General features: G+C 41.7%; 2 protein-coding genes across 2 annotated transcripts in view; both read left to right on the top strand.

Annotated features, from left to right (window-relative positions):
* Positions 1-1,127, top strand: part of LOC111218250 (neuroligin-4, X-linked-like) — a 12,924-nt gene extending 11,797 nt beyond the window's left edge. Inside the window, exon 8 of the mRNA XM_022740460.1 lies at positions 720-1,127. Within this exon, the coding sequence (XP_022596181.1) occupies positions 720-1,127 (408 nt within the window). The remainder of the gene's footprint in view (positions 1-719) is intronic.
* Positions 1,128-38,241: 37,114 nt separating this feature from the next.
* On the top strand, positions 38,242-53,510 carry LOC111218873 (matrix-remodeling-associated protein 5-like). The gene is made up of 13 exons (XM_022741353.1): positions 38,242-38,420; positions 38,685-38,814; positions 40,454-40,695; positions 41,295-41,446; positions 42,242-44,008; positions 44,681-45,069; positions 47,083-47,224; positions 48,011-48,146; positions 48,597-49,211; positions 49,635-49,784; positions 49,920-50,127; positions 50,990-51,211; positions 51,381-53,510. Exons 1-13 carry the CDS (start codon positions 38,242-38,244, stop codon positions 53,508-53,510), a joined length of 6,462 nt encoding a protein of 2,153 aa, XP_022597074.1.
* Positions 53,511-72,089: the final 18,579 nt, after the last annotated feature.

The following is a 72,089-nucleotide window of genomic DNA, read 5'->3' as shown; positions in this document are numbered from 1 at the left end:
GATAAAGTCTGAATGTGAATTTAACTTCGTTCGTAGCTCTGACTTGAACAAATGTGGGGCTTTTACAAAATGCTGTTAGTGTGTGAATAAAAACAAAATAAGCTGTTATTTGGAAAACACATGATTAATGTTTTTTTAATTAATAGTTTATTGCACTGAACATCATTTGATTAAATTGTACATAATTATGCATACATTTACCATCATAACATATATCAATATCGGAAAAAAATCTGGATGATATTGTGATTTGTGATTTGAACAATATTGCCTAGCCACAATAATATGGGATTTGATTAGACTTGAACGATTAGTTGATTAATGGACTACTTAATCGCCATAAAATTAACTATTTTGATCACAGATTCATTGTTTAATCACTTTTCATGCATGAAGGCCAAAACAATTTTCTGGCTGCAGTTTCTTTTGCTGGTCATTGTAAATGGACTATCTTAAGGGTTTAGATGATTGGTTGCACAAAATAAGACATACAAAGACGACACCTCAGGCTTTAGGAAATTTTGATGGGCATTTGTGACTATTTTCTTTTCTTTTTTTTTTAACATAAAGCAGTAATGATTAATCAGTTAATGGAGAAAATAATCAGTAGATTAATTAGCTGCAGCCCTAGACTTGATTATAAGGTTCTGTCTCTATCTTCCCTCATTACTTTCCCTCCATCGTCATCTCATCACCTATCCAATCATTCATGTTTTTAGGTGAAGCAGCTGGAGTGTGATGCAGCATCAGCAGATGAAAGGAACAACACTCACCACCATCACACTCTGGATACGCTGGACGCTCTGGACGGCCTGGACACCCAGGACATCTACAGCACACTGGACACCGTGCGCCTCACCTGCCCACCCGATTACACCCTCACCTTGCGCCGCTCACCCGATGACGTCCCACTCATGACGTCCCTGACCCCAGGATCACTGCCTGTGACCCCTGGATCACACCCTGTTACCCCAGCAACGCCAATGACCCCCATGACACCCGGATCAGTGGTGGGCATGAGGATGGGGCACCCTCACCAGGGATACACACACCATAGCCCATATAGTAATACACACTTGCCACACACACACATCTCCACGCACACACACTCCACCACGCGTGTATAACCGCAGCAAGATACTCGCACATACAGGGTCATAATTAGAAACACACACTCATACTAACACACACACAACACACAACACAGCCACAGCCACAGCCACACCCACACACACACACACACACACACACACNCACACACACACACACACACACACACACACACACACACACACACACACACACACACACACACACACACACACACACACACACACACACACACACACACACAAAAAACACATTAAACAAAAGACTTAAATACCTCTACTAATTGCCCTGCAGGATTGTTACAGATGGAGTGACAGACAGACATTTTCAGTAACAGGATGAAAAGACAGACAGCTGTGTGTTGCATGTCGGGGGAACTGAAGACAGACTGGATCCCAGGAGATGCAGTTCTATGCATCACTCGCTCATAACCTGGAACTTGTCGAGCCAAGACATCCATCAAATGTCTCCAAACCCGCTTTGGATATTAAATCTTCTGCTTTTTCTACACCTGAGGAGGAAGAGGAGCACTGTGGCAAAAGGGTCAGTCATGGATCAGTTTACATCTCCTACTGTACCTGTGCTGCACAGTGAAGCAGTGCCAGGAACTGAGCAGAGCAGAGCGCAGATGCAGAACTGAGCTAAGAAGTACCACACACAGACTGCTGATGTCAACTTGAACAACCTGTGAAATGTGAATGTAGCATTTTTTTTTCCATTAAAAGATCAAAGGCCCTATCTGCCAAGGATCAAACTAAGCTGAGGAGAAAAATAACACATTTCAGCGAGAGATGGATGTAAAAACAGACAGGGAGGAAGAGGGGGATTTAAAAAAAAAAAACAAAAAAAAACATTAGCTGAAGGAAAAGTTAGCTAGCGAGATGGTGGGAAAGAGATTAAGATTTCATTGAGAGGGATTTAACAGCTGTGAGAGCGAGACAGGCGAAGTGAGATATGGAGTGATATGGAAAACACAGGAATGGAAAGTGTGCCAAGAGACAGGAATTAGCTTCAGAAGAAGAAAGGGCCTCTGAAGAGTTGCCAGACTTACTGAAGAATCACTCTAACCAGCTATGTGTTAAACTCTTGTAAATAGAATGGAAAGATACAGATGATATATTATGATTTATAGCATTTACCTGCTCTTGCATTAAAACATGACTTATTTAACCACATTATTGCTTTCATTTCAGATATTACTATATTATTGTATAGATGTCCTGAAGCAAGGCTGGTTGTCTTTCTATCTCACCCACTGTAGTATGTACACAGTACCTTTATTTAAAGGCTATATTTGCTATGCACAGCCATTTCAATAATTCTTGACTATGTAAGCATCTTGTTTAGTAGTTGAAGTATAAGACATTTTTCACACCATCCTGTCTATTTGTTTGACCATCGGATGAGGAGCTAGTACTGTGTAGATAATGCAATATTGGTTTGATAATTGAGCACCAGCCAAAAACCATGATCTTTAACCCTTTGTATCTAATNTCAAACCCCCCCCCCCCCCCCCCCCCCCCCGCCGCCACTGTTCCTAAAATTCTTCTAAAAGGCCTTACCCTTAATTCTTAATACCCCCAACCTTAGTTAATGTCTCCGCATGACAGACATGTGGTGATGATTCAGGGGGTCCCAAGTCACAGCGTGTCCCAAAAAGTTAAGAGTGCTTTCTCGTTTTTGTCTGATCTTTACACCTCACCAGACGCCCCACTATGTCTAGAGGAGCCTCTGCTCGAACTACCTAATGGTGACTGAAACCTTGCCCCTCTCAAAGCCACCAACGGAAAGAAATTGGCCAAGTTGTATTTAATCTATGTCACTTTCTCTAAAACAAAGAATTGTTGCAGGTTAACATCTCTCCTCAGTGTTAGCCATTGTCTATAGATAAATGTGGATCTCTCAACCACATTTTAGAGCCTGCAGTTTGCTTTACTACCTGCCACCATGTTGCCAATTGTTTGGAGCCAAATTTTGATGAATGAGATGGAGCCTGGGTGTAGCTGAGCAGGGACTTTGTGTGATAGTGAGAGACTTGACATTGAAGGCAAATATGCCTCTAAACATACCGCTTTTTAAGCCTTAATATCCTTTTAATGGAGCATTCGGTTTTTTTTTTTGGTTTTTTTTAATTTACACTAAGACACACTTCAAAAGATGTGACATTAATTATGAAAACACCAAACCCACATCTTGTGGTAATAATGATTCTTATTTCAGAGGGACGTTTTCCTGCTGACTTAAGTACAGTGAGTGCTTGAGGGCTATGGTGGTTACTGCTTTGTGTGACTATAAAAACATACCCAGCACTCATTTAATCCAAACATCTCATATTAATAAGTCATGTAGGAGAGAGTGACATGGCAGCCACTTAAAATGACAAATGGTGAAACTCTGTCTGTTTGGTTGCAACTAAGCTAAAAACGTTGCCTATGTACCAACCAACCCCAAAGTCCCATACGTTGATCCTGACCAGTAACTCAACCAAAGGCCCTAACTCTGATATTGTAACTTTCCTGTTTTGTCCTTTTCTTCTTGTTCCTTCCTTCCCTGAACCTGTGTCCCCTCCAAACCCGACCTTCCCCTCTCCCAGCCTCATCTGTGCAACTACATGCAGCTTTGTCACAGTGAGGCCTATTTAACCTCCTCTCATCCTAAGTAACTTCTTCATGAGAGATTTTAGTTAAATGTCAACAGAATACATGAAAAATGAAAGCTGAAAAATTTGTGGATGGCAAGCAAAGAACTTTTACAAAATGATATAAAAGTAACATTTAACGGATGTTTGATTGACTAAATATTTTTTTCATATGGGTTTATTGACTCAGCGGATGGCTGGATTGTGTCAAGCATAAAACATTTCTGCTGCATTTTTGAAAAATAAAAATATCAGTATTTTACAATTTATGAGCATTTTAAATGTCTTGTATGTCTTGATTCTGAAAATTTATGCAAGAGTATTTGAGAGAATTGAAGGGGGCTTTTCCAATCATGCTCAATAATTTTTAGTGTATAAAGTGACTCTTTACCATAGAATTTGCAAATAGTGCACCGCACATGTGAAATTTGCAGTGACAGTAACACTGACAACAGTATATCCAATGTCCTGTATTCTTTCATTGTTATATTAAATTGGCAATTGGGTTTGGTTATTGAAAAATCAATTTCCAAAATTGGTAGAAATTTAAATAGAGACTTTAAGGAATAGCTTAATGTTTTGGAAATACACGTATTTGCTTTCTTGCAGAGATTTGTACCACCAGCAGGTCTTTAGGCTTTAGCACCAACAGGCTTTAGCAACAGGAAAGAACTAGCCTGGGTCTGTCCAAGGGTTACAAAAACTGCCTACAGGAACATCTGTCAAGCTCACTGTAGAGGTGCCGGTATAGGCCATGTTATAGCTTGTTTGTGTAAAAACAGAAATTTGTGACCTTACAGTGGGCTGTGCTGGACTATTTCTTGGCTGGAATGACAAGACTCGAGGAAGTCACTGTGCCCAGCCAAGAATTCGTTTCAGCCCAAAATCCCCCATAAAACCACAACTTGTCACTTTTATACTTCGGATTTTCTACGGATTCAACACATTAAACACAAAACTTGTTAGTTTTACTGAACTTGAGGTGCTTGTAGGTTGACTTTTTTTTAATTTATTTTACCTTTGAGCAGAGGCAGGCTAGCTGTTTACCCCTACTTCAAGTCTTTGTGTTGAAATAAGTTAGCTGGCTGATGTCTGTAAGAATATAAGATACAGAATGATATTAATCTTCTCATCCAACTCTTCACATGAAGGCAAATCAACTGAAATGTGAAACTAATCCTTTAAATTTTACAGAACCCATGTAAAAAATTTTTTATATGGATTATCTTTTAGCTTTCCTCTGCACTGCATATGTTGTACAATTACCGAAGTCACTGCTGCAGCAAAATAGGGAGACATTACTGTAAATCATGGACCAGCAGCCCCTGCCAGCTGGCCAAGGAGACCCTGTGAGATGTGAAAGAACCAAATCCATGGCTGACTTCCAGACCAGATTGATGTCTCCTACATTGTGTCCCTGCTCTAATCCCATTAACTAGATATAACTGCAGTTAATTTGATTTATGGAAGGCAACACATTAGAAAGCATGAGTTCAAGTCATGACCAGGTGTTTCTTCTTTTTTGTTTGACGTCAACATGTGCACAGAAGGCGCAGGGAAAATCGTTCAGAACTGAAAAATCACTCTAACAATGCTTTTGCAATTTGACAGTTGAGAACCCCTTGCATGGTGGGTGGGCGACTTATTACTGAATCAAAAATCCCTCGGAAACACACACACTGTCCCTGACAGGTTAAACTGGGCATCTTGTATTTTGTATCTTGGCTTTTTCTTGAATGAGAGGAATTGGATTTGGAGTTTATTTAATTAGGATATTTTCGACATATGCAGCCCAGATATGATGTGTGCAAATGTGTACAGATGGTAGGAGAGATTGGAAAACTTTCACAGATACCTGACTGATGTTTAGAAACGTAATCCGAAGCATCTGGACACTATTTCGATTTAATATTTGGCTGACTGCAGCTGACTTCACCTTCTGCTAAATCTCAAGCATTTATTGAGTGTTAGCTAATTTAATGCCTGTCAGAGATATAAATTACTCACTGAGGTGTTTTTATCCTAAATGTTTTAATTTCATGACAACCCAGCCAATAGGTGTTGAGATATTTTAATAAAAATCAAAAATGTGGAGGAAAAAGCTAGAGCTCCAACAATTAATTGGATAACTATTTCGATAATCAAATAATTTCATTATACATTATACATATAAGGATTTAATGCTTTTCTTTGTCACTCATGATGGTAAACTAAATGTATCAATATCTTTAGGTTTTGCACTACTGGTCAAACAAAACGACATTTGAAGACGTCAGCTTGGTCTGAAATTATAACAGGCAATTTCCACCATTTACTTTGTCTTTCTATAGACAAAACAATTAATTGATTAACTGAAAACATAAAAAACTGTTTAATCAATAATGAAATTGACTGTTAGTTGCAGCCCTGGAAAAGTCCTGAACAGAATATAATCAAATGCTACTAAGATATTTTTGCAAATCACGCTCCTGACTTGAACAAATTGAACCCTGCTTGTGTTACAGGCCCACAGTCTGAAAGATCGTGGCAAAGTCACCTCCTCCTGGTTTTTTGTTTCCTCCTGGGGGGGAATCGAGGGAATGAGGAGGAAGCAGAGGGTGGGAAGAGGATTAAGCTGAAAAAGTGGTTGAGCAAGGAAATATTAAAAGAGGGGTAGAAGTGGAGGATGCAAGATGAATGATAATGGGGCATGGAGAGCGGGAATGAATGAGATAATGTAAAGGAGAGTGAATAAAGGATGCATGGAAGGAGGAGAGGAGAGGAGGGTAAGAGATAAGGGGGACTCATTAAGGAATGAAACACAGCCTGCTTGCTTGTTTATTGGCTGGCAAGGCTCATTGTAGTTAATCACTCCTGCCAGAACGCACACTCACACATACAAACATGCCCACATCGGCACGTGCCCGCCTGCATTCACCTTTCTGCATGTCTGCCAATACTGACACATAAACACTGTGCACATGTTCATGCATTCCTGCCTCATACCCAGTACACCACCTTACTACACACACACACACACACACACACACACACACACACTACTGCATTCCTCATAGCAACTTGAGTCACTGAATCATTTTCTCTGCAGCCTTCATCACTCTTTTTCTCTCTCACCATTACACTATCCTCCTCTTATCTCTTCACGCTTCCTTTCGCCTCCCTCTCTTCCTCCTCTCTTGAGTTTATTTTTCGCTTTATATATGTTGTTGTCTTTCTTTCCCCGACACCTCCTGTTGGTCTTTTCTCCCCATCAGAATTTTACCTCTGTGCCTTCGGTACCCCCCCGCCCCCCCCCCCCCCCCCATTTTCTGTGTGGATGAGTTCCCTCTTATCTAACAACCTTGAGATGATCTTCAAAGCATCATTGCAGCCAAGCATGTGAGGTCACAGTGTCTTCAGTCTTTTTTCTCCTCTGTTCTCGCCTGCCTGCGCCTCCTCTCCTCTCCTCTCCTCTCCTCTCCTCTGCACTTCACTGCTCTTATTTTTTGGCTCTCCTCCTCCTCCTCCTTCACCACTCTCTCCGTCTCTGCATCCTTCTCTTTTTTTCGTCTCACACTCCATTTCTCTCCTCCTCTGCTACCATCTATCTCAACCTCATCTGGTCTCATCTCCTCTCGTCTGATCTACACTCCATCTCTGCTTCGTGCCTCCCCCTCCCCTCTCCTTGTCTCCCCCTTCACCCTCACATTTCTTCTCTCCTCTCCTCCTCCCAATTTTCCTCTCTATTTCTTTCTTCCCCATCCCCCTCCTCCTCCTCCCCTCACTGCCCCCACCTCCACTCCTCTAGCCCAACTCATTTACTTCCCTCCTTGCTCTTTCCATCACTGTTTTCTCCCCTCTCTCCTCATCTAAAAAGCTCTGAAAAGAGGTGATACGAGGTTCTTTCATCGTGTGTGTGTGTGTGTATGCGTGCTTGTTGTTGCACGTGTCTGGGTTTTTGAGTGTGGGTGTGTTGTTGTGGGGATGTTACATGCCTAACTGTTTTTCAAGCAGCCGAGAGCCCCGCAGTGTTTTCGCTCTCTAATTAATTAAGCGTGGGATGCTACAGTCTGTCTATTGCTTGTCTGTCTTACTTGCCTTTTTGTCTGTTGACCATCTGTCTGTCTCTCACCTCCCTACTGCCATTATGGATCAGTCTACCCACCTGTTTATACATCTTCCCCATCTGCCTGTCTCTCTGTCCGTTGTCTTGCCTGTCTTACGCTCCCTTTGTCTTTCTGTCCGTCTGCCTCTCTCTGATTGTACGCTCCGGCAGACTTCTCTCGGTGGGAGAATTGCTACATAATTCAGTCTTCTCTGATGCCTGCTGCTTTTCATAAAGGAGCGTAAACAACAGCAGTAACTCATTTGGTCCAGCTGAGGTCAGCATTGTTCCTGATAAATCAAAAGCAAGAGGAATGCCTTGAGGAGATAGTTCAGGGCAAAGTTTCACTTTAAAAAAAACCCCTAAGGTTCTGTTTTTGTTTATTTGAGAGCATAATAAGTATGGGATCACAAGGGCGCTAGTCTATAGAGGAATGATAGTATTATACCACACATTTTGGGCCTGTTGTGGATCTTAGTGAGCCACGACTTCCCCTGCTTTGTGTGTCACCTGCCTCCAGTAAAGGAACAATTTTTGCATACTTGCACAAGATAAATATTTTGTGAAGCTGTCAAATCTGCTGGTGAATTAGAGGACTGTAGGAATGAATACTAATACTAATAATCAGACATTTCTACATTAACAAGTAAAAAAGCAGGGGAAAGAAACATGTAGACATATTTACACAAAACATCCAGGTGTATAAACTTAACAGCTTAAGATAAATTGTTATTTCCTATTGTTATTCCTTCCCATGGTCATTCTTTCTTTCCTAAGGAGGGAGAGCATGTGAACTGTTCCCAGGCTGCCCTGCTGCTAGACAGGAGTGTGTTTGTGTTTGTGTGTGTGTGTGTGTGTGCGTGTGTGTGTGTATACCATTCACTCGGACCATTCCTGTCCAATCTGTGAGCACTGCCCTCAAGTAGTGAGAGAGAGTGATAGATGAAGATAGAGAGAATGTATGTGGGTGTGTTATTGTTGGCCTATGATATCTCTCAGACAGGAAGGAAGTTTGGCTTTTCAGCATTGACTTTCCTCACCCCAAAAACTCTCTGAGCTAACACACACACACACACACAAACACACACATACACACTCACATACACATACCAGGCCCACTATCAGGGTGTGAACTGTCTGTGATTGTGTGATGATAAAATCTGATCATTTCACACCCTGCGGCCTCTCCGGTCGTTCCTATACAGGCAGAAAACTAAAGTAATTCCTATTTACTTGCAAATTCCTCACAAGTTCTCATGCTGCTGCTTTATGCCACGACGCGGCCCCCAAATAGACCAGAAACCAGCCTAATTGGCTTTTGCAATGTGACCTCCTGTGTCAAACTGAAGCCGACTACGCTGTAAGTTTGCCTGGCTGCTTGTGTTTGTTTAAGAATGCAGGGCATCTCCGTATTCCCACTGGGCCTCATTTATTAATTTTCAGTATGTTTGCTCTGCATTAAAATGAGCTGAATAACTGGGTATAGTAAATGAATGCAGAAAACATCTCATTGTCCAAGTTGTTGCTCTTTTTCGGTTTTACCCCCGTAAAGTTTTGTTGCCTCAGCAGTAGGATGTGTGGCTACAGCTCTGTCCAAGGTCCCTGCCCTTTTCCCTTACAAGCTATCTAGACGGATCCTTTGTGAAATCTTCTGCGAACACCTCGCATTAAAGGGATAAATGAATAAAAAAAATCACTTGAATTCACTTGACACCATGCTGGCTGATAACATCTTTTTATGGACTGCTGCATTAGACCTCACCTTGGCATTCATCCATTGTTCCGTAGCGCAGTAGCCACACTGAACTGAGGAGGCATTTTCTGAATCGTCAGAAAAACACATTCAGAGTACAAAGTTAGTTGTTTTCTGTTTGCTGCTCCCAGCAATTTTTTTTATGTGATTATTTACCAAATTAGAGCTCAAACCATTAAATCAGTGGCTTATAATCGTTGTTTTTCTGTTCTGCTCTTCAAACATCTCCTGGAAATTTTGCTTTCTACACCCTGAACATAACCTGACACGCCAGATGGTTTGTTACACAGAGCCATCTGTGAAGGCTCCATTGGAAACAGTTCCAAACAGTTTCCAATAGAGCAAACAAAAAAAAAGTTGGCAGGTGATTGGATGAACCATCTGTCTATCATATGACGTAGTAGGAGAATGCTGAAGAGGAAACACAATACAACAAAAAAGCAGTTTGAGGAGCTTTGCAAGGTAAATTTGCTCTTAAAAGACACTCTTACGAATACCACAACAGTCGCTTCTCTGTAGCTACCAGTAGCTCCTCCCTCATGGGACGCTGATTGGTCTGAACCACTGAGGTTCGGCTACAAGCCAATAGCTTGGAGACTGGCAAGATGGATTCTTGCTCGTGAAAAACCCAGCTGCCTCGCAAGGTTACCCTGAACATGGGTTTTGTAAATTAACAACGCCACCTACTTTCTTACTCTTGCATTACTATTACTCAGCTCTTACTCACTGGAGCTGTTTTTGTCACCTCACACCATTCGCTCTTTATCCATCCAGGCTGTGGATCCGCTCTGGCCTCAGTGGTTTCGGTGACAGGACTCTTGTAGACAAATGGCTCTGCTTATCCAGTCTGGTCATGTAGAGACAGATGAGACAAACAGAATCACTTAGCCAGCTAGCCAGGTACTGTACTGTCTGTGTGCTGATTCACTCGACAGATGCACAGCCACAGTCCACTGAGACTCATGTATTCCTAATTTTATCTGGCCCGCTCCAGGCCTGTGCACAGGCATCTGCATTGTTGTGTATGGTATGTGCATGTAGCTGTGTGCATAGGATTGTTCAGGTTATGTGCCTGTGCAGGCTTTTGTGTGTTTCCCTGTTTGTGTGTGTGTGTGTGTGTTATGTAAAATACACCCAGGTGTCTCTCTGAGCTGTGATGTAACTCAGGTTAGCAGGCTCACAGCTGGGAGGGATAGATAACTACCTGGATGTGTGTGCGTTGTCGTGTCTGTACAAATTCTCTCAATATTCTTTGCAGTCTGGATGTGCTCATAGATAAACTGATTATAAATGAACAGGATTCCCATTTGACCTTGTGATGGTGCAACGTTTTCTCAGGAAAACTGATCAAATATCCCTCAGCTGCGTAGAGGCTGGACTGTCTCTACTCCATCAGCTGTCTGATCACAGGCCTATATACAAAATGCCCAAAAAATAAAGCAAAACTCAGTTCACATACATTTATAGTCACATTCGAGAACAGAATATAAGGCGCGTCACAATAAAAGATAAACCAACAGACATAAAGTGCATTCTTAAATCCATTAGTTAGCTGTGAGTAGATATGAGATAATACACAATACAACTGGAATTGTGTCCTTTGATGTAAATATACAGAGATGGGCTTGAATATTTCTCTTGCGCAAATGTTATGATATATATATACACCATAGTGGATATGATGGTTTTTCTAAAGTAAGGGAAATCAAAAGTAACTAGATGTTGAGGGGTTAAAAGTGTGCCATGACTTTGTTTAAAAAAATTATGTTTTCAATTAAGGTCAAGCTGGTTAAAAAAAATGAAAAAGGACATCTTTTGTTTAGACTAATAAAATGTTGCTAGTGTTTCTTGATGCAATTTTGTATTTTTGGCAGCTTCAAAAGGCAGAAGTTTAGAATTAGGTGGACTTAATTATTCAGAAATGATAAAACCCCACATCAATGTGTGCAGTCCTCAGACTTTAATATCTTCTTGGTGTTTGGAGGAAATGAGAAAAAAGTTTTTTGTTTTTTTTTCTTCAGCAGCTTCAGCCACAGGTGCTGAATGCAGCCTTGTTGACGCTGTTAGGAGCAATTTTGCATTCTGCTCTTCAGTTTTGATGGTTATGCTGATATGACTTCCTACCGGTGAACGTACTCAGCACCAGAATACTAATAATCCGAACAAACAGGGTGAAGCTGCAGTTTCTCAATTAGATAGAAGGTGACACTTGTCTCGAGTGTAGCTCCACTTTGTGAATTTGGCTGAGTGTTATTGTGTGGTGCGGTCAATCGACACCTCTGCAATATTTACATCTTACTCCGAACACACCATCGCATGTTTATGTGTGTTTGTGAAAAAGCTTGACGCATTCAAGATTTTGTTTTATTTACTGAGTGGATATATGTGAGTTTGTATGGGACAGAGGAGAGATAAAGATACAGAGCAAGCGGTGCAGAACAGAATTAAAAGACCTTTCTCAGAGTTTCTTCCACTTTGTGTGCAAGTGTGTGTTTATTAAAGTTGTTTCGGGGTAACTGTATCTTTACAGATGTCAGAGGTTAAACCCTGTTGGCCTCTCCTGGAGAGGTCAAACTCATATTCTTCTTCTTCTTTGATGTTAAGGTGCCCTCAGTCCCCCCTCACCCCCCCCCACCCCTGCTTCACCTCCTCCTCTGCCACAGCACACAAAGAGAATGGCAATTTTTCATCTCCCATCTTACTGCCTTCCTTGCTCCCTCTTCTTTCTGTTTGTCTTTATAGCCTGCTTTCTCCCTCTCCCCTTCGCTTTACCCCTCCTCTCCCTTCAACCAGACGGTTTCACGGAACCAATATTTTCAGCTTTGCATGTGCATCTGTCACAGTCCAGGTTTGCTCGGAAAGGAATGTCGGTCTGTTCCCCCGTCCCTCCCTGCCTCTCTGTCTGTCTGCGAGTATTGAACAGACCTAATAGCTTCTTTTGAAGAACTTGCAAAGAACTCAAATCTCTGTTGTATAAACTGTCTGCAGGAGTTCAATATCTGCTTTCTGCCCAACAACAAATTCTCTGCTTTGCCTCTCTCAGGAGAAGCAGATTGTTTCGCCATTGCACAGCAGAGGTCATTTCCCCGTGGCCAATTGTTTTACAAATTCTCAAACTCAAATTCACTTCAAACAGCTTCCCTGTTCTGTTATCTTGCTTAACATCTCTCTCCCTCTCAGACACACACAGACACACACAGACACACACACACACACACACACACACATAGACCCATGCTGCCAAACCTGATGGATTCCCACTGAAAGCTCCATCTGAGCCGACAAATACAGTGCATGTGTATCAAGGCCAGCAGAGACAAATCCATGGGTGTTGAAACAGGTGTGTGTATGCAAGAAAGTGTGTGTGTGTGTGTGTCTGGGGGTGTGTTTGACCGGAGGCTGTGTTTTAGTTTTAGCTCTGACATTAGTGACTCTCCAAGTACAAACTACTACCTCTGTTTCCAATAACTCCCTAACTATGCTTCTGTGTGTACAGCTTGTGTGTCCCTGCATGCATATGGGCTTTTTGCAACAAGTTTATGTGTGTGTGTGTGTGTGTGTGTGTGTGTGTGTTTGTATGAAAGTGTGTGTTTCAGCATGTTTCAATTTAATGTTACTACATGTGATACTATCTATATAAACTAATAAAAAAAGAGGCTTTACATAATCAGTTTTTTGGTTAAGTGTGTGTTATTGTGCCTGCAAATACCAAACTACTGGACTAGCCATGAGTCTGGGAATGTAGTTCTTCCTCCAGCCAGAGAGCATCATGTAACTCCAGTATTTTACTTCTCAGACAGAAACAGTTGTCTCGTTTTGTATGTAGGTCTGCATTCAGACTCATGGGTGGTTTGATATCCACTGGCTGGAGAAACACTTAGACAAACAACACTCACTGCAGGGAAGGTTTGTCTCTTACAGGAATCAATGGCCTGCTTAGAATAACCATCTTTCATCTGAATTTCATCTTTAGCATTGCAAAATTTAAACCCGAGTTGCAATCTGCTCTGTCAGGAAAAATGTAACTGCAATATTTTAGCTCGAAGAGACAAAAATTGCTTTTGGAAACACACACACTCACACTCACACACACACACTGAAATAGATCAAAATGATAACACTGTGTATCATAGTATGCATTTCTGCAGTCAGGCTTCTCCTCCTCCTCCATTAACTGCTCTCAGCAACACAGGAATCAATTACAAATAGGATCAATAACTTACAGTAATATCAAAATCATGCATTGTTGAATTATGAGTGTAAACATTAACATTAGTTGAAAGTAATTGCAATTAGATAAAACGGCTCTATTTAAATCACCCTCCAACATCTCATGTAACAATTAAAAATACCCTGAATACTTTGTTTCACTGCAGATGCAATTTTCACTTTTACTCTTATTGCATCTTTTTTGGCTTGTGATTTATGGAATCAAGTCTTTGACTGCAATCTTGGCCAGTTTTTGTTGTAAAGCAGCTTTTCTTCAGATGACTTCCCCCACCATCCGACCCTTCACATCACACAACGGGGGGTAGCTGAGTTAGATTACTGCTACCATGTTTACTGTCGGCTGACCACTGCTGGCTGGACGAACTATCATAACGTTATCTAACAGACTAACCCGACTGTGGCTTTGATTATGTTGAGTTTTTATTTGAAAGAATGACATATTATTATTAATGACATTTGTTGTCTAGTGATTACAACGGCATTGAGCTGTGCCCTCTGAATAATTTGAGAGGGTTAAAATAAATTGAAAAGTAACCTATATTAAATCATATGACACCTGTCTCTGTCGGTCATGTGACCCTTGCTTGCGGTCAAGACCCTCCTGCCCTTACATATTGTGTCAGTAGTTTTCAAAAACAGCTTTCATCTCTGCCCTCCCCGCTCCCTTCAGCCAGACATCACACCTGGCTCACAGTGGCCGAGTGGAACTGCAGCCAGATTGTAACAGCATGTCCACGCAGGAGTCGTAGCATAGGCAGGATGTGCAGCAGCCTCTATACATGATGTGTTCAGAGACAGCACTGAGCATACAGTAGGTCAGCTGCATTTTGGCAGAGCTAAGAACGCTCAGGTCATACCTCAGGTCATGTTTACACATAAAACCTGATAAAGGGGGCACCTCAACGGCTCACCTAGTAGAGCGTGTACCACATAGGCTTAGTCCTAACCGCCAGCAGCCATGGGCTCAAGTCTGACCCGAGGCCCTTTGCTGCATGTCATTCCCTCTCTCTCTCGCTGTGCTATCACAACAAAGGTAAAAACACAAAAATCAATTACAATAATCTAACAATAGCATATTCTTATTATTATGTAAAAACATAATGTGTGCGTGTCCTCATTATTGTTTACGTGGTGTGTTGTGATGGCTCTGTGCTGAAAGTTCAAGTTGTTGAACTTTGACCTGAGCTGCGCTGACTGTCACCATCCATATGCAGCTACCAGTTTCTTATGAAAACAATAAACTTAGTGATCTCCTGCTAGCTCTATTATCATTGCAGCTAAGGTGGTGCTGTTTAGTCCAGAGCTGCTGGGAGTTCTTGAGTCATACACATCGTGTTGACCAACACAGAATACACAGTGAAAAACCCTAGTTTTTCCACTGTAATGGGAACCCTTCTTTACCCAACTTGTGCTGACTGCTGGATTGATTAAAGCAGAGGTGAATCTGTTTGGTCAGACGCGTGTGTGTGTGTGTGTGTGTGTGTGTGTGTGTGTGTGTGTGTGTGTGTGTTTGTGTGGAGTCATGCCATCAAAGGCACTCTGGAGGTATGCAGGTAGCTTGGCTGGGTGTATTTGGTACTGCTTTGCCTTTGCTATAATGGACGTTTTTCTTTAGAAAAAAATGTTCATTTGCAGGGTTGCAGAATCGCTATTAAAAAACTTCTTAAAACATATTTTTATGTGATTCTTTTCATCATTTTTAATGTAACATTAATTTTACCTTCTTGCTCTTTGTTTAATGTCGTGGTGCCATCTGTTTTACTGGTCTTATTATATTTTACTGTTCTGATATTTTCTAGTTTTTGTAATGGAATGGAAAACATTGTCTTTTTTTTTTTAAAACAGCAAACACAGTTTACTACTGCTAGTAATTTTTTGACATGAACCAAATAAAAAAGAAATGTTTCAGACACAAACATAAATATAAAAAAAATGCACAGAATGCTTTGTCTTTGCGACAATAATAAACAAAAAGAAAAAAAGAAAGTTTTCAGATACTCAAAAGTGACTCAGCTTAATTCTGCTGTCCACTCTACTCATGGAATATGAACTATTTTTGGCCTAGACGCTTCCCAAGGTGTGACGGACTTCAGGTCGGTGGCCTCAGGTCAGAGATGAGATTTTCACAGTGAAAGGTGATGCCAAAGAGAAAGCAGAGTGCGGAAGTTAACTCTTCCTGTCTGTGTGTCTGACTCTTCATCCTGCCTGCCTCTCTGACCTTTTGTCAGTCTGACTGAATTTGTGTTTGCCTCTGCCTTATGTGTGTGAATGTGTGACGGTGTATGTTGACATGCAGCACAGATCATGTCTGTTCTCACTGGTCTCCAGGGAAACTGAAGGACAAACATGACTGAGTTTTCCCATCAGCAGGGTGGTATAATAATTCACCCACATCTTGTTGAGAGCATTAGGCTACTGATAATTAAAAATTGGCCAGCTTGCTCCGGCCTGTGTGGGCATTGGATCAGATGTCGTCTTTCAACAATAGTCCATAATGAGACGTTTTTTCTTTAATTACTTCTGCACAACTGTTACATTGAACTTAAAAAGCATGAAACCTTTAACCTTTTTTCACAAATTAAAAAAAAAAAACAAGAGAGGGGAAAGCAACACAAGAAATATTAATTAAATTCGGAATTTGGCGTCAGTTGGTGGACGCACCCGTGTATGTATGTGTGTTGGAGTGAACTGGATACTTGGCTCTGTCTTGCCCTGGAGCTCAGGCGTCACTCCAGAAAAACTTGGAGTCCAACATACACACAAATCTGTGCTGTGATTTTATTCACCAACACATGGCAAAGGGAGTGTCCTCTACTCTCCAGTGTGAAAAGGCAAAGGATGAAATTTTATCTAAATTTTCTTCATTCATTTGTTTTCTGTAGAATAAATATCCAAGGGAAACTATAATTTAGAGTATGTGCCCGATCAGCTCATTACATTTAATCAATAAATAACACAAACGGCCGTCAAATTACACAGCAAATGTATTATAGGTGTAAGAGGGCATCAGTGTGATTAAATCCTTTTTATGGTACTTTATACAAGAGATCAGGATGAAGAGAAAAGGAAAAGACTGCATGTGCTTGTTTTTTGGAGACAAAAGATTCAACCAAACTGGGCCAAGTCAGGCCACACCAGGAGAAAGCAAACAGACTGGATTACGCAGGAGGATTGTGTTTGTGTGAGTTGGTACATGGATATTTTGTGTGCAGGAAATGCAGAAAGATTAGTGGGTGTGACGAGACTTTCTGTACACAAAAATGTTTGCATATGTACATTTGTATGTGTTTGCCATGTCTTTATGCATGTATGCTTGTGTGTGTGTGTGTGTGTGTGTTTGTGTGTGTGTATGAAGTACCTGGGTCTTTTAGTCTGAAAGTGCTTCCTTGTGTCAGTAATTATTATTCTGCAGGTGGTCACACAGAGGCCAGAGGGGATGTTTACTGTAGTACCTGTATGTCCGTGTGTGTGTGTATGTGTTGGTGATGAAACTGTGTGTTTGTTTGTGTGTGCGTGTGTGTGTATGTGTGTGTGGGGCGGGGCGGGGGGGGGGGGGGGCGCGGGGGGGGGGGGGGGGGGGTTCAGTTAATCAAGGATTTGTGTGTGTATGACAGTCTGTATCATTTACCATGCTGTAGCTCCTTATTTTTCATGTATGTCTTGATTATAATTGTGTTTTTCTCTTCTTTTTTTCTGGGTGTGTGCTTCAGTATTAGTTCCCTGTATATTTGTGTGTGAGCTTATATAAGGTGTGGATGTGGGTGTGTGTATGTGTGTCTCCAGGCCAAGGAATGGTCTATTGGCACCAGGGGATCAGTGATCAGTGTTATTGCTACCAGCAGCCACGGACAAACAGCCGAACACTGGACTCATTCATACTGAACAAGAGGTGCATACGTAAGAGAGGTGTGATTTCACAAACTAACACCTCTTCACACACTTTTCAGGCCAAATGTAACATAAAGTCTCATTACAACTGATCAGGTGTCATATCATATTTCCATAAAGCACAGACTTTCATTTAAAAGCTTTAGCCTTTGGGAAATAGAATGTCAGTCTTTATGATTTACATCACTATTACTTTCTCATTTGTCTATTTTGTGCTCTCCTACATATATATATATATATATATATATATACATACATATTTTTTTTTGTTTTGCTCTTTTTTGTTCAACATTTCACTCTCTTCCTCTCACAGCCCTGGCAGCAGACATCATGTCTGACTTCAGGAGTTTAGCTGCACTGATCTGATCTTTCCTCGGCTCGTCTAAACAGACACAAATTGGTTTCCTCCAGTCTAAAAAGCCAGAGGATTATCTGATCTGTGTCGCATCTTTCCCCCGCGTTGATCCCGACTGACCAGACGCACTGATTTCATCAGCTGATCCTTACATGTTGGCAAAATGAGAGCTGGTCAGAACTTAGGCAGGCTGAAGGTTGAGCGAGTGATGTTAAGTTACATCATCACAACCAAAGTCCAGAGTTTTACGCATCCTCGTCTTGGCAGTCGTCATAGCAACATGGATTTAGATAGAGAGAGGCCCTTACATTTTCAATGATTTTACCATGCTGGGAGCTTGGTTTAAGTGTGTGTGTGTGTGTGTGTGTGTGTGTGTGTGTGTGTGTGTGTGTGTGTGTGTGTGTATGTGTGTGTCAGTTGGATTGATGAGCCTCTGGTTTTCTTTCAGACAACAGGTGGGAAGCTGCTTAAACTCACTCTACAGCTGGAAATCTCCACTGTTCCCTCAGTGATGAGTGTTTCATGTGTACTTAATGTTTATTTAATCAACAAGAAGCTGTTAATGTTTTGTATTTTTTTTCATTTCCTAGTTTTGTCCTTCTCCTAGTCTCAGTTCTCTACTCCTAGTCTTCAGAAAAAACTACATTGATCAGATTTAGTGTTCCTTTGACCCTGAGATCAAAAGCAACGTAGAATTTGACAAATACCACAGAATCTTCAATTTTAAACATGAAAGTTCAGCAGCAACATTTTGAAAGCAGGTTTCCTAAACCCCACACTGAAAGTAATCACGGGGCTTTTGATGGTCTGCTCGTGAATCTGCTGCTTGTTTGTCAGAGTGGACGTTCCTATCAGAGGCATTAGTGAGCTCTAAACATGCTCTCGCCACAGGGAGTTTTCCACTGCTTTCTCAAAGGTCATTCTTTGAGAACAGATTGGAGGGAAGTGTGCTCTTTATCAGAGGGGCAGGAGGCTGTGAGTCAGTGGACGCAGAGCTTTGATGATCTCATAAAACCAAGAGCAAAATCTGCCGAAGATTACTCAAATGTATTAAGTTTAATTAATCTCTTTGGGTCACATCTTAGATTTGGCAAAAACACATGGCCAAGACTAAGGGTCCAAATCCCACTGGCCACACTCACTACATACATTTTTACATTCTTACATTTTTTACATATTTTTTTTATCCCTTTTACATATTTTACCATAATGCTAACCAAACTGTTCACCTCACTATTCAGTGGTTGCTGTTTTCTACATGAGAGATTTTTTTTGCTTGAAAACCTCAGCTCTGTTCTGGAGGAAAGACACTTCTGTTTTATGGATTTCATGTAGCACATGGGTATCCTCGTTTTTGTAACTGCTTGCATCCTGCATAGCCTGGTCACTAGCATTCAAAGGTATTTCTGAATTGTCTATTCAAATCCCCATTTGAAGGTACAAAAAAAGGAACAGGCGGTCTCCTGAAAAGCATCGGCTCTCGCTACATTTACCCAGATTGAAGACGTTAACAACGCTCCTGCGAAAAGACAATTCGATTCAGATAATATTTCTGAATAGGACGGAGATGGAACCACGTCAAAAACTAAAGCCAGACAGCGTGAAGACAATTTATCAAGAGTTTTCTCAAAAATTAAGGGATTCATTTTGGGATCACACAAGACATTGTTTTCATTGTTCCTGTCAATAAAACTCTGCTTGCTTGATGGAATTTATTTGTTGCATGTTGACAGCTCTTAACTCCTGTAAACATGAGTCACCCTCAGAAGCCTTACTAATTTTCAGTCGCCCACGATACGATATGTGGCCCTGAAGTGGGGCAGTTCACAGATCACCAACATTGTCGTGATTTAACAAGCAATTTCTTACATTTTGTTTCCCTCAGTAGGAAAATAATCATCAGCACAAGTCTGATCCAGATCCTGTGTTCCTCCGACAAAACAACTTGTCTCTGTCTATTTACATGTTTGCGGCTCAGCCTGAGCTACCAGCTATGCACCACATAAAGAGAGAGGGGATCTGTGGGAAATCCTGGAGAATTTCCTGTTTGTGGCGTTTCCTTTGCGCTACTAACACATCGGCAGCCCGGCTGTCTGTCTTGTGAAGGTCTCTGTGTATGTTCAGTGCTTGATCCAGTCGGTGTCTGACATGCGCACATGCTCATTATTTATAGCTACATGCTTGTGTGTGTGTGTGTTTTTATGGAGGTTTTTGGAGTTTACTCTGCCTTTCATTTAGTGTTTGGCTGCTTTCTCTGCCATTGTAAAATGTATGCAGTAACTGGATATACATTCTGTAAGGTAAAGGAAAGCGAGGGAGAGTGAGAGAGAGAGAGAGAGAGAGAGAGAGAGAGACAGAGAGAGAGAGAGTACTCAGCTGCAATGCTTCAGTTAATTTTTTAAAAGAAAAAGAAAACTAGAAAAGTCATCTTTAAAACTATTTAAAAATAAACAGGAAAAAAAACAAAAACAAACAAGTGGCAGATTATGCAGCCTGGGCACTGAGAATGGTGGATATAGACAAACCTGGCAACACAGTGAAAACAGACTGTGTTAGCTGGCATGAAGCATGAAGACACAAAAAAACAACTTTCTCACCAAAATAAAACCCAAACACCAAACCTTCAACACACTCCAAACTAAATTCAACATTTACTTGGGAAAAAACCGACCTTGCCATAGAAGAAGCAAAATATGTCAGTGTATGTCACAGCCATAATACCATTTCATTAAACTGTTAAACTATATCTCATCTTATCGTATAGTATATTTCAGTCAGAGGCACTTACATCAAGGAGCTTACCATCTATAGCAAATGGTCATATAGACAGATTTAGTGGGGAAGGTTCCCGAGCATATCATATATAATAGCTGCGCTTTAAACCTGCATGCATATGATTGGATGTTACAAGCTACAGCTGCTGTAAATGATTGAGAATTATGAATGAAACAGCTGATGTTGATCAGATGCTTCATTCTATTATTTTGTTTTATTTTAATAGTCTTTTTGTAGCTATTTGTTTTCTCCCACTGAGAGAGAATACTTGTAATAAAGTTGTACAGTGGTCTGTTGTATAGTATATAAAGTAATTATTATCATATTATACGATCATCATGTTGTAAACCTTTTACAACATTCTTTGGCAATACTGCACTTAATTATGGTAATACCAATGCAAATTTGAATTTGAGCGATAGAGAGAGAAAAAGAAGGAGAAGTAAGGCAGAAATTTAACCTGGAAGTGACTTTCTTTCCCTGCTAAATCTCCTCTCTCTTCGTTTTTAATCTCTTCATCTCCGTTACCCTTTATCTCTCCCCATTTTTCTTACCAGACTTGGAGAGCATTACATTGTCCTTTAATGTTGTGAAAGAAAGAGGGGTGGAAGGATGAAAGAGAGAAGATGTTCCATTCCTTTAGGATTAGGCTGCTTTATCTCACAGCAGACACATATGCACTGGCTTGCTTGCACACTCACTCACTCTCTCACACACACACACACACACCCACACACACACACACACACACACACACACACACACACACACACACACACACACACACACACACACAGTCAGTGCATGTTGCCAGAAGTCATGAACAGAGCATCAGATGTGATGTGATTATTGCTGGATAAGGATAATCCTGCATGTGTGTGTGCGCATGCTCATAGGCATAGAGAGAGAGGTGTTTTGTGTGTGTGTGTGTGTGTGTGTGTGTGCACACGGGTGCGCGTGCTGAACCATGTGTAAATGTCCAAAACCCTGCGGAAGATAGCGCTAATCCCTCTAAAGAATTACATCGACCTTACTTTTCATCCTTCTTTTCAAGCTCCTCATTCTTTCAGCTCTCTATCATGCTCTCTGTCTCCACTAAACCTCTTTCCGTGTCCTTCTTCCAGTTCTTGGTCATTCTCTTGCACATTGTCCAAATCCACTTCCCTCTCAATAGCTCGTCAGCATCAGACAATCTCAGGATCGCTGTGGGCTCTGGCTGCAAAATCTCCCTGTCACATTTGATGATTTGAAACAGCAGATCACCCTATACAGAACACCACAGAGCAACAGAAGCCCTTCAAAACTGCTTCGAAGACCCTCCATCTGAACTCAGATTATGGAGATATACTGTATATATATATATATATATATATATGTATATATGTATTATTAGACTTTGCTATGTTTTATCTCTTTTTATTTTCTGTCTTTGGTTGGTTGCTTGAATGTTGACTGAAGCACCATGCCTTGATACTAGTTATTATCTTTACCCCAAAAAGAGAATAATAATGTTTAACTGAACTTAAATTGAATTTAAGTGTTTTCTCTACATCAGCAATCCATTGTTGGCTTGCCAGTTGTGCATGCTCAGTTGTCCCTTGGGATTTTTGCTAAAATAAATATCCAACAAAATTTCAGTGTTTTCCTCCCAATTTTCAGTGGATTCAGGCCAACTGCGGTGAATTTGCTGGCTCTTGTTCAAGAAAACATTTATTTGTGCCTCCGGCCCTGGAACAAATTTTGTTGTTTTGCCAAAATTTGCTCCAGCACCAAAAATGCCTGAGAGCCACTGGTTTGGATGGTTTGGTTTTATATGGTTTGTATAACAATTTCTACACCTCATCAATTCCTACATTTACTATGTGGGTCAGTTGGTTGCTGTTTTGGCTGGTAGGTCATACGAGTCTGTGCGGTGTGAAAGATTGTGTGTGTGTGTGTGTGTGTATGCATGCCTGTGTGGCACCGATCACTTCGCACCACAATGCTGAAGCAACTCTTCACTCCAGCTGGTCAAAGATTACAGAGCATGGCCTCCACCAAAACACACACAAACACATACTGTGCCCGCTGACATTTGACACTAGCTCACTTCACACTCTGCCTTCAAATGCAGCTCGCAGAGTGACGCCTTTATTATTATGCTTGCAGGAAAGAGCTGAAATGTGGCGAAAAGTAGAGACAATCAGTAATGATCAAAGGCCCAGGGACTGCAGGCAGAATGTTTAAAAAGAGCCAATGAAAAATTAATTTTGCAAGGTTGAACTACAAAGCAATGATCCCCCATCTTGACTTATTCAGATATGCGCTTTGTTACTGCTGTGAGATGTCAGACGAAAACACTGTGAGGTAGAGGGCTTACAAAAGCCTGAAGGGCAGGATTCTGAATAAGATTATGTCCAAACTAATGCTGACAAAGTGCCGTTTACATGTTGAAAATGGTTTGCGTCATATTTTTAAAGCTCTCTAAAAGTTAGCCACCTACATTGAAACTGTGAGGTTGTACTTTAAGCTAAATGCTAACATCAGCATGCTAGAATACTCACAATGACAATGCTAACATGCTGATGATTTCAGCAGTTATAGGACTACTGTACTGCTAACATTTGCTAATTAGCATTTAAGAAAATAGTACAGCGGAGCCTAATGGGAAAGTCATTAGAATTGCAGGGATTTGGTCATAAACCTTTAAATTTTGACCTAATGGTGGTGCTGGGTGAAAAGCTTTAGGAGCAGCATAGTTATGCAATTTACTAATGGGTTGCATGGATGTATGTAATGTGTGTATGAAATTTCATTTAATCCAGCAGTTGTTGAGACATTTTACTGAGCACTATTGTGGTGTGAGAGGAAAAGCCAGAGCATCAGCAAAGTCATTAGCGTCCATCTTCTGGCGACCATGGATTTCTCTAGAATTTCATGTCCATCCAATATATGTCTGGACCAAAGCAGTGGACTACCAGTCCATCTTTGCCATCTGTACAGTCATGCACTTGCATGGCTGAAAACACAAAACAAAACAAAACACAAGTAGATATTCACTACCTTGTCAACAAACATTTGAAACCTCTTACGTGGCATACAGAAAAAAAGAAACACAACGTATGTGTCCATCTCTCTTTGGCCACGACTCAGAACCGGAGCAAAGCACTTCATATCTGCCACCTCCCTCTGGTCATGTGAAAGCAGTGTTTTCAGATTTATCCACTTTGGAGGGTATTTTCAAAACTATTAGCCCACGTTTTTGTCATTTACAGTAAAAACAGAATATTCCTTTTTCATAACATCCCAATGGGTCCAAGTGTGTTAAATGAGCGCTGTAAGCCAGACCAACAGCACTTTGAAACACAACCCCTGCTTTATTTATGAGGTTTCATCCAGGCAGTGGGCTTTGAGAGTTGTTATTTATTTGTGCACGATTGCTTTCTATGTCACAGAGGTGCCAGTGCCAGTGCCTTGTTCTGTTTTGTTTACAGGCTTGTTTTCATTTTTAAAAAAGTGCCTGTTGTCTTGTTACTGTGTTGTGAGTACTTAAGTGTGTTAATGAGGCAGCCTTCCTGTGTTGTTGGCCTGATGATAAGCTAAACTATAGGTTAACAGCTTTAACCATGTGTTTTACCATGGTGTTTAGGTGCTTTTTGTGTGTGTGTGTGTGTGTGTGTGTGTGTGTGTGTGTGTGTGTGAGCGTGTACGTTCATGTGTACTTGTATGTATGTCTGGAGCCAAGGAAAGGTTCCCCGGGGCGTCAGACTCCTCATTAACCTTCTCTTCATCTTTCCATTCCTCTCTCTTCTCTTTCTGCCCATTCCAGCATTCTTCAGTGCCGCCTCCTCTCCGAACAGCCACATTCACATCAAAGAATATTCTCTATGGTAATTTACTCATTCATTAAAGCTTTCTGTCTGTTATATAGAGATTTTTTTTTCCCATTTTATAATCTTCATCTGTGCTCAAAGACATTTCTCCCATTTAAAATGATTCATTTGGTTAAACCACATATACAGATGAACAGATCTGACTTCACATTACATTTTTTCAATGGAGTTTGAATAAAAAATGAAGAGCAAACAAATTTCTGATTTGTTTTCACGCCATCAATTTCCCTGCACAGAATGTCCCTTCAAGCAGAGTGGAGTTTAAGTGTTATATTGCCACTGTTGGGACAAGAAGAAGCCTCTTCACTGTCTTTTATCGCTCTCCCTCTTTTTTTTTCTCTCTCTCTCTCTCTCCCTCTGCTTCTCTCCCAATCTCTCTTTTCCTGTCGCTGTCAGAGGGGAATGACGACCATCTGCAGCCCTCCTGCCCCCTGACATCTGGAGACGGGCTGAGACACAAGGACGAGAGCACACACACACACGCGCACGCGCACGCACACACATACACACACACGCACGCACGCACGCACGCGCGCGCACACACACACACACACACACACACACTCTTCACTGTAATGAAAACTGTGCAGCAGCAAGAAGAGGAGACAAGGAATGAGGTATAGCGTGGCGTGGAGGGAAAGAAGGGGGGAGCAGGGAGGGATATGGGAAAGGTAATGGCAGTAACACATCATGCTACTGTTGAATGGTCATCATTCAGAATACGTTTCATTCTCCTCTGGACTGATAATAATGTGAGTTATTAACGTAGAGTAGATGAAGCTGTGTTAATGAGGAGTCATTTCTCAGTGGCCCTTTCCTCAGGAGCTTACTTGCTGTACATCTGTCAAAGAGGCTGCCTTATTATTTATTTATCTTTTCAAAATTGTTGTGTCTTCAAATATTCGCTCCTTATTTATTAATTGGTTTATTAAACAGAGCATAACAAAGAGCAGAGTAATTATCATTGCTACAGATGCACCAAAAGGCTATTTTTCATCTGTAGTCCCTGGACAGATGTTACCTAGTAACACCTAAAAAGAGAATTCAAAATTAAAATGATTATTGTAATGAGATATGATATATATTTTTTGCCCCTGGGATCACTGCAGATACATCTGTTTTCAATTTTGAAATGTTTATCCTCAACTTAAAAGGTGAACATAATGATTTCCAGCACAGTATCTTGGCGAAGAGTATCAAGCCTCTGTTTTGTTCTTTTCTTTTATCTCATAAGTCTTTTGGAGGATGATGTCATATTTAAAACCTTTAAAGCCACATATTCACATGCAGTCACTGAATACTTCCAGGACACTCCTACAGTGTTCTTTCATTTATCAGAGCTGCTCTGTTGGCAAACTCTTCTCTATTACTGTGTGGCTGCAAAGTGATGTGGGTTTGGCTTTGTGTCTGCATTCTTGTGGACCCCTACAGACTGAAAATTGTGTATATGTGGGATGGATTTTACTTAACGGATAACTAGTGTGTGGACATATACAGGCTGTTTTTTTGTATTTTAGAAACATCCAGGTCATTTTATTACCTCCACCACGGAGGTTTTGTTTTCATCAGTGTCTGTTTGTTTGTTTATTAGTCAGCAGGAATACACAAAAAGTATCAGTACAAAACCAATTGTCACCAAACTTGGTGGAGGGATGGGTCATGGGCCAGGGAAGAACCCATAAAATTTTGGTGCGGATACGGTTAATGGGGCGGATCCAGGAATTTATGCCGTTCTTTATCTTTGCAAGATAAGGCTTTTTTTTTACATTTTCATTGATTTCTCAGGAAATAATGTATGGACCCTCATGTAAAAACTCAGACTACTTCCTTTCTACTTTTATATTTTCTATTTCAAAAGCTAGACTGACGTGTGGCGTTGTACTGAGAGCCATTCTAGTTTAATCAATGAAATGACCAAGCTGAATGAGCTCCGATGCTGACTGTGTAGCTATGAAGCTGTCCAATGAGAAGACATTCAATATTTTTGAGGTTGAAGAGAGAAACAGGAAGTGATGCCTGAGGGAAAAATACCTGCATAACACACCAATATGAGAATCTGGAAAATCAAGACTCCAAAAAACCTCTTCTATCTTTTCATCCAGGAAATCACCACAAGACGGTCTACAGTTGCCTGAAGTTCCTCATCTGTAAAACCTAAACCTACATTAACCGATTATGTGGCCACTTATGGGCAGTGGAAACGAACTGCTTTTCTTATAACAGTTGCTTATTTACACACATCTTGTAAATACAGAGCAACATTAGCAATCATATGGAGTTGTTTTTCTGGCCACTGATACATGTAAGTCCAATAATCACTTTCCTTTTTGCTCTGTTTTTGGTTCCCACCAACTCCTGAGGCAAAATGACTCTTTAGCTGCCAAATACTCCACAGTGTTCACCAACCAGCCGCTAACTGTGTCTGTCTGCTGTTTGCTGCTGGACAGGTAGTGTACACTGGAGTTTTTCTTTTGCTGAGAAGCTGCTGCTTCTGAAAACAGCGCTGACACGGGGAGTGACACTGAACTTAAACAGAAAATATGGGCTGGCAAACCAAATCAATGAGCAGAAGGATGCTAAAAGTCTGGTGATAACTTTCTGTGGGCTCATCACTATGAGCAACCCTTTTCACATACACATGGTCGTTCCGTTGTTAGAATAAAAATATTGATTATAGCACCTTTAACCCGTCCTTAAACTAACTAGCAAGACGTGCATTAGATTTTGTGTATAAGAAACAACACAATTTCCTAAAACAGTAGTTTGATCATGTGGGACAGTGTCACAGGCTTCAATCATGCTAGCAAGTTAGTAACTTTCTCCTAGGGTGACTCACTTTCCTGCCTTGAACTTAGCCCAAGTGAAGCGCCCGCCAGAATGATAGATGACCAACTTATCGTCTGAACTAATTAGAAATACAAGCTCTTGAAGTGTATGAAGGATAGTATTTCCACCACAGTGAGTTTAATCAGCTTCCTTCATCTCAGTCACACTTAGAGCTAATTCAAAGGACAAGCTCTTGTAGGAGATGAAGGATCATATTTCTACCAGAGCAAAATTAACTTGACTTCTTCAGCTCCCTAATGGCCATGCTAGCACCATGGCTCCAGTGTGTGCTGGTTAGTTGGTCCACCACTTTGGTTCAGACTGAAATATCTCAGCAATAATTGGGTTTACATGAAATTTTGTGCAGTCATTCATGGTGCCCACCAGCAAAATCTCACCGACTTTGGTTATGCTCTGACTTTTCCTTTAGCACCAAGTCCACATCTTTGGTTTTTAGTGAAATGTCACAGCTTTCCATGAACATTCACGTAGTTTTTGAAATGAATTGCAACAAATTGGGTGACCCTTAACCTTTCGTCTTATTATATTTGCAAAAGTAATGACATTTCCATCAGTGTTTCATCTGTGTTTAGTCCTAAATAGCAAACGTAAGCACGCTAAACTAAGATGGTATGTACAGCCTCACGGAGCCACTAGCATGTGGACTCTCGTCTGACCAGTTGTTCTTGTTTGCATGTTTTTATCCTGCTTATGTTGTTCAAATATGGATGACAAAAGTGTGACGTACATGACTGCAAACCACAAAAGTAATCCTGCCACTACTATGTATTTGTCTGAATGTATGGAATAATATGAGTAGGTGTATTACATGAAGCAGCCGGTCAGCTGGATCGATCTGCTGACCATTAGGCAGGTTGCAGACCAAGCAGAAAATATGTTGTTACTCGGCGTGGTATCTCATATGCCTCTTTACAAGTGCAGGATAAATACTGTGGTGTAGTGACTGCAATGCCAGCCATGTATTATACAACAAAACTAGTCAGGAGTCTACTAGGTGAGCTACATCTGTGTGACACTCAGAAATAAGTTTAATTAGCATTTTCAACATGTTTCAGAGCAAGGCTAGCCATTACATAAGAAGGTCTAGATTCTTATGTGACGGTACAATGAGATAATTACAGATTCTGTCATTCTGACCCGCGGGGCATCAAATGTGTCTGCTGCCTTTGTACATGTCCACAAGTGCTGCTGTGGATATGTGTCCATTTCTCGCTCTACTGTATGTGTGAGAGAGAAAAGACAGAAACCACTATAGTCCGAGTCCCTGGCATTCTCCAGAGGACACGTTTTCTCAGCCTGCAGTCTGACACTAATGTCCCTGAAGTGCCTGATTAATCTTACATGCTATTATTATGTTATTAATGATGTTTTCTTTCTATTCCAGCTGCCTGTGTCTGTCACACAATGGAACATCTCCGAGACACTGCGCTCATATATAACCTAGCTGAGCCTATCCAAGCCCTTTCTCTGCGCTGGTTGGCTGGCTGCCTCTTTTAGCACTCTTAAGTAAACCAGCTAAATTACCATGGCAAGCTGTGAAATGCCGGTTCTTTCCTATTTAAGATAAGGGTTTGCCACTCTGCCTTAAATTGTGTTCTTGTTTTAAGTCCGAATCTGTTTATTGGACAAGCAATGACCTATGAATTTTGAGACCTAGTTTAAAATACATCAATGTTTTTAAGTTAAACGTTCTGACAATGTCATTGCTGAGACAAGCCATTCTGTGTCCTACATGTATGTGTCCTTTAAGTTAGTCAGTTTAACATCTCATACACATTCTGCTAGACTTTAGAGCCGGGGTACTGTTGACTGTACTCTTCACAGACTCGAACAGATGACCTGGATTTACACCCCATGTCCGCAAACATCCATCCTTAGAGCATCAACTAACCACCACACTTCTGTTTTCAACGATTAAAAATGAGAAATCAAACTGTTTTTGTGCAAAAATAATTCCATGATGGACAGCAAAACAGACTTCAACCAGATCAGGCCCAATTATACCATGTCAGCGCTAATTAAAGTGAACATGACATTTCTGAATGAAAGTTTAATATAAGATGTCTTGAATGTCAACTTTTGAGCTCAATTAACTCAAAGAACCATGCCGTTTGTTTTCAGCCTCGGGCCATGAGTACTGTGGGAAACAATGCCCAAGGGACTCAAGGGAGCCAAGAAAACCTGTTAAAAGCCTCAAGTGTTTGAGGTAGTTAGCACAACAGCTTACTCACACCTCGGCGTGAATGGACTTTATGGACCTGAACACCAATGGACCAACTGGAGTCAATGAGAGTCTGAATAGCTGCAGCTGAGATAGAGTCACTACAAAGTATAAGATCATTAAAAAAGACACACTTTAGTCTTTGTTTGTTTAGACTGGGGGTTCCTCAACTGTTTCAAGGCAAACTGGGGGAAATTTGTAGTCTCACCATGGGATCCAGATTCAATAAAAAAAAGCACTGCTGTGTTTCTCTGTAAGGGGCCAAAGACAGAAACAGGAGCAACAGCCCCCTGAGGAAGTTTGGGTCTCTAATGAAGAAACACTTGTGCAGACGATGGTATGAGTCCTTGATGTAAGGTTCAGTTGAGGATTTTAAAAGGTCACTTCATTGGCATGTTTTCGAATTGTGCAGTAGTTTGTCAAGAATTAGACTTTCAGCATTTCCTTAATACATTTATTCTTGTTGGGGTGGAAAAGCCTCTGAGGACACAAACGTTCCATTACAACCTGTAACAGACGATCTTTCAGGTGGGCTAACACCTCTTAAAGGTAGGATGACCCCCATCTAAATTCACTACTTATAAGTGACCCTTGCAAATTACATAATATACATTTACAAAAACAATCAAATGTGAGTGACAATCTGAGAGAATATGGTTATAGTGGAGAAACATTAATCATATAACAGATGGGCAGTATGACTGGTTGATACTTTTTAAGTATTATGATAAGACAATGAACATTTGAGTCTAACTTTGAGTCTGTTTCGAGATGGCTCATTCATTCATGATTGTCCTCTTACTCTCTATGTATGGAAACATGAAAATACAGGGTGGAATTAAATCATCCTAAATGGCGAGAGTAAATTATGGATGTAATTAGAGTAAGCTAACACAGTAGTGCGTTATTTATGTTGTTTGTGTCTGTTGCACAGTGTAATGAAATCATGTGTAATCCTGCTAATGAGCCGTCGTCGCAGAAACAGTAACAGTGAAAAAAAAAAGAAGAAAGAAACAGAGCAGGATACATGGAGAAAAACTACATGCAGGGGGAGAAGGAGAGCTGTGGTGGTGAAAAGAGAAGGAATGTCCCACCTGAGCCTTTGTTATGGACTATCTCTGTGTGACACTTGGTGTGTTGGTGTTTCATGCTGATTTAAAAGCCACTGCTACGGAGCGCATATGTAAAGGACCGCAGGCCACCAGACGTCATGCCTCCAGGATGACCACACAGCAGCCCCCACCTCTTTTGACCACACTCCTTTCCTATTGACTTCCCCAACCCTTGTTTACCCCACCACCCTCCCATCCCCCCGACATCTCACCCTTCTCACCTCCCTGACCGCCTTATCAAATCCATATTTCTACCCATATCTGCACTCAGTCCTTCTTAAACCCCCATTGTCAAAGCCAATGTAAGGCTCAGATGACTTGATTAAGAGCCTGTAAGGTCTAATTTGTAACATTTCAAGGACATTCTTTGCTTATCCACTTATCCTAGCAGTGCTGTGACTGATTTTCTCAGCATGGGTGGTCCCAGTGGGAATCAAACTCTTCTCTTTATACCCAGTTCTGCTTGTTGAGATTTTGCATGGTACAACTGAATAGTACTACTGCAACCAAAACCTGAAAACAACTGGTTGCCAGGTTTTTTTTTTTAAATACTTTGTCCTGAGGGTGTTGTAGTAACAGTGCAACAGTAATTTACTGTTGCCGTCAAATGGCTACATCTGCAGATAATAGACCTCCGGCTCACTGATGGACTCCTCTTAACCTTCTCCCCTCCATTTTTCTTAAATCGCTCAGTCTTTTGTATCCTGGGACTCCTCTCTCTCTCTCTCTCTCTCTCCTCTGGCCTGAGGGTAAAATGCTTAGAGGCTCTGAGTTATGACCAAGTCTCTGCTGTCTCTGTGTGAGATTCACTCAGACAAACTCTGTATATCATTCAGGAAAACACACAAGTGGTACTTGTCGGCTTTCTTTGTGCAGCTCAAGTTTGAAACCTCTCTCCTTAAAGCTGTCAGGCCAGGTTTTAACTGCTGCAACTTACTTAATTTTGAAGTGATTTCTACACCCTTTAATCTTCTGGTTGTAACATGTTCTCCCTAACTGCCACCCTGCCTGCCAGCATGTAGGCTTACAGTAAAGGATGCTTCATCGTGTCTGTCCCTGGGTTCTGGGTAACAACACGACACCAAGTCTTCTGGGGTTGTAACGTGCTGCGTTTTAAATAATAAATGCATTAAAATGATGTGAAGGTTTCTCCAGAAAATAAATCGCCTGGTGTAGTTTGTGAATGCTCTCTTCACACTCACCTTCTACTGCAAACAAAAATGTCCACCATAAGCCATTTAGCATAGTAGCCTACATGAAAGCGGCCTACATTCTTTTCTTTTACTCCCAGTCCACTAGGATCCACAGTGCCATGTGATTTAAGCAAATTCAAAAAAATAAACGTATTTGCATTGGATGTTGTTTTTAAAATACATGATTGTAACATTATTTTTATGCAATGAAAGTGTATATTGTCCAGAACTTCATATACAGTAAAATAAAGTGACATTTTTCCAATCTACATGCTACATATACAGAGAGGATCAAACTGGAGACTGTTCACTGACTCATCAAATTCATCCCCGATTATAACAATTATACTCAATATAAGGCCAGCATCCTGTATGCAACTCATTATAACATGCTGGGTCGTCTCGTAAGGACAGTACCTATCAAAAGTCTGATTGTAGTTTTTTCCCCCCAACGCTGCCCACCTCAGATTCTGTCTGACTCACAACAGTCCATGGTGACTCCCCACACCATGAACACGGATCTAACTACTTGTATGGCTACAGAACAGCAGATGGACTCTACACTGCTCGCCTGTGTCAAGACACAACCTAGTGTCCAATCCCTCAAGGAAAAACTGATAATCACATAAATGCACTGTATATGGGTTTGGGTTCTGATCACGTTCTCTCTCTCTCTATAGACACCCCCCCCCCCAAAAAAAAAAAAAATCCTCTTAGATTGTACCTTTAAAGTACAAATATTCCTTTTACATTTCATATCTTAATTTCCCAGAGCAGTGGAGAACTAAGGATAAAAGTGGGGTTCTGTTTGCTTAGCATAATTTTTATAATAAGACAATGACCACGTAGCTCTCTCCCAGCTAAGCATCTGAAATAACTTAGTTTCCAATAGAGAATAAAGCTAACACTGTAAAAATAAGTCCTTGCGACCACCCAACCATCAGCCCGTGGATCCTTGCCATGGCCGGCCATTCAGCTGCTAAGCTCCAGGCTCTCACTTGGCCAGACAAGCCTTGACCCCATGTAGTGCTGGAGTCTAAAATCAATAATAGACCACAAGGTCCTGGTGCTGGTGCCACAGCTCGCCCTCAGGCTCTGAGACAGTATCCCGGGTTCAAAGTCAGACTTCAGGAAGTGTAGCTGACATTCAAATTAGGAATATTAAATAACTGTGGCTGAGTTAGCCAGACTGAAATTATGTGATATATTACAATTTAAAACTGTTGACTAGAGGGGTAATTACTGCCCAGTACAGGATGTTTATTCATTCATTAGGCATACTGCTTATATTTTTAGGGTTGCGGAGCCACTGGAGCCAATCCCTGCTGATATTGGGAGAGGGTGGGTACACCCTGGCCATGTCGCCAGTCCATCACATAGAGACAAAGAACCATTCAGGTTCACATTCACACCTACGGGCAATTTAGAGTCGCCAATTAACCCACGCAGGCATGAGGAGAACATGCAAACTCCACACACACAAAGGCCCATGTTCAAACCCAGAATCTTCTTGCTGTGATGCGACAGTGCAAACCACTGCACCACCTCAAATAACTTGGTTTCCAACAGAGAGGATAGCTAACACACTGTAAAAATAAGTCCCTGTGACCAGCCAACCATCAGCCCACGGATCTCTGCCATGATGGCCGGCCTCTCGGCTGCAAAGCTCCAGGCTCTCACTTGGCCAGACAAGCCTTGAGCCTTGATATTTATATAGCAACAATATTGCTAACACAAAGTACAATATTGTCCAGCACAAAGCAAAACATGAAAACATGAAAACATAAGAATCTTGAGAAAATGTCATGACATGCCTTTTCACAGTTCAGCAGCTCTGGCTGGAGACAGAAAGGGAGATTTTGTGGAAACATAATGTCGGCACTTTAGCTGGATGAGATTTAGTTGTTACTAAATTTGAAAATGAAAAACAGTACACTTGTAATGGTAAGATAATCTATATCATAACTCACTGCTGGATCAGCATTAACCATGTGATCTTTCTTTCTTGTGCCATGCATCAAACTAATAATGACCAACATTAATCACATTTTGTTAATATTTTCCATGTGCAAATAGCAGCCAGCTAACCGTTCAAGAATGCTGATTTCACTCATGAGTGTCTGTGCTGAACAACTTGTCCCTGACTTTTGCACTTTATGAGTCCACAGCCTCAACCTGATCGGAGCCCTGAGGTCATGAAGAACGTAATTGAAGGTCTTGGTTCTTCTAAGGATAGCTCTTGGCCTCTTGCCATGTCTGATGCCTCTATTCCTGTTTTCACTTTTTCAAGTGACCTTGACAGAGAGGGGGCCTTGTGTGGGGACGTTTGTAAATATTATTTTTCTTTTCTCATATTACTATTTTTTGTTTTGTTTTGAATGGTTCGCCGACATATGAACCCCAAAATACACAAACTAAGTAATACACCGATGACAAAATGATCATGTCTTCATGACAGTAATGCTGTAATGATGTAGTGCCTTTGTAAATACTCTGTATGTTGTACCTTCGCAGCTCTCCCGTCATTATTTTGTATCTCTCTCAGCGTTATTCACACAATGAGAATGGATAGAAAACATGCTTATTTTTCTTAACTCTAAACAGTAAAAAAAACAAACAAAAAAAAAACACATAGCTGTCAATTTCAATAATTCAAAGACCTGAGCTGGGAGACCAACACAAGTTAATGGAATGCAATGATTTTTAGCCAGGACTTTCAAAGAGTTTGTGCATACATCAAAGCCAGATCAAAAAGAATACATAATGCACACGATTTTGAAATTATGTATCAGCAAGCTGGTCTCATCACAGCACTGAGTTGTTTACTTCCTGGATTCATGTTTCAGCACTAGTAGTAGTAGTTGACCTAGATAGCACCACGCCCCAGAGACAAAAAGATAGAGTGCTGATGACCAGTCTACTTTTTAAAATCGCAGTGGGAGACTGGAACTTCACTTGATGTAGCCTGCAGGTTGTAAAGTAAGTCATGAGTGTAAGGGAGACTGAAAAGTGTAGTGACGGCAAGTCTGCAAGTCAGCCATTCACTCATTGATTCATTGATTGAAAACAAATGGTAGCCAGATTTAGTCTCTGTCCAAAAGGTAAGTCAAAAGCATAATGTTACCCTCACCCTCCTTCCTTTCTCCTCTCTCTTTATTCAATCATTCATTCATTGATCTCCTCCAAAGATCTCCTCCAAAGATATTACATTATGTCTTTGTTCCTTCCTGTCAGACAGTGATTCATTTATTATGGTCCAAAACATTCCAATACGGTGAAGAATATTATAATAAGGTGACTTGGGATTCAGCCTAATGTTTTTCACAGTCACATCACAGCCACAGGGAATGAGTGCAGCATGAGAACCATCAAACAGACCAACATCGCCTGCAAAGATCAGGGGTTATAAGGTGGTGAAGGTTGGGTCATCTGTTGAGAATCACCAGAGACAAATGTGCCGGTAAATATAAAGCATCGAATCACATCTTTTACTGATGTTTATGGATATTCACTTGTCAGCTGTCAAGCTAGGGGGATAAACAGTCATTCATCATTAATTTTACAATCCATTATTCAGGCAGCTGAAATGAGGATTCAAAACTCCTCAGTGGTGACCTTATTCTCACATCTGCTGCTGCTCTCTAGCGCTGCTGCCCCCCCGCGGTGCATAGAAAAACAATTGAAAAACAATTTTTCAATTTTACTGAGATAGGCAGCTCGTGTAAGAGACTCAAGATTTTTCCAATATTGGAAACTTCAGTCTGAATGCTAGAAGATGCTCCCTTAATGAACCACATTTACCTTAATGAACCACATTTATGCGAAAGGGCCCGCTGACTTGCCCACTCGCTTGTCACATACATACACACAAAGCCCCTTAAAGAGAGTGGGTGGGGGGTTTACTGTGCTTATAGGAGACAACAGCTGAGAAGCATCAGTCTATTTTTGTTCTCCCCTCATTTCAGTCTCTCAGAAGGAGGTGCGATCATTAAGGGGTGCCTGAGAATCTGAGATCACACGAGAGGGAGGACAGTCCCTTAGTTAGTTGCCTTAACCCACATTTGTGGAGAACTGTCTGGAACTACACAGGATGGATCTACTGATCCACAAAGCCTGAATCTCTGAATCTTTGTTCACTCTGGGCTACTGTTTAACCACTGTCCCCTGAACTCAACTGAAGGGGGTCAAATGGTCAGTGAGTGGAGATAGCTGCAGTCGTAAATGCCTCAGTTTTAAGTACACTGGAACTCTTCAACTGTATGGATCAAACTTTGTAAACAGAGACAGCAACAGTTGACTGTAGGTGACCGTAGTTACCAGACACAGGTCATCTTCTCTTCGCTATTTACACAAATTACACATGATGGGATTTAAAGGCTAAATCTGTTATCCTTTAGACTACATCTCTTCAAATTTTAGGTAAGAAATACTTAAGTAAAATGAAATAGACTTAAGATTTTTCCACAAGCATGATATCCGGTTAGTGTGGAGGAGGCTTTGAAACATCATTTTCATTTTTTTTTTTTTGGCGGCTTTTGTCAAAATCATGGAGGGGTGGAGGGGTTCTGGGAAAATTCATGATCTCATTATTGCAAAAAAATAAAAAAAATAAATATGAAGTGCTGCTGCATCTTCCAGCCAATGTGAAACAAAGCTGTCGAATATTAGAATAGCAGCCTATTCATTAAAGTACATGGGTGAAGATACCGATTCACAGTTGGAGATAAAGTGAGCAGAGAAGTTAGAAAATCTGCCAGAAATGGTGTGAAACGCGCCGCAGCTCATCGCGAAGGTGCCCATCTCTGTGGCCTGCCTGCAGTCAAGTGTGTGAGGATTTGACAAGAGCAGCCTGCAGCGCGCAGTAGTCCACAACTTGTTACCTCTGAGTTTCCAGAAAAGCCCCTCCTAGGACAGACCCCTCTGCCTGAGCGTCACTCGAAGTTCACTTCAGTCCAGTCCCCTTTTCCTAAGCTCAGATACACACACACACACGCGCGCGCACACACACACACACACACACACACACGCACACACACACACACTGTCATCCACAAACACATTTCCCACAGCGCCAGACGCCTTTTTCCAAACACTCCGCCTGCCGCTTTCCCGGCGCTACTTTTCATTCCAGGTCCCGCACAAGAAGGAGATCTGAAGACCTGTTGGATGTTACTAAGACAATTTTTCTTTTGTTCGTTTGTTTTAAATTTTGTTGCACGAAGTTGACAAAAGTGTTTGCCAACTACTTTTCATTTTTTCTCTTCTGTGACATCAGAGGTGACAACTTTTTTTTTTCTTTTTTTTAAGGGGTGGGGAGGAATATTTCTTGGCAGTTCAACAATCTCGGATCTCATGAGTGAATAAACCGGTTAATTGCTTATCAAATCTCCCGAACGACGCCGTTGGATTAAAATCAGGATTTTCACGGGCAAAATGAATAATTCCGTGAAATAACTCTGTCCTCTGGACCAAAGGATTTCAAGGTATTTTCTTATTCAGCCGTGACTATATGCATTACAACAATCTAGTCACCTCGGAGGCTTCTTTGCGTCAGTACAGTCATTTACTTTCATTTCAGCTGCAAGTTGAAAAGCCTCTCGCAGCTATCCTCTACAGTTGGTTTGATGAATATGAATGGTTTAAGTGCATTTGTGCGCTTGGGCGAGATTAAAGAAAGAGAGACAGAGAGAGACAGAGAGAGAGAGAGAGCTCCTGTGGATTCTGATTTTGCATCTCTCCTTTATTCTCTCTTTATTATTGAATCCTTCCTGCACTGTGATGAATGTTGTCTTGTATCTGTCATCTAGTCAACCCACCAGGCATGTGTAGGAAGCCCAGAGGTCTGTTCTTTTTGAGACAGGTGCAGTGTGTCAGTGTGGCTCTTGTGCGGCTCTTAAGGATAGAGGGTGTCATATGTTGTAGGCTGCAGATCGCACATCCCCTTGAGTGAAATTTGTGCTTTTGGGTTGTAGAAGTAAGACTGACTTGACTCGTGTATGCATGTGTGTGTGTGTGTGTGTGTCTGTATGAGAGAGAGAGATTCCCATCTGGATTTTGGAACATGTCACTGTGGTGCACTTTGCTCTCGTCCATTTGTCTTGATCTCCTTTTTCTCTTTGGCAGTGATAATCTCAGTGTAGCTTCTCGACTGGCGGAAGTGAAGATGTATCGCAGTGTGTGTGTGCCTGCGGCTCTCCTGGTGCTGACACTTGTGGTCCCCGGTGGCCTGTCCTGTCCCAGGAGCTGTAACTGCTACCAGGCCAGCGAAGTCCACTGCACCTTTCGCTCCCTGCTCACTATTCCTCCTGGCCTACCTGCACATACACAACGCATAAACTTAGGGTAGGGAAGACACACAAACACATGCTTTAAACCATGAAAGCGCGCACACGCGCACACACACACACACACACACACACACACACACACACACACACACAAATAAGCCCAAGCCCAACCCCTTTTATATACCTTGCAAACATTCCGACAGTTTGGAACCAAGTGTACAACTACAGTTAAATAACCAGCTAACAATAAAATAATAATATATTTGTTGAATTATTTTTTTAGTCTTAGGTTGATGATGCTGTTTCTGTGCTCCTGTAGGTTCAACAGCATCAGCAGGATCCATGACAGTTCACTGGCTGGGCTAAAGAAGGTAGAACTTCTCATGCTCCACAGCAATGACATCCACCATCTCCCGGACGCAGTATTCAAAGACATGAAATCACTGCAGGTAAACAACCTGAAGTATACCTCTGGTCCTCTACAGTGGAGTAACGGAATCGAAATGAATAGAATTCTAATTGCAGTCAAAACCAGTGGATGATCAACATTTTGTTGTCGGATCCTATGGAAACCTCTGCTCGTTCTTATTTTACAGTTCTACTTTATGGAAGCACCATAGATCACTCCTAGCCAGCTAACAGCAGCCAACATTAAAATTACCCTGAACTGTCCGTTGCCAAACCAAATTAACAATGCTGGATTATAAAATATATGAGTGTTGGGGAAAATAAACCACCTCACAAACTTAACCTCTGAGTCTCTGGAAAGGAAGGTCTTTGCAGGACACAGATGTGAAATTCAAACCTGGGACAAGTCTTCCCAAAGTTTACTTTAATGTTTCTCCAGCCTCAGGCGGAGTGGACCTCGCAGGGGGTCCTGTACTACTTCAGATGCACTTTTCTGCAGACAGCTCAGCTCTCAAACTTTCTACACGGGTAGTACTTGTAGTTTCCAGTCTGTATAGCTCCCTAACGATGAGAGATGAATATATTTAAGCAGTTTGACAGAACAGATTTCAGTTTTTAACATGATGATTAATGTTAGGATTATCAAGATATATAGCATTTGTCAAAAAGGTTTGGTACGATTTGGAGAGGATGCCTCATTGACAAATGTGCCTAAATCTTGCAGTCGGGCTGTTAATAACAAATGGATTCATTGAAGGATCAATTTTACATTTGATCTGTGAAACCAGTATGCAAATTAATACAACAGTTTACAAGATTCTGTTCGCATTTTCAGCACTTTTTTTTCTTTCTTCTAATTTCTGTTCAACTAATGCATAATTTATGTGCCATCATTCTTTTCACCGCTCAGTGACAAGGAAACACGCTGGACATTTTAGCAGCAACCTAAGGGCAGAGTTAGCAGTCCGTGGGGAAGTGATATTACTCAACAAGCAATTGTTCCCTTCATCTCCCAGGCAGATGCTGATATATTTGCCATTGTGTGATAATAGGATCCATATTTCCATGTGCTGACATGGTCATGTGCTAGATCTGTCAGCAGCTGGAACTCTTCCAGCTAAGTAGCCTCCGTGGAGAGCAGATTTATCATAAGCCGCCTCACAGCGACGCAATTCCACAACCTGGTTTTCATGGTGTGCCTTCTTAAATTTTTGGTGGGTTCTCTGCACATGAATAGAATAGCAATAGATCCCCTAGAGTCTTCCACCGAGGATACAGGGATAAAATTCATATTTGAAATGTTGAAGACCCCCAGTGCTAGAATATCCTTTTTAGTTTTCCTTGATTTAACCCGGTAGACTCGCAGCATGAATATATCGTCTGGTTATATGCCGTGGGCCATTTTTATCAACTTTTACATCTGAGTTGGTGAGCAGCAGGAAATATTTCCTCATATTTTTTGCACAGGATGCATTCAGTCATTTTCGCTTACAAATAGTTTTTCACCCAACTCATTTCAATTCTCCTCACATCATTTGTCATAAATTCAATTTACAAGCATGTGGTGTACAGTGACAGACTTATGATTGCAGCATAGACTTGCTTTCTTCGTCAGTCGTCAGCCTTGATGTCTTCTATTTCATTTCTTCCACTCACTTCATTTCCTCCGCACCCCCACAGATACTAAAGCTGAGCTATAACAAGCTGAGCGAGATCTCTTCATCTCTGACCTTCTCTGGCCTGACCTCGCTGCTGCGTCTGTACTTGGATCACAACCTCCTCCAACATATCCATCCCCGAGCCCTGCTCCAGCTGCCTAGCCTCAGGCTGCTACGTCTGCAAGGGAACAGGCTGCATCAGCTGCACCCTCACACTCTGTGCACACTGTCCCTCCTAAATACATATTACTTCTCTACACTCAGGTGAGCTTTAACACTCAAAGCACACATTACATACAATCAGCATTACTATACATTTGAAAGTATAGTTTGAAAAGTAAGCTGAGATATCCGTAGTGGGGGCTCTGATAGTGAGGACAGCAAGGACTGTAGCCAACATTTCCTAATCAAAAATGGGGAGAGCACATTACTCACATTATTTTTTTTTCTAAGTAAACTGATATGTTCAAGTCTGACACTCAAAATCATAAAAAAAAAAAAAAAAAACACATTTGAATTGAGATGAAAAAACTCCCAGATCTGGAAATAATGTAATACTGGACTGACTCTTGTGGGAAACAAATAGTGGAATGGAAAGGTAAAATTTCCAGCACTGGTTTTTGGTATTTAAAGCTACACTAACATTAGTCTCTACCCTTTCTCTGGTCCACTACTGCCGAGTATAAACAACATGAAGGTGATGATGAAATGATAAAAATGATGGATGATTTTCCTACCTCTAACCTCTCACTCCCACATCCTTTCTTCCATTCCTTCATGACTTTGATTCAACCTCTGTGTCCCCCCCCACCCCCACCCCCACCCCCCCCCACATCTCAATCTTTTCTTTCTCTCTCCTTTAGACACCTCGACCTGTCCAACAACAGCCTAACCACACTGCCCAAAGACACCTTGGCGACAGCTCCTCTGCTTGAGACTCTCGTGCTGCAGGCTAATCCGTGGAGTTGCGACTGCAGGATGAGCTGGTTTCTCTCTTGGAGTTTGGCTCACCCAGGTGACTCACATGCCTGAAATACCATTCCTTTTCACTTGTTTTCCCCTCACCTCACACATGCAGTATGTTGTGCCTTTGAGCCAATTCAGCTCAATGAAGAGATGTGAAAGGGCGACTGTTAAAGCGACATGTAGGTTGCATCAGTGAATGAGAGATAGAAAAGAGATAAGAAGCAGAGGTGAAACACGTGGAATGGATTTAGAAACAGAAGACTTTTGTTGATAATTTCACACTATAAACACTCTAATAACTAAAATGTAAAATGTCAAAACCCAGTCAGATGACAGAGAGCTGGGATGACTTTACATTTGGTTTGGTTATCCTGATACTTTTAGACTTCTCTCCACCTGCTCTTCATCACACGCCCTTTTATGTTTCATCCCATCTTCTGTACCTCCTGCAGTCTGCCTCGTGGCTGTTATTGAGATGTGAAAGAAGGCTGGACCGTGAAATGTGTCTCATTGATATGCCAGACTTAACCTGCCATGACTAATCCACGATGACAGCATTGATGTGTGCAGGCAGCAGAGATATAGGCTAATGATTGCTGTGTTATAATGAAGTGATGCATATTTCTGATTTATGAGCAGATGAAGTCACCGTACGTAATTAGTAAGAGATATAAAGGGTAATGAATGCTTAGAAAGAGCTGTGATGTCTAATATATGACACCACTAATATCTGCTGATAGCCGTGATGTGCACTAATGTTGCTATGATGTTATACGCAGTTGATATGCCGGAGATGGCACGTTTTCAACGATATTTGTTTTCTCTGTCTCTCCCTTTCAATTAGGCTTAATGAAATGTCCAGGTGGCCCTCAGTGTCCAACCTGCACGTCGCCCAATTCCCTTCAAGGGCAGGGCTTGCTTGATCAGACTGACCTATCGTGCGCCTCACCTGTCATTCTCTCCCCGGGAAGAAAAACACCTTTGGAGACGGAACACGGTGAAATCCAATCAAGGGAAACCTTCAGAGAGCCTTTAGGCAGTGCCTCTGTGGGTCTATCTGACCTACAAGGGAACAGTGTTGATCTGAGCTGCAACGTCACTCACTCTTTTGACTCTCAGGATATTGCCCCTCCTCCAGATCTCTCTCTTTCCTCCTCTTCTCCTATCCCTCTAGCTCTGTCGCTCTCACTGGAGTGCCCTGTGGATCGAGAGAGCTACGAGCAACTTTGGAGGATCCTGGCTTACTACAGTGAGACTGCGGTTCGCCTCGAGAGGGAAATCATGCTGGGTAAAGCCCCGGCGCTGGCCTACCGCTACAGGCAGGCAGCAGAGACAGATGGATATTATCACACTGGAGTCAAAGCTTCTGTTAAAGTCAGACCGCAGTGGTTACTACAGCCAGCTATTAGCATCCAGCTAAACAGAGCGCAGTCTAATGGAAACAAAGTTCACCTTATATACTCAACAAGAGTCTCTGCTCATCCTGGCCCGACGTCTTATCCCTCCACATCCTCCCCTGCCTCTCACCCATGGGTTCTGATTTCAACTAGTCAGTCCACCACAGCAATGGCAGCAGTATCAGGCAGTAAGGTGGAGCTCTCCTGCCCTCATCTAAGTTCGGGTAACGCTAAAGTACAGTGGATTCTCCCGGACGGATCCAAGCTCAACTCCCCCTCCAGCAGCCCGGATGGTCGGCTCCGAGCCACAGCCTCGGGTTTACTTCTACAAAAAGTACAGCTCTCAAACGCTGGGCTTTACTACTGTGTAGCCCAGGCTGGCAGGGATGTAGATGTTCTCCCTGTGCGCCTGGCAGTGGAGGAGTCGTCTGTACCTCCTTCAGGAGAGGAAGTGGGACCTCCTGTCACCGGAGGAGTTAGGGAGCCCATCAGTCTGTCCTGCAAGGCATCTGGTTCACCGGAACCTCATATTAGTTGGGTGCTGCCAGATGGAAATATAATACGGTCTGGATTATTTGTATCAGGTGGACTCACCTTAACGCCGAATGGAAGCCTGTCTCTGTCCAACCCTTCTCTGAGGGATGCTGGTCATTACCGCTGCATTGCGGTCAACCATTATGGCAGTGACTCTCTGTCCGTGCAGTTGGAATTAAAACCACAACATCCCCCTCCACTTAGAACTTTGTTTCCCAGAGGGCCACAGTCAGCCGCGGGTCTGTCAACCAAGATTCGAGCCCCTTTACTACGTCAGATGGAGGAAGGATCAGGGGATGAAGAGGAAGGAGAGGAGAGAACTCTTTTTGGCAATAGGAGGCGTCCAGGACTTCGCCAACCTCTCCCTAACAGACGTTATCCAAATGGAAATCCCCGAAGACGTGGGCCTGTGAGAGAAGGCCCCCTGAGAAGAGGAGGAGGGCCTGTATCCTCCACTGACCAGAGAAGAAACCGCTTTGAAAACAGACACAGAGTGACCACAAACAAACAAAGAATAGACCCTGAGAAATGGGCTCACCTACTAGCTAAGATTCGTCAAAAGACTTCTAACACTAATAACAGCCAGCCCATCACAGCAGGAAGTCCCACGGCTGAACCGGTGGGGAGAGGCAGAGATGGAGACGCAGCAAGAGAGGAGCAAGTGGATGATACAGAGAGAGGTAGAGCTGAGGGAGCGGGGGTGGAGGCAGAAACTGAAGGGTCATCTGTTGATGACACTGTTCTACAAGAGGAAGGCCTACAGCCCATCCATCCTGTTCTCACTGAGACACAGACACCCCCAGAGACAAAAACAGACACAGAGATAGAGAGAGGGACAGAGAGGCCAACAGAAACACAAACAGACAAAGAGAGTCAGAACCCAGGTCCACAGACGCAGACAGTGACAAATCCAGAGGCACAGAAAGAACCAGATGAATCTAGGCCAAACACTGGAGCTAATGAAATTGTGCCAGAACCAGCTGAGGGAGATGGCCGAGGAGCAAACCAAAACCCATCTAGACCCAGGCCTCAGAACCCGCGGCAGGGACTCTTACCTAATTTGGTTCCAAACTCTCGACCTCAAAGCCCTTGGAACTCTCGCAGGAGGATCGGACAGCAAAGACGAATCATCAACAGGCCCAGGGTGCAGCCTTTGACCCCACCCCGACCTCTCCCTGACCCTACAAAGCAGAGGTCACAAACCGTAACACCTGACACTACCACAGATAAAAGTAATATGTTGCTGACAACAACCACATCTCCAGCTATTTTGTGGACAAGGAATGACCATATTAAGACTACTCCAAATGGTGTGGCACTGAATCCTCTATCTCATGGTATCTCCACCTCAGAATCTGCCTCCGCCTCTGCCACCTCCTCCACCTCATTATCTCCCTCTCACAAAGAGACACATATAGACACGATGACTCACTCAGCCGACATCCCGGACACTGCAGAGTCCGATCGCTCCAGCGCAGCCACACCAGCGTCCACCCAGTCTAATGTTGTGATTTCACAGACACATGTGCCAGACACGCACACCAAGACACATGGCATACAGACACAGACAAAAACAGGCACGGCCACAGGCAAAGATGTTGATAGACCCCTAAGCAGACACAGCGAGGAGCAGGACAGGAATTTGCCGGGCGTACCATATGAACCACACTCCACCGCTCTCCCTTCTACTCACACCTCCGTTATTCCCTCCACAGTCTCCAGTGCAGCTACAGCCACGACTGCAAAAATCGCAACAGCTCCTTCAACCACTACTCATTTAACTAGTTCTGGTGGAAGCACTACAAGTACATCTACTACTACAACTAGTGAGGAGACACTTCCCACAACAACTACTCCTATGACAACATATCCAATCACGCCTACTACAACTGCCATTATTATTCCAACTTCTAGCACAACTAGAAGTACTACAACTACTCCTACCTCTACTACTACCACCTCAACTCCTATTCTTACATCTACTACTCCCATTACCACTACTATTTCAACAACTACTTTTACTACTACTACTACTACTACTACTACCACTACTACTGCTGCTGCTACTAGTACTAAAATCTCATTCAAAGCTATTCCTACAACTCCTAACCCCACTACTACAACTACTACTCCTGCTACGAGTACTAGAATGAGCACCGTAGCTGAAACTTCTTCAACCACCACTAGAGCATCTACTTCTATTACTCCCACTACTACTACCACAACAGTGACATCAACAACTACCAGAGTGTCATCCAGAGAGAGGCCAAACGTTGGCCAAGTTGACCCCCGAGGGAGGCCTGTTTCTGGGGCTCCAAACCAGAGTCGCTCACCTCCTGACTGGAAGAACCCTGGAGCTAATTCTATTCCTGATTCACACAGCAGCAGGCCACGATGGTCTCCCTCCCCTTCGCTCCCTGCTGTCCCTGGGGTGAGTTCACATCGATTCGAATGACATGATATTGATATTTTGTAGATCCTTTTACCCAAAATGGGTCTTAATGCAAGCACATACATTACAACAAGAGTAAGAGCCAAGTTAGGACCAAAATTGGCTCTTTATTTGTTAATTTAATGGCGACTCTAGCTAAAGTTTCCCCATTTATCCCCATTTTCAGTCATTCATTCAATTAGTCATTTCCTAAAGTGCACTTTTAAATGTAGTTTGCAACTATTCTTCTTTGTTGTAAGCTAAGTGGAACTCAAATTAACATTTACTTTCTAAGTGAGTGCTGGCCCAGAAAATGACAACACACACACCCACACTGCACACACACACACACTACACTAGACCATGAAAGCCCACGGGCAAAAGCTTAGCAGAAAACGCAATATAGATCTGAAAATAGTCTAATCTGTATCCACATGACCTGCTATTAAACCTGAGGGATGTTTATGACAATTCTTCAATTTCATGGCTTTTCCAAAGCACTGCCAGTGTCCCTGTCATATCTAAAGAAGAGATGAAAAACATATGTTAAGCAATCAGCAACATTTTGTGTTTTCAGAGCCTAATCCCAAGGGAGTTAAAATAATCAATTGTTAATTAATTTCCAGAGCTGTGCTGGCAAGTCTCTGCAGACCACACCGCTGGGTCCACCACCAATGAGTCACTCTTAAACTGGCATCACAGTAATGCTGTATTGAATTTGTAACTCCATTCCACAGTCACACTTTAAATATTCACTACAAAAGTAATTACAAACTTTTTTATAAAACACTTTATTTATAAATTTACATATTCGTGTCAGTATCGGTCAGTTTTTAAATTGGGCAACTTTTTTGAATACTTTTTTGTGCTCATGTAGAATTAGCCTTAACTCCAAAACTAAGTTTTGATTCATCTATTTGTTGGTTTCATTTTGTATGGGTATTGGGTTTTTTTTTTGTCCTTGAAAATTGTCATATATATAGCACTTGGCCAAATTATCAGTTTATTACAGTATGGCAATAATGTAGATTTGGTATTTTTACTATTGGACAATTCTCATGTTTTATTTATTGAGGCATTGCTGTGCTTAGGCTGATGTTCACTTGCAAGTTCTGCAATCACATGCTGTGTAGCTGAAAAATTAAAAGTCTTAAGACAAACACAGTGCTGCAGCTTTGTAAAATGAAGAACTTTAATCTTACCGCTTTCTCATGTCTTGTTAATGATTTTAATTTAATTGTTATAATATTAATTATAACAATTTGTTTTAAAAGGATTCATTATTTATAGTATTCATTACTTGTTTTCTAAATAAATTCATAGGCCCCAGTTGTGAGATCCAGACCAAGGATTGCAGACCCACACATCAGGACAGTGTCGTTCCCAGCAGAAAGCACTGCTAGGCTGGCTTGTGAAGCTCAAGGAGAACCGAAACCCTCCATCACATGGACCAAAGTTGCCACAGGTACACACGGTGCAGATACGCACACATTTATCTGAGCTCAGGCGCATATTCATATTTTCAAAAGACACCTCTAAATGCACGAATGTATAACTCAGGATTTAGTTTTGTCTTCAGTTTACGTTTGTGCAAAATATTCACCTGCAGGTCTATCGAATTAGGTGCAGTGACTGATGCAAAAACTCTGAAGATTACTTTTGCCAGATTACTCAGTAAACCGGCTCTCCGGAGGAGGCTGCAGGCATATATATTTTTGATTATGTTAGGTAACACAGAAATTTTTATTTGTTATCCAGAAGTCAATTATGAGTGTAAATACCTATTTCTATTTATATGGTTAAAACTACAGGTTGAACAAATAAAGCTTTATAGTTATTTTCTGATCTGACAGATTTTAAAGGTAATTTCAGACTCAGCTTTAATACAGTATGGACTATAATGGATTGAATGAAAATGAACACATTTCACACTGATGATATAACGCATTAACACCCATCATTACGCACTGGCATGCATACAATAGGCTTTTCAGTCGCTTGCCATGTGGGAAAGACATACTGCAAGAAAGTAACGGAACATTTTGTGCACTGCATCACTGGCTTTACTTCACGCCGTGCCACTCGGCTTGTCCCTGTTCCTCCTTTCCTCTCTGTCTCTTACTCACTCTCTAACTTTCTTTCCCAATTTGTCTCTGTTTTCCCCGTTCTGTCTGCTCGCTGCTGCTCTCTCTTGCTGTCTGTTTGTCTGTCTGACTGTCATGCTCTCTCTCTCTCTCTCTCTCTTTTTCAGGAGCAGTGATGTCATTCCACTCCAAGGCTCAGCGTTTTGAGGTCTTGCCAAATGGCACCCTTGTTATCCAGAATGTTCAGCTGCAGGACAGGGGCACATACATCTGCAGTGCCCAGAGCTTCCTGGGTCGTGACAGGTGAGACTACTGATTCCATGATTTGATGAATATTAGCACTGTGTAACGTACATAGGGCATAACATATTCAGGATTAATTATGCAGGCCTAAGGCAAACTGCAGTTTAATTGTTGTGTTGGTAGTTTTTCCCACTGAATTTGCAAAACAAATGAAACTTGTCAGGTGCAAACACAGCTACAAACTTTGATTTACTATTTTTAAGCAGCCTCAAGACATATGCAAATATCCCTGTTTGAAATCTGTCTATAAGATTTGTGTTTGAAATGTATGACCCAATATGTGAGTGTAGGATTTCTGTTTGAACCATCGATGTATGCCTTTGGCTGCTTCCTTAACGTATCACATGACAAATATGGTTTGCTTTTACTTAAATTGTACATATGAGATACTAAATATTTGTTCATGTGTTTCTTTATTGAGTATGCGTGTGCTTTGCTCTTCCATGACAGGTTGCTAACTACCCTGGAAGTATGGACCCGCCCCCCTCGGATGCAGCTGCCGAGTTACAGAGAAGACACCATCCATCAGGGCGGGGAGCTGCTCCTGCAGTGCCAGGCGGACGGCGTCCCTGCCCCTCTGCTGTCTTGGGTTCTGCCTGATCGTTCTGCCCTGACGTCCGCTGCCCCCTCTGCCGATCGCATCTTTATGGACACAAATGGAACCCTCCATATCTCAGTGACTTTACCGAGTGACAGAGGAATGTATCGCTGTGTGGCCTCCAACTCGGCAGGTGCTGCCAGTGCCTCTGTGCGTGTACACGTGTCCTCGTTGCCCCCAGTGATACAACAACCCAGAGAGGAACACCTGCTTTTGTCTCCAGGGAGGCCTGTTTATGCTCACTGCTCTGCCCGAGGTGCTCCACCACCAACTCTGCGCTGGCGAATCCCAGATGGGACTCTGGTTCGCCCATCCCAGTTTCTCCATGGCAACCTCTTTGTCTTGCCCAATGGGACGCTCCATATTCGAAGAGCTGGGCCAAAGGACTCAGGGAGTTATGAGTGCACCGCAAGTAATGCTGTTGGAGCCGATAAGAGAACAGTCAGGGTAGAAATTGAAGGGGGAGCAGGAAAAGCAGTTCCTACTGAAAAACCATACCCTTCATATTCACTGAATAAAGACAGAGCTTTGTCCGTCCCTAAACACCCAGCAAATCCATTCAACTCCCCTAAACTTTCCCCTCCATTGCTCTCTGATAGATCCAGGACCTTGCCACTAACCCCGAGCTTCACTCGCTCTTCTCCCTACCCTCACCAATCCACTGACACTAACTCACTGCCTAAAATCAATAACACAGTCACTGCCTCCCCCGCACACTTTACCGACACCAACAAAACAAAACTTTCCACTCCCTCCCTGCCCCCCACAGTGCCTACAAATAACACCAACGTCTCACCCAGTGTTGTAAACAACACAAGAGTTACTTCTTCTTCCCCCTCTGACAAAAGTAAAGTTTCAGCTGTTTTGCGTCCCTTGCCCGTCTCCCCCTTCAGTAAAGCCCGTATTGTCTCTACATCACCCTCCGTCACTACTGTCCGCTATGGGGGGATTTTGCAGCTCCACTGCTCTGTTACTGGCAACCCTACCCCCATCATTATTTGGAGGACCCCTACGAGGAAACTGGTGGACATGCACTTCAGGTACAGGGGATGCGGGTTTGTGGCTTTAAATTTTGTTGATGTTACAATTATATCTTGTGATCATTCTGTGGGTACTGTTTCTCATTCTGGATGTGTCTCTGTTTTTGTTGTTTTGCGTCTACATTTGAATTAAAGTTTTGACCGTCGCCTGAAGGTGCATCCTAATGGCACCCTGTCAGCCCAGGCAGTGACGGAGAAGGATGCTGGAGACTACCTCTGTATCGCGCGCAACAAGGTCGCAGATGATTATCGCCTGCTGCGTGTCTCTGTGACTACCAAGCCTGCCAAGATCGAGCCAAAACAACCACTCAATCAGATGGTGTCACTCGGCAAGCCACTGAAGGTGAGCTGAATGAAAGTTCTTGCTCCTAGTAATGATTTTTTTCTCCAATAAACACATACCAGCAATTATTAGGTTATTAGGTATTTAGTGTAATTACTTTTTCATACTTCTTGCCCATTTTACATGCATTTAGTTTTTTTTATGATGCATTTGCATCACATAGTTTCGTTTTAAACATCCAGTTTGTGCTAGTAAGATTTGTTGTACTGTGAATCATCAGACATCACACACATATTTCTGTCCCATAGCTGGTAAATTACACCAAACCTAGCAGAGAGAGAGAGAGAGAGAGAGAGAGAGAGAGAGAGAGAGAGAGACTTTTCAGTCTGTCTTCCACACCTCCTGTGTTTATGCTTTATTTTTCTCAGTGGTATGTGTTGGGTGTCTTCTATCGCTGGGTGGGGTGGCAAAAACCTCCACAGCTCCAGGCTGTATCTTTGGTTGCTTTTGATCACAGAGTGCTTCATATTTTTTGACTCAAAAAGAAAAGGAAGACCTGCCAGGTCATGGGATGTTATGAATTATGAACAGTGGCCTTCGGGGGCTAGTGCTTCACACATGAATATGTAACAGCTCAATGACAAATAATGCAAGACAGGAAACTGTGTTATTGTGAGAATTTGTTTCCCTTCATATTTTTTTTTTAATTTTAACATTTGTGAGCTTTTAAATAGTATTTTTTGAACGCGTCTGGTTGCTTTGTTGTAAGCCATGATAAAGGACCTTAATATAGGCAAATTACAAACAGAAGAAGTTGTTATTTTCTGACACTTGTCAGAAGTTCAGCTTTCATCACAATAAAAAGGCACAAAAACTAAGAGATAAGATACCATCATTAAATCGTTGACCCTGTCCCCTGCAGGTGGACTGCCAGGCATCAGGACTGCCTGACCCAGCTGTTCACTGGAGTCTACCAGATGGAACCATGGTGAACAGTGTGTTGCAGGGGGAGGACAGGGGAGGGCGAGCACGGAGGCTAACTGTGTTTGACAATGGGACTTTACTGGTTCCAGCCGTGGGTATGGGGGAAGAAGGGGAATATACGTGTTATGCTGAAAATCAAGGAGGTCAAGACACCATGAAGGTAATAAAACTATTCCTACCTGAAGATAACGTTGATGTATGTAATTTACCTCGGCTGATTTATTGCTGTTTTAGTTAACTTGGAAATATGAATATTCTAAAACCAAAACTCTTGAACTGCATTGAAAAAAAATGTGAATTAATTCTTTCAATTTATTTGCTCCATTAAGGTCAAAGTGAAGGTCATGATGACATCTCCACCAACCTTCACAGATGACAGAAGCTACCGCGTCATCAAAATACGTCAGGGGGCAACCGCCACAATTCACTGCCGGGCTGCAGGAGATCCTGCCCCAACAGTGACGTGGTTCTCCCCGGCCCGCCGTGTCATTCCACGAAGCCTGGGCTCTGGTTATTATTCTGAGAGAGTTGTGGTGGTTTCCGGTGGAACTCTGGAGGTCCGTCTGGCTCAAAAGATTGACACGGGAAACTACACATGCCGGGCAAGCAACTCAGCTGGGGAGAGGAGCATGGCGGTGGGCCTGGAGGTGGAGACTCCTAACCATGGAGTGAGTGGTCAGGTGGGAGGAAGAAGTACTAGCAATGGGTCCGGTGGTAGTAGATTAGGGGACAACATGAATAATGCAGGAATAGTCCAGTATGGATTTATCAATGGAGCCTCAAGCAAGCTCGGTAGCAATAACAGCAGCAGTAATGGCTATAGTGATAATAATGGCAGGATAAGAAACATCGAACCAAACACTGGCATTCACACAGCAACCAGTGCCTCTAATCCTGCCCTAAGGAGTGAAAGTCGAAATGGATTCAACAGACCTGTCAGTGGGATTACAACCCAACTTGGCAGGAGTGTAATCAGTGTCGGGGTGAGCGGGGTGAGCAATATAGGCTTTAAAGCAGACAACACTGGGATAAATAGAAATGGACCTGGCATTGTGAGTAGTAGTAGTAATAGTGTGGCTAACAGTCACAGCACAGGAGCAAGTGTCGGAAAGATTTCTGGGACTAATAACAATGAAGTCATAGCAGGAAGGGCTAGTAATGATGCTAACACCAGTAGAGATAATGGGAGGATAAGTGGTACTTCTAGAAATGTTGGCGTTAGCAGCAGCGTGTCTAATAGTGGAGCTGGCACAGGAAATTGGTTCCCTCGGAGTGGTGTCAATGTAGCTGTGCCCAATGATGACAGAAGGAGTAGTGGTGGCATAGCTGTTAGTAATACAGGTACTAAAAACTCTACTAACACATTTGTGGGTGTGGTAACGACAGTGAAGCAGCGAGCGGTCAAAGGCCGCACTGTTCTTTTGCCGTGCCCCTCCCAAGGCTCCCCTCCCCCTCGTCTGGCCTGGCTTCTGCCCGGTAACGGAGTGTTGCCAGCTCCTTACTACGGCAGTCGACTCACTGTGCACCGAAACGGCTCCTTGGAGCTGCGGGGTGTGCGAGCGAGTGACGCTGGGACATTGGTTTGTGTAGTGAGAGGTGAGAGAGGAGAGACGAGGATACAGGTGGAGCTGGAGGTCTCTGAGGCGCAGGAGGAGGCCAGATCTCCACACAGGGGAACAGCTTTGGAAAGACCTGAGCAGAAAAATGCTGGAGCCTCAGCTAAATCCTTCAGCTCAGTGTTGCCTGAGAAGCTTCATCCAAGAATCCCAGTTACTCAAAAGCCTCTGCAGAGGGGCCTGAGCTTACCTGCCCCACCTCGCCCTGTTGGTCCTCAACCCCACTCAGCTGGAACTGTGTCAGAGCCAGCAGTGAGCACCAGAACAGCCTCCTTGGTGAGCATCATCAACGGAGAGACCCTTCGCCTGCCTTGCCCTGCTCCTCAAACAGGATACACCCAGGGCTCTCTCTCGTGGACCATGCCCAGCGGCAAGGTGCTGTCACGGGGTGAGAGTGGCGACTCGGAGCGAATTTCAGTCCAAGAGGATGGAACATTAAAAGTGCAACAGGCCTCTGTGTTTGATCGAGGCACCTACACTTGCAGATCCACCAGTTATGACTCCACTTCAGTTTCAGTCATCACAGTTCCCGTCATCGTCATCGCCTACCCCCCGCGGATCACAACAGGCCCCTCCCCTGTGACCTATACGCGGCCGGGGGTTGCTGTGGAGCTGCCCTGCCTGACCATAGCGACACCGCGGGCGACAGTGACCTGGGAAACACCAGACCTGACACAGCTGAAGGTGATGGGGCAGGCTCGTATCTATGGCAACCGCTACCTTAGTCCTCAGGGCTCCTTGGTGATACAGAACCCGACAAGTAGGGACACTGGGTTTTACAGATGCACAGCCAAAAATGTAATAGGAGTGGACACCAAGGCGACCTATCTGCATGTTATATAATGAGGTGAAGCAAACACACACGCACACACACACACACACACACACACACACACACACACACACACACACACACACACACAGTAGAAAGACAGAGACCCCACCAGTCTTCTATACTGGTGAATGAACTCCTCTGCTGTCCCTCATGCCCAAAGGAACTGCAAGGCTCCGTGCAGGAGATACTGTTGAATCTCAGAAAAGACACTACTAATATACAGTGTATGTCTTGTGTTTTTTTTTTTTTTTTTTTTTAAGTATGACTTTCCTATTCCGTCTTGTTTTTATATCAGGAGTTGTGGGATTCTCCGCAGAGTAAGAGTCACGCCTTTGTCTCTGCATGAACAACGTGTTTAAGGAGAATTGTTGGTGGTACACACTTAACCTGTTGTGCTCTTCTTGTCAGTTTGTCAGCATAAAACATTATATGAAGTTAAATAAAATAAACAACAGATGTAAGATTGCTGCAAAAATGTAAATACCCACATCTGTTTAAGTGGAAAAAATTAACATCAGTTTTTCAACACTGGTTTTGTTTTCCTGCCTTGTCTTAAAAATTCAGGACCAGGCAATGTGGACAAACAATCCAAAAACATGACTTTTACATCTGTGTATAAACTACTAAAGTTTTCATCATGTCAAAACCCTGCAGTTTTCATGGTTTTATACCTTGTGAATGATTATGTGATCATTCTTCCATTTTCCTCTATTTTTCATTTTGCTCAATAATAGCTGCACGCAACAATACAAAAGCCTAAAAAACAAAGGGGCTTCACTTGGATTCATTACTTTACTATGCATTTGTACACTAACATTGAACTACAGTGTAATGTACAATACAGTATGTCTTTGGGTCACTGAATAATAATACATCATCACACGAAGAGGCGGATTGTGTACATTAGATCACATAATATGATCCTCTTGATATAAAATCATCTTTTTTTTTTTCAAATGCTGCAAATTGGAATTGAATTTACAAAAATACACTCAGATTAATACTTATTAACTATTTAAGTACTTTTTACATTTTTAATTTATAAACTACATATCTCAAAAAGGTTGTATGTTGTTGTTGTGGTGCATACGTAGCAAACATTAACTTAAATTGGCCGCCTTATTATCATTGTACATGACATTAAATCTGTGACGCACATGATGACGGAGGACTTCAGCATTATGATCCACCAAAACTTCTTCAGGACTTTGTGAAAACTCTTCTCGTCACTGCTCTACCACCATCGACTGTATCTCACATTCTGACTGTATTACTTTGGCCTAATGAGATGCGGTACAAAGCATTCGTGTTGACGCAATAGCCAATTATTTTACGAGTGATTGTTTCGATATACAGATTGTATAAACGCGCGTGTGATTCAAGAGCCTGCCCTTAGTTTGTGCACAGAGCGGGTAGTTCATAGTCATCCTTAATCTTTTCTTTGATGTTTTCATTTTTGTCCTTAAATTATTAGTCTTGTAAAGACTCTGTTGTAAGACACCAGTGTTTTGTCATAAAAGGAGAAATTATTAAATATTATTATGTTATGTTTGATGTCTCACTAGCATTGATGATTGCCTGCTATATTTTTAACGGCTTCATTTTATAAATAAAAATGGAAAAGAACTGAAAGTGTTTACTCCATGAAATATCCGCAGCTGAAGCACAGTTTTGTTCAGAAATATGCTCCAGATAGTGAGTGTGTGCTTGTGTGTGGGTAAGTGTGTGCGTATTAAGTCAGAGTGAGAAAAGAAAAACACCTAGTGGGAGTGAAAGAGTGAGGAAGGAAACTTTTCCCTGAGTATATTATGAGAACAGAAACTCTTTATCCCCAGCTCAGCTGTCAAACCAGGAAATGGGGTCTTAACTGTAGATGAGACACATGTTGATGACATCATATTTCTTTCCCTGGGAAATGAAATAAAGCTCACAGCAGCCTGCTGAGCACCACTATGCACCACCCTGTGCTCACACCTGCCAGGGGCTGTTTACACTGTGTAATCCACTAAATAGCTAGACTTTAATTCATAAACTATATGTCAGGGCAGAGCAACTTGATGGGGTGCTACTTCACCACTAGTATGAAAGAAAATAATGTCAGCTAGAGCAAATGATACAAGGTGTGCACTGGAGGATGACGGGCAAAACACTGCCCCTGCCAAAGCATCGGCTCCTCTGGTAAAAACGCTGCACGGAGGATTTATTACTGAATGTTTTTGTTTTCTGAGCTGTCAGCAGTGCCGTCGCAATGTGCATACTGTAAACCACAACTTTCAGATTGTTTTTATTTTTCCCAGTTGTGAATCACTTCTGCATCTCCTGCACTGTGGGGCAATGATGTCAATCAACACCACACTCAAAACTGATGACATTTTGTGTCTACATGCTGGCATTTTTATTTACTTTCTTTAGACATGTGGTGTGAACGTGCTGCACACCCAGAAAAACAGTTAGAATAAGAGTACAAAATGCAAGTAGGACACAGCCCAGGACTACGTCCTCAGCCCTTGAGGCTAACACCAGTCACTTGGCTAATTTAGCACTCCTCTACGGTCCACCAGTTAGCCCATGGCTAATTTTTATTATCTTATTGTTCATGACATAAAGTTGTTAAGTTGTGGTTAGCTCTGACCTAAAATCAGCTCCAGTGATACTTGGAAAGAGTTAGTGTGCAGCCTTTAAAACGCTCCAAATGTTTTTAGTTCTGCACTAAATGCTCTGTAATCAGACTGTTTAGTCCAAATGAACATAGTCTAAACTTGTTAATGCCATTAGTCAAACCCTGTGGAAAATGAAAGTTGTTGCACTACTGAAATGTTAAAAAACAAACAAACAAAAGATTGAGCCTTTGCAGAGCTGAAGCTTATTGATGTGAAGCTGTTCACAGATCAAAAACAGTGCTTATTAAAATCATTGCAGTGCACCACCCACTAATTTAGGCAGTTTGGGCTGAGTATCCAGAGGGAAATATAGTGCAGAGGAGCAACATTAGAATTCTGTTTTGTGCTCGACTTTTGATGAGGCCAGTTGTTCTCTGTGGAGGATTTTCATGTTTTGAATTACCTCCTTTATAGTGTTGGAGCATTTCCCTCCATTGTGCCACATTGATTTTATGGATCTATGTTTGTGATCCATTTCAGCAAATGCATTATTGCTAATCATTCTTTTCTGTGCTGCTGCAAACTCCCAAGCATATAACTAACTAATAAATAACAGCACACAGGTATTTTATTTTGCACCTATTTCACTAACTTTTGACACGTCCTGATTGGACTGGCTGCAAATGTGAGGCAAAAGACTTAAGATCATTTTAAGTGTGCATCAAATCCAACAGTAGCAACCACAGTGTCAGCATTACTAAAACTGTCTGCACACATTACTCAGACATCTGATAAAGTAAATCAACTACAATTACTTTCGTCAAAGCTTTTCATTTACACTGATGATCCACAATCCAGCAAGAGTGCATGAAGCCTCATCACTGTCAGTGTTAATGGTAATACCATAATTTATGCAATAATACACTGGAACACTGGAAAAGCCCAATAATACATGAAAAGTACCCAAGACTCACTGTTCGGAGACATTATAAATAAACCACTCCTACTCTACCTGGAAACTCAAAAGTACACAGAACACTTTGTAATACAAAGCACACATTGCTGCTACATCTGCTCATATTTTGCATATTCACATCAACGGTGTCATCAAAGATTAGTCATGCCAACTAAATCTGGCATATCAACAAGACACATGTCACGGTCCACCCAGCTTTCATGTTTGTATCGCCGCGGAAAGACAGACACCAGCTAGTCATCTGTTTCTGTGCGCTCTGATTTTTGTGTGTGTGTTTAAATAGGAAACAGGCAGCGCAACTTCTTTCAAAGGCCTTTTTTTTTTCTGGCCAGTAAAGAAACTTAATTATACTTTGGAGGGAAACCACATGCACTCAGGTGGGAGTTTTATTTCAAAATGTACTCTGCTACTGATTATCTGCAAAAATTGTAATCAGTAACGTAATGGTTGTATTACTCAGGTTCAGGGATATCATTTAGACCAGGGAAGTATTCCATCGCCCACAGAGAGGCCTCAGACGGCTTCATTACTTTAATGTTGCTTTAGAACAACAACGCACTTTGGAGAGAAAAAAGACATTTTCATGCCTCATTAGGTTCGCCCATCATGAATGTGTTTTTCCAACGTAATTTTCCTACTCCAAAGAAAATATTAATGATATGAAAATATGAAGAAGGGTCTGAAGCCTTTCATTTCACAGTAATAATGATTATATAACTGGAAATAATTGGAAAATTATTCCTGCATGGACGAACGCTTGGGAAGTGCAGCGCTTAGTACATGACATCTTTGCCCTATGGTTTCAGATACATGAACGGTTTATTTTTTACATTACATCAACTCTATCAACTCGAAGTAATGTGATGTTTAAAGGGCAGAGAGTCCAGTCAGATTTAACTCTAACTACACCTCACTTATCTATTATTTCTCTTGTGTCTACCTCTAGTCTCACCATCAGAGAGAGTTATGAGCCTTTCCACCTTTTCAATTACTATTTTCCTCGGATGCATATTGCATATCCTAAGATCGACATTTGAAGTAATCAGCTGATGGAAAAAGAGAAATTACGACGGAGTGTGTGGGAGGAGAAATACCGTAGCAGTTATTTGGCCTCGATGTCATAAAAGAAGACTTCAGTTAGCTGTCGTCATATAGATTTCATACACATGACTCAATGGGAGCACAGATGGTGACTTAAAATATGAGGTTTAAGACAAGATCCAACATGAGTCTGCAACATGAACCAGATGTGCATACACACAAGTACAAAGACCAATAAACATGTACACCATCCTGAGCCAAGTGATATACAGATATACATAACACGCAAACACACACACCATAATTTATAGACCTGTATAGACCTTACAGCTATAGCATTTCACCAGCAGCTCAAACATGTTTGTAGAGGAAGAAAAGATCAACACAAAGCATCGCTGTCAGCAGCACACACTCAAAACACGTCTCATTACACATACTTCACGCAGTGATATCACCTCTCACAACAGGCTGTGTTTACATTAGCGCTTAAACCCATTAGCAGCTCATGTTAGCATTGAAAAATACTTCATTCAAGCCTGCAGTTTCAGCAGGCTTGAATGATGTGGGTTTTTGTTGAGAGAAAATAAAATCGTGAGACAGACCAGCCCGAAAGCTGAGAAAGATTATGGGCTGTGTCTTCATTACATATTTGACCTATTTTAACTGTTTTTGAAATCATTTCTGTGTCGGGTTGAGGAAATGCTTCATAATAGAGCAGAAAATAATGAATAAGAATTTCCTGATAGTGACTTGAATGTTTTGAGCGGCTGACATTATTTACATCAAAAAAAATCTACAGTTTCTTAATAGCACCGGCTTGTGCTATTATTAAAACGAGGAAATTGCGGCACACTGACATGTTGGGGATTTATCTGGATCCAGCTGAGAAATAATTCATCCTCCTCAGCCCATAAACGGTCTACAACAACAGCTTAGCGCGAACCGAGGCCACTTATTCTCCGTGTTTCGCAGCTCAATCCCATTTAATCCACACAAAGGCAAATAGTGTTTGAATGCATTTTAAACACACACTGAAGAACGTTAAATGTTTGATGAGCTTGCCTCTGCTTCTTATGTGCGCTATCTTGACTCTGCTGTTCTGAAATTGGGACATTGCATCCGTATTGATACAATGTCCCAGTTTCTTCACTGGTAATGTTTAGATTTCACCTTTTCTTTAAGAATAATGTGTCAATAATTTTGCTCAGTCAGGTCTGGTAGATGTTAATATTTGACATAAATCAAAAAGAGAAATAATCCAGGCAAAACCAGACTTAAGATCAGTTCAGCAACGCCGAGTTCAAACGGTTCATGTCAGCATTAATTTGAATTCAGCAGAGAGTCAGTGACCTCAGCATCCAATCTTTTACACCAGGGAGACAAATGGTTACAGTATCCATCATTAAATACTGCAGAGGCCGGACTTTTGGGTGTGTTACGGCACATGCAGCAGGTCAGTTGCGTGTGTGTTTGCGCGGTTTTACACAGTATGTCTTTGCGTGTCCGTCCACAAAACTGCGTGTGTGTGTGTGTGTGTGTGTGTATGTGTCTGTCTGGTAGGGTGTGTTGGTCAGCTGTTAATGATGCTGTCATGTCAGGGAGTCTCCTTTCTCAGGAGAAAAGGCTGACTCATGGGCTCACTGGCTGGCCTACTTTTACTGGGGCTGGAAAGTGGAACACTGCAGGACACTCGCGCACTAAAAACACGCACACAAGCGCATGTGCAGGGGCCAAGTTACTTTGCAATACTTTGCGCTAAAACATGCAAACACTGGTCAGGTGCAGAGAACAAAAGTCACAGTTGAATCAAAGATGACAGATGAATATTCTCTGTGGGGAGTTAGACAGCTGGTTTAAACAAAGCCTGTGCTGTAGGGTTTGTGAGTGGCCCCTGTGAGAGGACACACTGTTTGACTTTACTCAGAAACGAAGCTACAAAAGAGCCTTTTCAGCTCAGTCTGCATTTCTGACCAAGACATCCCGAGGTAGCTACAGTTAAGATTCACTCAGCCACTAAACCTGAAATGGTTTGCTTTGTTTATTCCCGGAAGGCCAATGGAGAAATACAAACCTGACAAAAGGTTCAGAGAGCTGACAGATTTCATCCCTCAAAACTAATCCTGTAATACGAACATCAGTGTTATGTTTCCACTCCAAAGAGGAACTCAGACTTATTTACTTTATTTAACTGTCTCCAAACTTGAAAGCCTATATTTTTAATGCTAAGATTCAACACTGAAGCAAAGCTATATAAAAAAAGAACTAAACATTCAACATATATCTTATTTAAAGGAAACAAGACGTACAAGATATCAAGGAATTTTTTTTATTTTTTTATATGAAACTCTGCACTCTCACACCTTTCTATTTGCAGCGTCTTTTAATGCATTATTGCACAATACACGCAGTAACTCATGGGGAAATCTGTGAGTTGATGTCAGGTGTCAGTGTGCAACGTGTGAACTGCCTGATACATTGTTTTGTACTGTGGCTTTACAAGTGATGAAAAAATGTTTCACTGATTAAAAGATTTTTGGTATGTTTGCTGAATTTTAAACAATATTTGATGCGAGATACTATATTGCATTATTACTGATAAAATCATCCTACTAGGCCCAAACAACATACAGTTAGATAGACATATTAAAAAGGAGGACATGTGGAGATACAGGTCAGTGAGATGATATTGATCCAAAACATTTACAGTTCTTATGAAGAAAGCCTGCTTCCCTGCAGTGATAACGATGATGCTCTGCTCACTGACTATTGTCAAGGTGGATTTGGGAAATCCCAGCCCCATGAAGGACCTCAACAAAGTTCCTCCGCAATAAACTTAATTGAATGAGGCAGACAGGAAGTCTTGGATTTATGGAGGGAAGGGTGCCTGGGAATATTGCAGAGCAGAGGGTCTCTATTGTCGTTATAACCCAGTGATTTAGAAAAGAAACCGTTAAACTTTCACCAGATTGAATAAATTCTGTGTCACACTGGGATCTGTGCCCATTAAAACAAACAAATGTTCTTGTGTTGTGGGAGAGCTCTCTGAAACAAGCCTATACAACACACTTTTGGGTTGATTCATGGCTGAAGAAGCGTTGATTTATGACAGAGAGTGTCATATTTTGAAAATGTGTCTAACGCCCCGGGTTACAAAAACATTCATACACACACACAAATCCTCACATGGATAACACTTCGGGTTTAGTGCATCATTTCCCTCTACATTGGACCCTGTAATTATAGACATAACTTGCAGAGCAGTCATTAGATGACCACTCTTTTTTGGGGGTGACAAGTGGAACACACTTACACAAACGCACACGTACACATTCACACTGTATGCATGTTCCCCATCCTAAAGTGCAGCAACACATACAGCCACAAAACAGCTCCCCACACACCTACACACACACACTCATCAGGTGGCAGAGATAACAAGACTCTCTCTATTCTGTAGCAGGTGAGCTCGCTTTATGTGATCTGGGATTGCAATGATTGGCAGAGGATAACAGGGTGGAAAAGGAGAGAATGAAGGAACGCATGAGTAAAGAGACAAGTATGAGGCTGATTAATAATGCAATAAATATGCAGATTTACTGTATGTTTACTATATGTGGAACAAACACAGTTGATCTGTGAGGCTCCGAGGAGGGCTGTCAGAGGATGCGTCAGAGCAGAAAACAATCATGCTGGAACAATTAAGAGTAGATGGAAGGATGAAGGATATGGACAGATGGCTGGATGGACATAGGATGAACGGATAGCTATTGTAATGCGGGAATGTACTGTATGTGCTCACCTCTCTGGGGCAAAGGAACAAAAAAAGGAAAGGGTGATGATTCCATAATGTATATGGATGTCTGATCAACTCGGTCAGCATTTGAATGAATGAAAAGCTAACTCAGGGATAGATACAGGAAAGGGAGATGGCTCAGTATGAATAGTGAGAGGAGAGCGACTTCAAATGGCAAACTCACAGCATTGATTTAAATGAGAGTGTTTGTTCATGAATGACGCTGCTGACAGAGAAAGTCAAACACTACTTGTCTGAGCACACGGTCCTCTGGAAATCATAACACTGCACTCGCTGTCCTTCCAAACAAAGACAGAGAAAGAGTGAGAGTGTAGACTGCGAAACATAAAAATGACAAAATCAGACTGGGAGACAGAAAGGGAGTACTGGAGGGGGGGCAGACACAGAAAATATAGTGCTGAGAACTAAAGGTGGGTGAAGACGAAGTGAAAAGGATAGGAGGTGGAGGAGCAGGAAGAGATAGAGGGAGGAAGGAGGGGATGGAGAGACATCTGTTTTGTGTCAGAGACAGGTTAAAGGCTGATAGCGGGGCTTAGAGAGAGAGAGGGAATGAATGAGACCGAACAGAGAGAGGCAATCGCAGAAGGGGAACAAGGGACAGACTTAAAGAGGAAAAACAGTGCAAGGACTGTGGAAAACATTACAGAGATAGAAGTGCCTAATTGGAAGAGACATTATCATAAGCTGCGGAACTCTAAGAATATGTGTCATTCTATGTGTGTGCGTGAGTGTGTGTGTGTGTGTGTGTGTGTGTGTGTGTGTGTGTGTGTGTGTATGTGCATGGGTGTGTCTATCCTGTGTAGGTGTGGATGTGTGTGTGTGTGCGTGGATGTTGTTGTATCTCATTAGGGAGGATATTTCTGTAACCAATGTGTTTTATGTGCATTTGTGTGTGTGTGTGTGTGTGTGTGTGTGTGTGTGTGAGAGAGAGAGAGAGAGAAAGAGATGGAAAGAGTCAAGATAAAAACGGACAGATAACAGAACAACTAAGAAAAGAATATCTATGAAGAGAAGAAACCATAATAAAAGATGAAAGAAGAAGCACAGAGTGGGAGCAATAAAAGACACCATGACTCAGAGAGAGCTGGTTAGTATCAGGAAGCCATAATAATACACTGTCTCGGGAAGGCAGGAGGCCTGTATCAGAGACTGTTTGTGGTTTTACTGCCCCATTTCCCTGCTGCTTTGCACTGTCTCCAGTTCGGTCTTTTGCACTTTCCCCACATAAAGACAAACACCAGACTCCTGGAAACAGAAAAAGATTGCTCAGGTGTCAAGGATTCAAAGAAAATCCCTTCTTTGCAGGATTTCTTTTTTTTTCTTTTTTTTTTTTTAAAAAGGGTAAAAAAGGTGTTTCTGAGAACACTGGTAACAATTTGTTTATCAGGCTACAGATTACTTCTGGACACTTCTTCAGAGAGCTGTGCCTTTTTATCTTTATAAACCCCTGATGTTTAAACGTGACATACTCTTGTTCTATTATCCCCTCTATAAATTAACTTTATAAGATTTTGTGGAAATGCAACTATACCATTTTCATTATTTAAAAAAGTGTGGCGACGCAGCTGTGAAAATTAGGTTTCTTAAAACACAATAAGGACCGAGGGACTCTGGCGAAGGCCCAGACACAGTAATTATGCTCTTCTCCTCTGAGAGACAAGAAAGGAGGTCTTGCTAATGTAATCTCAATTTTGGGGTGGGGGGGGGTGGGAAGTCGGACTGAATAAAGACTGAATAAAAAGGAGAGAAACAGAAGAAGGGAATAAGGAAAAGAGAGAGCATCGACAAGAGGAAATGGAAAGATGGGGACATTTCAGACTCACAATAATGACAGGATAACATTAATCCCCAGTTATAGTCATGTCTTCTAATTCCCTAGTCTCTGTCACAGCCTACATTTATATTAAAGTCACTGAAGTGATTCTCCTCTCTGCACAATGACTTATAGAGAGAGCATCAGATATACTAAATATACCCTCATCCCCTTGTGTCTGTTCTAGCTTAAATGTTACAATACTTTTACATCCTTGGCACTGAGCTGACAATCTCTTCTGCAGTGACTTGCAAAAAAGCAGTGACTTATGTATCTTATAGTACACAGGATATGCTAAAGGCAGCTGAAGCCAAAGTACGATTTGCAGTGTACTGTCTATCTGCAAAGCTGTACTGTACATTGCTGAAGAAGCTGAAATACAACTAAGAATATCTTTGACAAAAAATGTAATTAGTACTAGACTGATGGGTGAAGGATGAATTAAAAAGAATACTGAAAGTGAGCTTTTGTCAGTAGCATTTTCTGTACTTAAACATGTAGATTACAAGTGTTTGAGTTTGTGTATGTTTCGTGTATGTTCCATGTATGTTCATGCTGCTTATTGCTGCATGTGAATCTGTGTATGAGCAGAGTATGACATGAAGAGCAACAATCAGGACCCTCACATATCTATGTCCCATACACAACTGAAACTGTGATCTTTGTTTAGGTTATCTGTGATTCTTTAGTGTATATTATAACAAGTGTGTCATGTGTATATTATTCTATGGTATAAAACAATCAACAATGCGTTCCTGGTTGTACATATGGTCCTGGTTGTGTACAAAGGAATTAAATCTCTCGCATGAAAGCAACACTGTCATCCAGGGTTCAAATTGTGAGGGGGACTGTGGGGTTTGACCCCCTTGATTAAGCCTGGGACCCCTAAAAGAGGTAAAAACAACAGTTTTTCCCCAAAGGGAGTACCTCTATCAGGGCAAAATCCACTTTTCTCATTTGCAAAAGACACCTTGCTGGGGGTCCAGCCTTTTCCTCCTTGACCTATTGACATCAGTATGTCCCTCACCCCACCTGCAAGCTGGACACTCCCGGCAAGCTAGACAGCAGCACAGCACACAACTACTTCAAATAAAGGCCAGGAAAAGTTTTTGTAGCCATACCAATAAGACACTATGTTCTCAAGTGCCTAGAAAAACCTAGCTTTGTATGCTTTGCCAACAACAGAATCAGAAAGAACTCAGTGGCTGGATTTCATGTACACCATGGTTCCCTGCCACTGTTCCAAACATTTAGGCCTACTGTATGCCCTGCGCTTCACTGAGGACTTTTTCAAAAACAACACAGTTCATCGTGGGATTTTCGCAACGGTCATTTCTGAAGGACGGAGCGTTCCCACTTTATGTCGCCAAACGGGAGACTCAGGTTCACAAGCTGTAATTATGCCTATTTTCTTTTGTAGATTTAAGATATTTAACAGGGTCACCCGCGACCTGAAAGCCTTAGTTTGAAGCTGCATAGTCAAATACCTCACACTTCAGCTCGGATAAATTATCCACAACTTAACCATTCAGTTCATTTTTCGGCAACTATGAGCGCAAAAGTATAATTTATTCAGATTTACCTTTAACGCGGTCGTGAAGTCCGATCTCTGTCCTTTCAAGGATAATATATATTCCTTTAGTCCAAGGGTCCATGGACATCTCTGCCATTTCGTTCCTTTCCGACTGCTTGGCGGGTGGTATGCTTGTTTTCCTTCTCCGGTTTTGTTTGTGATAGTGGATCGCATCTATCATCTTGTTTAAGATCAGACTCTGGCTGAAACTAATAAGATAGAAGCAATGCCAATGTATTAGCGGGTGGTTTGTTTGTTTGTTTGTTTGTTTGTTTGTTTGTTTACAGCTGCAAGAGGAAGAAAGACATGAGGAGAAGTACAACGTGAGTGGAACGTGTAGTTTGCCGAGCATACTGGCCTATGATTGGTCAGCTTCAGAAGGGGGTGGGGTTCAGGTGGGATGGAGGGTGGGGGCCTTAAAGGGACCTGAGCTCTAACAAAGCTTTTCTGACAGAGGGTGACTAGAGTACAGTAATTAAAGTAATTAAGATCATTTACTCAAGTACTGTACTGAAGTACAATTTTGAGGTACTTTACTTGAGTATTTCAATTTCATTCCACTTCATGCTCCCACTCCACTATATTTAAGGGGAATGTACTTTCGACTTCGCCTCATTCATTTGACAGCTTTACTTAGGCCTACTAGTTACTTTTAAGATGAAGATTTTACACAACACATTGTTAAATATTAAACCAGTGCTTTCAAACCTTTTTTTCTTCTGCCATCTTAAAAAAAGCAACGTTTAATCAAGGTCACATTTTGGATATACAAGTTGTTAACTGCCCCAGATTAGAGAAAATTAGTGATTATAGAAAATCCTCATCATCTATAGACTGTAGACCCTCTCCCCTGCCTATCATTGTATAATTCGCACATTGCTGCCATCAACACAGGACATATTCAAGTTCAGTTCATAGACAGTACTTTTAATATGTCCCAACTTGCTGCTGACCAGGTCCCATGGCTTTCTCTTCACAAAGTTCCACTGAAGAGCTCCTGAATTGCTCTGTTGTGTGACCTTATGTATTGAATGACTTGTTGTTGTTAGTTGGTGCTAGAGGAAAAGTTAAAGTTATACTTCGGGTTATCTAACATGGGGATGTGAGGTAGTTATCTATAGTCAGTAATATCAGTAGTAATATCAGTAATATCAGTTGAAGTGTATGCTTTATTTAGTACTTTTTCACTGCTTTCAAAATAAAGTGTACACTTCAACTGATAATGTTTTTTTCTGCGTGTAACATCAAATTTCATATGTTCATCCTGAGCAGGATGTCTGAACCAAATTATGTGGCTATCCATCCAACAGTTTATCGAGATATTTCACTAAAATACAAAAATGTAAACCTCATGGTGGCACGAGAGGAAAAGTCAGTGAATAACCAAGGTCAGAGGGATTGATTGTCTGGCCGACAAGTGCTGCACTGACAAACTGGTTTAGTGAAAATTTTGCCCACTGCGCTGTGGCAGCCAAAGATATCACCATATTAATGCATTTGTGTGCATAGCTTTGGATGTTTATGTATGTGTTTTTGTTCATGCATGAATTTGTGTACTAAATATGCATGTGTGGCAATGTGTGTGTGCGTAGCACATAACACTGAAGATGTACTCAAGCATACTTAATAATGTGTGTGAATCAGAGGCAGCTGGTGACTCAAAAAATTGGGGAGGACAGGAGTAAAACCAATCCACAACGTCATAATAGTTTACATTAGTTCACTACTTATTTCTACTTTCTTATGTTCAACATAAAATTAACCTGTAGAACAATGGCATCATTGCGTCACATTTGTATGAAGAATGAATAATTTGTAAAAGACAAACAAATTCATATGGAGTTAATAAATGCATGGCAGACTTATGGGAAAGCCAGAAATGAGAATCTATTGTGGAAGTTAAATTGCAAATGATTTGTGATGGTTGTGCCCTGAGAGGGGTAACAAGGGCAAGATGAAATCCTACACAGCTGACAAGAAAGTCTATTTCACTGCAGCTTGCTTTGTTAATTTGGACCCTTTGCACCACACAAACAAACAAACAAAAAAATTCTTGATGATCTTGAAAGAAAAAATAATACAATCTAATTGTACTCTACAACAAATATTATTTAAAATAATAATAAAACTATTGAAAATAATAATGATATAAAGGATTAATATTCTTCTTCCATATCAAACATATCAAAATGTTGCAGCATCCACCTCATTTTGAATTAATATTTTTTAGGCTGGTGGATTTAAATCCACATAAGCAATATTTGTCCATGCATTCATTTGTGAAGCCCATTGCGCCACATATCAGCATTCTCTCATCGAAGATGTCCCTGGACGTCTCTTAAGACAGTTTTCTTAGCTGTGGGCCATCTGCGTTCATGCTACAGCTGCTTGAGAGTCCAGCCCTAATGGAGCTGACTTCAATTCTAATGGCACGGGACACATGCAGAAACATGCACTAATTAGTGTCTTTCATTTTGGCATTTTATTTAGGATGAATTTTAGTCAATTTGCAGGTTATAATTTCTTTTCTAATACTAGTTTGTCACACTAACATACAATACAGTGGTATAAATGAAGATGAGATTTGGAAATTATTTGGCGCCTGCCCCCCCCCCCCAACACTTCACACTGACTGGCCTTTTTTCCTCTTGTCTTCTGTGTAGGTGCTGCTGAAGCATTTAATTCAGAATTTCAATAATGGCTTTTTACCAAAGAAGATGGAAAAATTGTTTTATAAATGATAATGAGATTTGGTAATGACTTGTTTCAAACAATTAATCTTACCCTTCAAAAATAGAGGAGGAGCGACCTACTCTGCCTCCTCCTGGTGTGCATGTCACCCTGTGATTATATGCACAGAGAGATTAATCTGGGCACATCGCATATGCCATAGACTCTGTGTGTGTGTGTGTGTGTGTGTGTGTGTTTGTTCATGACAGGCTACAGGGAGTGCATCTGCTGCCATCAGAGATTTAGCAGCAGAGGTTTCTGAATCAGCAAACCTGAGGGGCTCTGACTCAACTCACAACCAGTGGGTGGTGTCTGCGTTTGTATGTGTGTGTTTATGCGGAGTGATGTCGTGTGTGAAGGAGCCACATGTTTGTGTCCAACATGTGAATACGTGAAAGGGCAAAGGATGAGGCTGATGATCATGGTGTGGATGTGTTAAATGACCATCAGAATTTCTCATCTTTCTCACTCCAGATACAACTAACCCTAATCTGAGTTATATAAGTGAAACTTTAATTCAGATTATTTATATATAAATCTGATACGAGCCATATGTACTCGAAACAGTTCAGCTCATGATTTGCTGCCAAACTGTAATCATGAGCTAAACCTTTCCATAAATTCAAACTAAATAAATCCAAACTACAGGAAATTTGTGGTAGGCCTATGTCACAGATTGTCATGTCACATCAGCTTTGCAGGTCTTCATATATCATATCAGTATATAAAAAGTTGTTTTTTGTAGAGCAGAAAAGTCTCTGTTAGAATATCTTGCAAACATCACATGAACAACACAGAAGAGAGAGATTAAGGACAGATGAGATGACAGATGGTAATGGACAGAGAATCTATGAAACTAAAGGAAGAAATCAAGAACCTCTGTACAAATGAACACATGAATGGAGAGAAGAAAGAAAGCAAGAAAGTCACAGAAAGAGAGAGGGGATATAGACAGTGAGACCCAAAAAGACAAAGGAAGCGGAGGAGAGAGCAGAAGAAACATCCCCTGAAGCGCTCGGCTCATATTTAGACAGACAGTCAAGCAGAGGAGTCTGCCTGCCAACTCTACTTACCAAACAAATTCAGATTCACTGGCTGCTGCCGACTTCAATATGTTGCGCAGATCAAGCATTGCTAAACATTTCAAGTTGGGAAAACTCAAAATGTATACTTTTGCCTTAGGATCTAGTGTGACACAGTAGTCTTCTCATCTGAATGATGACCAGAATCCACCCTTTACCCTTTGACTGTTGTTCCCAACACTAACACTCACATCATCATTTTTTAAGTAAGACAGATTAAACCTCTAGTGTCAGGACACTCTGAATTTATCTGGGACCAGTTATTGTGATGCATATTTGGTGCAGCCGTTAGAATAATGAGATACTGTTATGCCTATAGTGAGAAACAGAAAGAGTGTGATGGCTTTTTCCCGAGTTATGTCACACCTCTTAGTTGCAACACAACTGAAAAGAGCTCTATTGTTTAAGATATTCCCAAGGCTGTTTTTGCAATCTGTGGTTGTGAAGAAAAAGGCCTTCTCTCTTCTCCTGGGTTGTGGCTCATCACATAGAATTGTCAATTTCTTTTTTGGCTGAAAAATTAGATGTAAAATAAAGACAGAAATCAATTCATGCTTACTCTTTTGTGTATCGAACTAAAGTGAGTGGGTTTGTGTGCTCAGATGATAAGAAAAAATTTAGACTTAAGACCACTGTAATTTCTTGGTTGACTTCATGCGAGGTGAAAAATGAAAATAAAGGAGGTGGACAAAATCACTGCTCCCCCTGGCTGTAAACCAAACCTCAGGGCCAATGCAATTACATATAATATCACTGACACTGCATAACAGAAAAGGGCTCCACAAACTTATTGCTAAAACACCCTGCAGAGACACAGAGAGTTCTGACTTTCAGCCATAACCAAAGAGGTATTTGGGCAATCTTTTTAACCCCTAGTTTTAAGAGATTCTGTTATCTGACACCATGAGAGTAAGACCTCACCCACTGTAAACCACCACACCATTTTTTTTACTGTGTTTACACTCTTCTCTCTTAAGTTGATGTCAATTTCATGATAACGTAGCTTGAGTACCAACTATAGTTACTGTTAGCATTAGCTGTTGCAGAGGGAGACAAGGAGGGCTTTTAATGTCAGAAGGTGAATGTGTCCATATCTGAGTGTAAATAACAGATTTCTGAACATAAACCATCGAATGAGCGTTTTATGGTATGTTTTGTGTTGGCGTTAACAGCTAAAAGAGTGAGCAACGTTGCCACACTCCAACCTCATGAAGTTCAGCTGGTTTGAGTGATAATGACAGATCACAGTGGCACCACCCTTCATACTGCCGCCATTTTCACAGAGGTGTAGCCAGATCAAGGTTATCACAACTTTAAGACTGAATCGTAATTTAACATGAATGAGGTCACTTAAGCCTATTGCTCTGATAAGACAGCGCAGGGTTAGCCAAGAGCCCGTTTGAATTCATTTCAATTCATTTTAAATAAACAAAAACGATCTCCATCCGGACGAGCATTGTAGCTCCATATCAGAAATAATCTCTGTACATACTAACACACCCGAAAGCGCATATCACATGACCAAACTCTTATACAATGGGCTTGGTGTAAACAAGAAGCAGATCGTCTACTCTGCAGTTGGATAGTTGCAGAAAATACTACAAAAAAGGAACAGCGAAGGCAGCCGGTGCATGATAACAACATCAGCATTTGTTGTTTGTTCAAATACCTAAAAAGACTAGACAAGATGGCTCTCACCAACAGTTAACATTGTTATTGTTAAACCAAAAATTACAAACTCTCCTTAAAGGAAAAGGCTGGTGATATTCTACATTTATATTATGGTAATCAAATCCCACAAAAAGACAGAAACAAGTCAGTTCACCATGTCTCACCAAATGTGTTTAAATCTGTGACTTAAATAGTCCCCAACAAATTTACTCCTATTTGAAAACTAAAAACTACATTACCAAGCTCTTTTGGGAAATAACTGAGCCTTTTCAAATGAAGGAAACTATAAATTTGTGACCCATTTCAAAAGATTTATGTCGTCTTTAGGAACCAGTGGGCTTTGGGCTGAGTGCCACAAACAGTGTAAAGAAGCCAAAAAGGAATTGAGGGATGCAGTGTTGGTTTTGGTTTGGTCTTTTTGTGGGAATTGCCGACAATAAAAAATATATAGAATTACACCTTAACCAAGTAGTTTTTGTACCTAAAAGTAACCTGGAAAAACAATCATTTGCAATGGTCTTTGAACTTCTTATTCTGTCAGTAGGGGCACCAGATCAGGAAACACTCATATAGGTCATTTTGAAAGGAAATTACAACCAACAGCAAACAATTTTGTTGTTTGGAGGACTTGTTGGACCATCACAAAACTCTTGCACACACACCCCCGCGAAAACATCCCTTTTTTACTATATTCATGGGAACGTGTCATTGACATAACACAAATAAACCTAACCCTTAGTTACTAACTGAAACCAATTAAGTCTTAACCCTCAAACAACAGAGTCCAGCATTTTGGTCCCCACAAAGGTATTGCACCCCAAGTACAGTGGGCTCCCATCGATATAGTAAAACAAGCCCGTAGACATAGAGACACACACACACACACACACACACACACACACACACACACACACACACAGACTGGAGGCACATTCCAATGTGTTGTCATTATCAGTAAGAAACAGGTGTGCTTGACGCCTAAATCATCTGAGGAGAGAAAAAGAGGGATGACCTACATATGTATAATGATGGCAAAAGCATGACCTCACTCCCGACACTCCCTTCGCCCCTCCTTCTCTTTCCCTCATTTCTCTCTCCTTGCATCTCTTTCACCCGTTCCACCCTTTGTTCCCCTTCATCCCTTCTCACCCACTCCTGGCTCCCTCACCCTCGCTCATTACCACCATTTTCCTTCCAACGGAGTGACTCAGCATTTTCTCTACTGTTGTCTGCCTCACTCATCTGTTTCTCACTCAGGCCATCACTCTCTCCCCGCAGAGCAGAAAG

Source organism: Seriola dumerili, unplaced genomic scaffold, assembly GCF_002260705.1.
Source record: "Seriola dumerili isolate Sdu_G_001 unplaced genomic scaffold, Sdu_1.0 BDQW01000052.1, whole genome shotgun sequence".
Classification (NCBI taxonomy): domain Eukaryota; kingdom Metazoa; phylum Chordata; class Actinopteri; order Carangiformes; family Carangidae; genus Seriola; species Seriola dumerili.
The sequence above is the reverse complement of the archived record's forward strand: the minus strand, read 5'-3'. Positions and strand labels throughout refer to the sequence as shown.

Bases quoted from the DNA above. Each gene is read 5' to 3' on its own strand.
- LOC111218873 (XM_022741353.1), top strand. From the start codon at position 38,242: ATGTATCGCAGTGTGTGTGTGCCTGCGGCTCTCCTGGTGCTGACACTT. The intron at 38,421-38,684 runs GTAGGGAAGACA...GTGCTCCTGTAG, and splicing joins ACACAACGCATAAACTTAGG to GTTCAACAGCATCAGCAGGA. The intron at 49,785-49,919 runs GTACAGGGGATG...TTTGAATTAAAG, and splicing joins CTGGTGGACATGCACTTCAG to TTTTGACCGTCGCCTGAAGG.